Source organism: Camelus ferus, chromosome 12, assembly GCF_009834535.1.
Source record: "Camelus ferus isolate YT-003-E chromosome 12, BCGSAC_Cfer_1.0, whole genome shotgun sequence".
In the NCBI taxonomy this organism is placed as follows: Eukaryota; Metazoa; Chordata; class Mammalia; order Artiodactyla; family Camelidae; genus Camelus; species Camelus ferus.
Genome location: NC_045707.1, coordinates 19,343,792 through 19,415,880, shown reverse-complemented (window position 1 = coordinate 19,415,880; position 72,089 = coordinate 19,343,792). Strand labels below are relative to the sequence as shown.

The 72,089-nt window shown below is 34.2% G+C and overlaps 6 protein-coding genes, 2 non-coding genes and 2 pseudogenes across 8 annotated transcripts in view; 1 reads left to right on the top strand and 9 right to left on the bottom strand.

Annotated features, from left to right (window-relative positions):
• The window catches only part of LOC102505032 (olfactory receptor 6C3-like), a 1,347-nt gene extending 1,127 nt beyond the window's left edge, over positions 1 to 220 (bottom strand). The window contains exon 1 of the mRNA XM_006185985.2: positions 1 to 220. This exon is cut by the window's left edge and continues 1,127 nt beyond it. Coding sequence (XP_006186047.1) covers positions 1 to 180 — 180 coding nt within the window. The 5' untranslated portion in view covers positions 181 to 220.
• A 7,477-nt stretch (positions 221 to 7,697) lies between these two features.
• Positions 7,698 to 8,707, bottom strand: LOC102504775 (annotated as a pseudogene).
• Positions 8,708 to 19,119: 10,412 nt separating this feature from the next.
• On the bottom strand, positions 19,120 to 20,055 carry LOC102505292 (olfactory receptor 6C3). The gene has a single exon (XM_006185986.2). The coding sequence runs from the start codon at positions 20,053 to 20,055 to the stop codon at positions 19,120 to 19,122; it is 936 nt and encodes a 311-aa protein (XP_006186048.2).
• Positions 20,056 to 26,217: 6,162 nt separating this feature from the next.
• On the bottom strand, positions 26,218 to 26,288 carry TRNAD-AUC. The gene has a single exon. It is a non-coding gene; the product is annotated as a tRNA-Asp (tRNA).
• Positions 26,289 to 26,767: 479 nt separating this feature from the next.
• Positions 26,768 to 27,712, bottom strand: LOC116667830 (annotated as a pseudogene).
• An 11,252-nt stretch (positions 27,713 to 38,964) lies between these two features.
• LOC116667610 (olfactory receptor 6C3-like) lies at positions 38,965 to 40,010 on the bottom strand. The gene has a single exon (XM_032493051.1). It carries the CDS (start codon positions 39,992 to 39,994, stop codon positions 39,059 to 39,061), a length of 936 nt encoding a protein of 311 aa, XP_032348942.1. The 5' UTR covers positions 39,995 to 40,010; the 3' UTR covers positions 38,965 to 39,058.
• Positions 40,011 to 47,629: 7,619 nt separating this feature from the next.
• Positions 47,630 to 49,083, top strand: LOC116667608 (olfactory receptor 6C75). The gene has a single exon (XM_032493045.1). The coding sequence runs from the start codon at positions 47,706 to 47,708 to the stop codon at positions 48,666 to 48,668; it is 963 nt and encodes a 320-aa protein (XP_032348936.1). The 5' UTR covers positions 47,630 to 47,705; the 3' UTR covers positions 48,669 to 49,083.
• Positions 49,084 to 51,845: 2,762 nt separating this feature from the next.
• Positions 51,846 to 53,195, bottom strand: LOC116667612 (olfactory receptor 6C3-like). Its single transcript, XM_032493053.1, has one exon. The coding sequence runs from the start codon at positions 52,987 to 52,989 to the stop codon at positions 52,054 to 52,056; it is 936 nt and encodes a 311-aa protein (XP_032348944.1). The 5' UTR covers positions 52,990 to 53,195; the 3' UTR covers positions 51,846 to 52,053.
• A 5,918-nt stretch (positions 53,196 to 59,113) lies between these two features.
• Positions 59,114 to 59,185, bottom strand: TRNAD-AUC. The gene has a single exon. It is a non-coding gene; the product is annotated as a tRNA-Asp (tRNA).
• A 481-nt stretch (positions 59,186 to 59,666) lies between these two features.
• LOC116667829 (olfactory receptor 6C1-like) lies at positions 59,667 to 60,752 on the bottom strand. Its single transcript, XM_032493878.1, has one exon. It carries the CDS (start codon positions 60,606 to 60,608, stop codon positions 59,667 to 59,669), a length of 942 nt encoding a protein of 313 aa, XP_032349769.1. The 5' UTR covers positions 60,609 to 60,752.
• Positions 60,753 to 72,089: the final 11,337 nt, after the last annotated feature.

Genomic DNA, 72,089 nt, shown 5'->3' with positions numbered 1-72,089 from the left:
AAAGAAATACATAGGGGTCTGTAGATGGGAGTCCACCAAGGTGAGAGCGATGATGGTCAAATTTCCAGTGACGCTTAATATATATGTGATGATTAAAAAGAGAAAAATCACAATCTGAAGCTCTGGGTCATTGGCTAGTCCTAGAAGAATGAATTCTGTGGGTACTGTGTGATTTTTCATTGCTGATCCTTCTCCCCTACTTTAGAACAGAAAATTTACCTTCCCCCTATAGAACATAAAAAAGTTAAAATAAGTCTGAGGATAGAATATAAAATTTTTAAAGTATCAATGATAATGAATAATCTATGCAATTTAAAAATGTGGGTCCCCTTCAATAACTCTTTCCAATTTCCATTCGACCTTTCATTTGAGTAATGAAGTTAACTATTGATCTCTCACCTTTGTAAATACATTATCACAGGCTGTGGATAAAATAAAAACTTATGATAACATTTAAGCAGAAACTATTTCTTCTAACGTTTCTTTAAAATTAAGCTTGAAATTATTCTTTAAAATATTTAGCTTCTTTTGTAAAAAAATACAAAAATATTCTCATTGATTCTTTTTCTTTCCTCAGTATTATGAAAACCAATATGGATTGCAGATAACCTAAATATAGAATTCGAAAGTTTACAGGAAGTTGTGCAGTCCTCCCTCCACACTTTACATTTTGAGAAACTGAGGCCCACATAGTTTAGGATACTTTCACAAGTTTAAACAAGTCAACATAGTAATCATCTCACTTTAGAACTTATGTACTTATCCATGGGAATGTTTTGCTGGCATTCTTTCCTAAATTTCTTTCTTAAGGCTTTGATTGACATCAAAATTTTTTTCCTTTTCTGATAAAAAGGCCAAAAGACAAGAAAGGGCAGCTTCTAATACTAAAATAAATAGTTGCCTAGAAACAACTTAATTCATACAATGCATAATGCAGTTTTTTTTTTTTTAAAAAACAACATTACTTTAGCAAATGAACAAGTAAATGGTCCAAATAACATTTACTGGGAAGCACATATTTTTCCAATGGAGAATGTCTTTTTTATAATCCTATTTCTGTAAGAGCATGCCATTTAACTTAGAAAAAAATTAATGACCAACCCAAGACTTATTGCTGTGCTGCCTCTTTAGGACTCCATTAATAGTCTTCTTGGGAGGAAACAAGCATTTAATTTTTAATATGAAAAGAGTTGAAAGTTCACAAACACATATGTGAATAATACTTTAAACATTTAAATGAGATAGAATAATGTATATTATACTGAATAATAATAACAATAATAATAACAAGTTTACTTACGTCCTGGTTCTTCTTGATGATTCAGTCTCAAATTTTATTATCTGATTTGTTTCCATATTTATATAATTTCAGGGCTGGTAAATTGAGTTAGCGATGTTTTTGATTTCTGTCATACTCTCAAAGCAAGTGTGGTGGTTAACTTTGTCATAGCTCTCTAGGATTATAGTTCTCATTATTAGACTGATAATTGACCCACAATATCCTTCATTCCTGTTATTGCAAATTTTGGGGCATATTTTCTTATAATAGAATTCATACTTGCTTTTTGTCTCCTACTGAAGCTCCATGTACAAATTCATTAATACCTGAGTGAACTAGTATAGTACTCTTACATTTGACCCTTTTCATATAACACAAAACACTATTTATTAAGACATGTTTCTTTGTATTAATATAAATATTTTAAGTGAGCTTTTGCAATTCTGTGGTTATACAGGTATAAAATATAAGTAATATTTTCCTTAGGCTTCAAAAACTATTATATTTTTCCCTAAATGCTTCTTCAAAAAATAGAAAATAGGAATGTTCTCTGTGTATGTCATACATATGGAACTGGCCTTCTTTTATCTGTGTTTTTCTTGCTCGCTCAGGGGAATTCATTAAGTAAACAGAGTGCCAAGTGAGGCATCATTAAAAGACACAGATAAATCATTTTATAAATATGGTTAAGAAAATATAAAAAAAGCAAAATGATTGAGGTAAATGAGGCAAATTCATAAACAACCTGTGATGCTGAGTGTGTGAAAGTTCGATTTAGAATCTGACTTTTCTATGATTGTATAACAAGTCCCTATTTTTCTCCCATAAATGCTGGACTCATCCTCAGTTTCTATTTGTACGTATGACATCTCTTTATGGGAATATTTATGAACCAAGAATATAAATATTTGGAAGTCTGGCATTGGATATTGGATATTTTTAACTTGATTTCCACATTTGCTTCTATGAGAGATGGAAATTTTATTACTAAAAGAATACAATACACATCACATATACTATATAAACACATATATGTAATATAAATTTAACATTTTACAATTTATTTTCTTCACAGTTATAAATATGAATGTAAAGCACGTATGCCTTCATTGCTAGGAGTGCAGATTATTTATAGGATTGAAAGATGAAAGTATTTGAAAGTAGGACAGAAAAAAACAGTAGGAAAGGATGAATAAAAAACTAATTAACACACAGGGCAATACATAGATAGACATTGAGGTGGGCTGAATTTGTTTTACAAATTGATACATGTTAAAATACAGATTGAAAATATTTATTCAACACATTTCACTGAAACTGATTTCCTACTGATGAAAATTCTTATCCTTTGCCTTTATTTTTATATTCAAATAGTGATTCTTTTCATATTTTGTTTCTTAAACTCTGTAACAATAATACATGTAGCCATCAGTGTTTGAGATTTTATTGATTACCAGATACTGACTATATATCATTTATCTCATTTTTCTAAACAAACAGCAACCAAAAAACCTGTATGAGGTGAGTATTATTACTATTCAGATAAAGACTTTGAAGCAGAAAGAAGTTAAGTATTTAATCTCCAGCACATGTGTATTTGTGAGCAATGTGGTTTTTATTGATTTTAGAGAAAAAGGGAGTTGATTTCTATCTTACAAAGCTCTGCATTTCATTTGAAAAATCCTTAGTTTCTTCTCCATTATATTTTTTCTTAGCCTCCCAGGTGCTGAATTGTCTCTTTTCTTTCTTTTCCCTCCCTCCCTCCCTTCCTTCCTTCTATCCTTCCTTCCTTCTTCCTTTCTTTTTCTTTCTTTCTTCCTTTCTTCCCTCCCATCCCTTCCTTCCTTCCTATTCCTGGATCCTAATAGCTCTCTAGCTTTTCTCTAGGCCTCATATTAATTGACTTTTAATTTAGACTGATTTATCTCTATTACACTCCTATCCACAAGCTAATAGGACAGCTGCTTTTTAATAATGTGTCCAATTATTTCGAGTATTCTGAGGTTGATGAGTGATTATGTTTTAGGCTAACGAAACATACATAGTTCAGCTACCAGCTTTTACTCTCCTTAGAGAGTGGAGGAAGAATTCAATTACAAGTATATTTTGCTTTAACATGTTTAGAATCCCAAAATAACATTTAGTACATCAAAGTGTTAAAGATAAGAATATTTTAAAACTTTAAACCTGAATTGGCAGAATATTACTGAATAATCCCAATGTATGTTTCTAATTAATTCCAGTGATATTATCCTTCATAGGTAAGCCCCTCAGCATGATGTCTGATTGGCTTGCCACTTACTGAATACTATCACTTAATTGTGTTATTATTCTATCAACTGAATCTGTAATTTCAGAAGTGTATTTAACTCATAGATGATGTTGGATCACATACGACTCTGGGCATAACCCAGATAGTTAAAATAATTCTTTAGGAAACAAATAAATGTTCATTCAGATCCTTTAGAAATTCCTGCCATTAGAAAGCTTAGCTCAAAATGCAAACCATAATAAGAATTATTACTGACTTCAAAAAATGAGTATAAATAAAAAAATTGTCAAATGGCCTAATGTAAAACAAAAGAAGAAAAATGAACCCCAAATACCATAGAAAAGATGTAAATAATCACTTCTTTGTTATACAAAATTATCCAGCTATGATGAAACGTTGTATTTGAACATTATTTAAAAAGTTAAATCAATGTTATCTACATTGTCCTATAAATTTTATGTGTTTATTCTGGATAAAATATTTAGTTAATGCTTCTGATTGATGTGACATTGGAAACATTCTAAATTATTTCAAAATATTTGTTTATTCAAAAATATTTATTGAGTACCCACTACGTGGCAGATGCATGTTCTACATGAGGAGAATTAGTGGCTTCTGGTAAATGTTGAACAACTAACTGCCTCTCAGGAGGGTGGAGTAGAGGGGCTGAGTTTGTCAATTTCTATGATTAAAGTCTTCCCCACCATGGCAGGCTTCCAGCTCCCAGTGTGCCCTTACTGACCTCAGAATTGAGGAGAGACATGCACAACTGACTACTGGGAAGTGTTCTGGGTGGGCTCCAGCACACCACTGCTGGGAGTGCATCACTTTGTGCAGGAGACAAAGATTCCTGCTTCCATGGGGTAAGGGCTGTGAGAGGTTATAGACAATAGGCATGAACATCATTGACTAGTGAATTATATGGTATTTTATACATTAATAAGTATTTTGTGAAGGAGAAGAAACTGAAGAGCCTTGGAAGTGGAGAGCTGGTATGATTTTCAATAGTGGGTGGGCATTATGGAAGTGACGTTTAGACAGAGACCTGACGAAGGGGAGGGTGTTAACCATGCAGATATCTGGGAGAGGAGATTTGCTGGTAAAAGAAACATTTAATGTAAATATACTAAGGCCCTGGGAGAAAAATCATGTTACTTGCAGAGAAGGCTTTTTTTGTTGTTGTTTCCCCCTTTCCAATACTTTTGAATATATTGTTTTCTTGTGCTAGTGCCCTGGATAGAACCTACAGCAGAGCACTGAATAAAAGCAGAGACAGTGGTCATTCTCATTTGTAGCTGATTTTACCAAGGCTGTTGCTACTGATTAAAAAATTAAGCATGATCCTTGCTGTAATTTTTATTATGAATATTTTCAAATATACACTAAGATAGGAAAGTGGAGAAATGAATTTCTCATACAGATCAAGCAGATTCAAACAATATGAAGTTTAAAAAATTATTTTAGCTGTCTTTTTAAAAGTTTATTTTTCTTTTGTTGGTGTATTTCAAAGCAACACCTAAACATCATACCTTTTCACTCCTGTGTATTTTCAGAATGAATTCCTAAAATACATGTTTGTATTCTTGCTTAACCACAATGCAATTTTCAAGCTAGCAAAATTAACAAAAAATCTTTGATATTATTTATCACTTTGCTCAAACTCTTATGTCCCCAATTTTCCCAAAATACCATTTTATAGTTGACTTGTTCAAATTAGAGCCAATTAAGGAGCATATAGCATACCTGATTGTGATGATCTAGTCAGGTCTTTATGCTACTCAAACAATGTTTTGTTCTATTTTACTAAGAGATTTTTTTAAAATGATAAATGAGCATTTGATTTTAACAGAATGTGTGATTTTCTCTCTTTAACCTTTTTTTCCCCATCTTTACTCTTTTAATGTGGTAAATACCACAAATAGACTTTTTAGAGATAAATTACCTTTGGGATAAAATTGTTCTCAACATGACATAGGAGTTTTGCTAATTTCTTTTACTATTTTATCTTCGAATTTATGAATCAAATTGCTGGTGATTTTTTCATTTCTCATATTATCATTTGACATTAAGAATTATACAAACATCCAAAAATGATTTAGAAACATTTACCTCTTTTTTTCCTCTGGACATGTTTTGTAAGATTGCTTTCATTCAAGTTCAAAGTAAAAAATAAAAATTGGAGTTAAAAATGTTAACATCTTACATCTATTATTGAATTTTCGCATTTTAGTCAAATTATATTAAATGAGATAATATGTGGACCAGTGTTCACAGAAAAGTCTAAGACAAGGGTGGACAAACTATGGTCCATGGGCCAAATTTGTCCCACCACCTATTTTTGTTCAACAGTTTATCAGAAAATACTTAATCTCATTCATTTACAATTTTTTTATAGCTACAGAGATACTACAGAGGGGGAGAGCTGCATGGGAGACACTATGACCTGCAAAATCTAAATTATGAATATATTGCCCTTTACAGAAAAAGTTTGTTGACCTCTAGTATTGACAATCAAAATCCTGATACAGATTCAAAACGTGTAATAACCACTAATGAGTTTGTATAGAGTTATACAGAGGGCTGTATCATCTGAAAATACCAGCATAAACTCCTTCGTATCTTTTGTAATAGTTTTACAGTTCTTTTAATTCTCAGATCTATACTCGTCTGCATTTTATGGTATATTTTTATTGAGTACTTAAGAACCTACAATCTTCAATCAAGTCTAAACTTCATTATTTTTGAATGTTTCCAGTTAGTTTAGGAACTATAGTTTCAGTATGAAGGAAGGAAATAGTAATTCCATGACCTGCCTACAAACTGGAAGTCTCCACAGTACTTTTTCTATAAGTTGTTTTGTTTTATTTTTTTGCAAATCATAGATGTAGGTCTCTGAATTGTGTATAGTATATTAATATCAATAAGAATTTGGCTCAATGAGTTACAATTACAGCCTTTGTTTTGAAGAAAAATGGTTAAAAAAATTTAGGATGATTTTAAGTAACCATCATTATTATTTCAGCTTCTGACTTCATGGAAAACAGAAAAAAAAAAGTTCAGGTCCAGAACTGCATGATTTTGTAATGATTGTCATATAATTTCTAATCAGTAAATTGTCCAATGCGATGCTTCAAATAGACAGAACATAAGCTTTTTAACAAAAAAACTCAGTTTTAAATACAGTACAACTTTGCCATTGTCTGCGCCTTCCTTTCTATTAATTAGGTGTGTCATTTAAGCAGGCAATTAAATAAATTGTATGTGTAAGCCATTATAGCAAAAGAGCCACAAACATGAGAAAGTTATAAAACTCTTAGCTATTGATTATTAAAAAACCAGTTTAACATTAATCATTTATTTAAATATACCACAGAGCCACAGCAAACATAGTCATACTTGGTATCCATTAATATTTATTTCTTCAGGATTTTATTAAGAATTTTTATGGTATATAAATGAATTATGGAGTTCCAAAATGGAGGGGCTATTTCATAGTTTTCCTTAAGCAATTATGAAGTCATAATTGTTTTTCGAATTGATAAATTATACGGCACAGAAAATTTAAACTTAGTAGTGAGCAATGTTTTTTGATTTCTCAAAAAAATATAATTACGTTATTCTTTCAGTTGTCCTGTTTTTCACATACTTACTAAGCGGTCCACAATGTGGCGGGGATAGTATGTGTTACATTCTAGGAAGACTGTCAGACTTTGTTCATGGTCATTGGGTACTAAATTAAAAATAATGTTAAACGTGATTTAATATTTCCTCAATTTCTAGAAAGGGTGTGTCCTGGTGAACCATAAGACGCAGTTCTCTCTTGTGTGCTCTTGCCGCAACTCTTTCTGTCTTTCTTTCATTTTCTAAAAATTATTCTGAAAAATTGGAATTAAAAAAGATTTCAAAAATGCACTGAGTTTAGTCTCATAGTTACTGAGTGGAAAGACCAGCCCAAAGGAAGGGAAGTGCATGAGAGAAGGAAGAGAATTTAAAAGGAAAATGAATAAATATATATATAGATGAAGAATTTGAAAGGAAAAAAAGAAAAATATATACATGTACAAATATTCTTGATAACACACTGGCAATAAAATTATACGCAATGAAAAATAACTCATGGGAGGCTATGTGGAAATTAACAGATTTTGAAAGGCCGTGATTTTCATTTAATTGCTCTCATTATGCCTCTGATTTATGAAACAGCACATTTGTTTTTTCATTTGCTTGAGAAAAATACAATCTTCCTTGCCATGTGCATGAAGGCTCGTTTCACTTGCTGATTCCTTAGGCTGTAAATAAAGGGGTTCAGCATGGGGGCTACTGAGGTGTTGAGCACAGCCACACCCTTGCTCAAAGACACTCTATCCTTTGCTGATGGATTAATGTACATGAAGATGCAGCTGCCATAGGAGATGGAGATGACAATCATGTGGGAGGAACACGTGGAAAAGGCCTTTGTCCTCTGACTGGTAGAAGGAATCCGCACAATTGTGCTGATGATATATATGTAGGACAGGAATATCAGTGCCAAAGTGATCATTAGAGTGAACACAGCACAGGAAAAACCCATTGTCTCTAGGAATTTGGTGTCTGAACAGGAAAGGTGTAATAAAGGAAAATAATCACAAGTAAAATGGTCAATGACATTGGTCTTACAGTAATCAAGCTGTATAAATAGCATGAGTGATGGGAATATAATTAAGAATGAAGCCAGCCAAGAAGCAAAGACAAGCAGTATGCAGACTCTCTGGTTCATGATGGTCAAGTAATGCAGAGGTTTGCAGATGGCAACATAGCGGTCATAGGACATGGCGGCCAATAGGTAAAATTCAGTGACTCCCAGGAGAATGAAAAAAAATAACTGAGCCATACAGTCATCAAAGGAAATGGTTTTATCTCCTGTAACAATGGTGCTCAGGAACCTGGGTATAGTGACAGTTGTGAATGACACCTCTAGTAAGGAGAAGTTTCTGAGGAAGAAATACATGGGGGTCTGGAGGTGGGAGTCCAGCAGGGTCAGGGTGATAATGGTCAGGTTCCCAGTGATGCTGAGCATGTAGGTGATGAGCAGAAAGATGAAGATGACAGCCTGAAGCTGTGGGTCATCAGGACAGTCCCAGGAGGATGAACTCTCTTATTACTGTGTAGTTCCTCATTTGTTTTCTCTTCTCTTGTGTCAACTACAAGAGGAAACACAAAGAGAAGACTTAAAGAAAAGAGGATTACCCACAGATAGAATTGGAATTTGCCTCTGGAAGTCAACTATTATGTCATGCTAATTTAATTTAGGAGATTTTTAAACAAGTTAATGAAACTAGATGACATGTTTTAAAGTAAGATTTTTACCATATGCCAGAGTCTGTTTCACATAGAATATTTCTTTATAAAATCCCTATTTGACAGATTGTAAACAGGCTAAAACGATTTTTAAAACTCGTATCCAAATCGCAGAACCTAAATGGGAAGAGCAGGGATTTTAATCTAGTTTTTTTCTGAAACCTAAGACATACTGGAATAGAAATGCCACCCAAATTTCCCTTCCCATTGGGAAACACCTTGTCTTTTCTTCCTCAATCCCAATATAAGTATCTCATTTCCTAATTTTTATCACCCAAATTCTTGTATTATTTTTCTCTAGTGTAATTTAGAAAAGCCAGATGTGTCAGGAGAAAAGTCACTTAAATGAGTATGTCTCCCAAATCTGAAAGTCATTGGAGTTAAATCTTTAACAACGTGACAGGTTTCTGAGTTTCCACTCTCATGTTCACTTTCCCAACCTCCTGCTCCTCCTCTGAAGCCACAGATAATGGATTTATTGCCATGACTTCCTCAGATATTAGCGAGTCCAGGGTAGAAAGGAGGCTGAGTGGACATTGGGTAGGTTGGATCTACATCATAGGCTAAGGACACCAAACTGTACAAATGTCTAAAATAAAACGTTATCTTCCATGAAACAACTTTTCTTCAACATTTCTCCCAGCTAAATTATTTTATTATTCTCTCCCTCTCTCTATCCCACATTATATTTTTATATTTTGCCTCTTATTTACACAAGGATTCACTTAATGGAAGCTACATTTTGTCAGCTTATTGGAATAATCCATAAAATAGCAATGAAAGCCGTTTGCCTTCCTGAATAACAGGAATAATAACAATGCATTTATTTTAAAAGGAAGCTAAGATTTCCCTCAGTAAATTGAACCAGTTTATTCATTTTCATATCACTCATTCTGTGACTTCTCATTAAATGGTAAGGTTTACATTGCAATGTCAGGAGAGAAGCTTTTGTAATAGAATATTTAATTTCAAGGTATATGTTTGTTTATTTGTATTATGTCATGCATCATAATGTTGTGAAATTTCTCAGGTTTTTTTTTTTCTTACAAGTGTGAGCCCTCTTTTCATTCATGTCTTCTGTATAGCAAAAAGTATTGCTGCTGTCAATTTTAGGAAAATTCCAGCTGAGATGGATGGTGGCCAAGGCTACTGGGAGAACATATGAAGTTCACAAAAAAATGAACATTTTCTTTCACTATTCCTCAGGGGCTAGAGAAAAAAAAGGCTTAAGAGCACTTACAAGAAAAGCAGATATCAGAATTATATATTCTGTAAACAATTTATGGCAATGTAAGAATGATAGATATTTATAAATGTAAATAAAATTTGTTGTTCTCAGTGAACAATAATCTTCTGAGATTGACAACTGTGTATGACTCTTTGATCTGTAAACCATTTGTGTGATGTGATCTGTAAAGTATTTCTGGAATGTTTTTGGTAAAGTAATGAAGCCTATATCCAAGCCTCTAAGACATCAGTTCAGACTTTCCTTCCTAACTGCTCATCCACATTTTTCCCTAGTTCCATGTGACTTATGATCATAACAAGCTTCATATTCCTTTCTATTCCTTTCTTTTTAATATCTCATTGCTGAATCAGGCTTGTAGCTCATTGAAAGTAAAAATTAGCCTATTCAGTAAACAAATGCTTGCCATTGTGTTAAATAAAACAAATGGAAATGATTTTCAGGACACTTCCTCCATTCTATACTAAATTTTAAGGATGGCCTCTTTGAGAAAAGAAAAATAGTACCCCCTAAATTGTCCAATTTAAATAAACAACATACTTAAATGCCTATTAAAGATTAAGATATTTTTCTCCTTATACTTTTTAATAAGTGTTGAGAAGTAGGTAGGAAGCTCCCTGAATTCCACAATATAATTGGGAGCATAATTTATCATCTCCCATTCTCTATGTGTACTAGTTCTCTCTTCTTAAATTAAAACTCTTAAAAAGTCACAAGGTTGTAAACACATATATCTTCAAGGCAATTTGCACCCTCAACATTACGACACAGTTTTCTAATTATCTTTCCCACTTACTTGACAATCTTTTTCTTGATTGTCTTGTTAGGTCTATAGGCTAGGGTAATTTGTGAGATAAGAGAGCAGAATATTGGTTCAATTTCAATACCTTCAGTAAATTTTGGTTTTATAACAACCCTAATTTTTGTTTTTTCTGGAATGATTCATTCCACTCCTGACTCTGTTTGCTGACATCTAATACTGTGTAAGAACTTCATCATGACTACATGAAAAATAAATTCATTAGAAGTAACAATTTAGATTATTTTCAGATTATTATCTAAGACTGCTTTAGGATATTCTTACAATTAGTTCAGAGTTTTATTTCTTTCTGTCTCTGGGGGAAAAAAAAATGACCTTGCTTTTTCCTCCAACAGAAAGGTAGAGTCAGATCAAGTCAGTCAGATTAAAGCACAAACCAGTATGAACTGGAATAATCAAGGAAAAACATTAATCACCTAAGTCACTCTCAAAATCTGTAGGTTTTCACAGAGATGTTCTATTTCTCTCCTGATTGTTTCCATTTATTAACTACTATCTATATTTGAAGATAATTTTTTAACTCAAAAAGGAAAAGAAATTCTTATAAAAATTATGGCATCAGGACTTAATTTTTTTTTATAATGTGTTAGATTATTGGGACAACATACAGGCTTTGTAGCCTAAGAGAAGTGCATTAAAAAGGCAATTGTCTCTAAGTTTTAGGTTTAAAACATTTTTCCATTCTGAAAATGAGAATAATATTTCATTGAATTATTGAGAGGGCTAATTTATATAAAAATTAAAATCAAATTAAAGTTTTATAGCATGTAGTCCCACATAGTGAACTGTTATCTGTATTATTTCTTAAAATACAATCAGTTATCACATTTAAGGAAGATAGTCCCACTATGAAATAATAATAACCATTTTTGAGGAAACTCATTTGAGAGACAATGCTAAGGTTTTATGTACTTAACTGATTTACTCATTACAATAGCACTATGTTAATTTTGAAAAAAAATAACACAGAAGTTAAATAACATAAACAAGATCATACAGCTAGTTAACAATAAAACTGTAATTTTAAACTCTTTCTGCCTGAAACCGAATCATATGCTACCTATCAAACCTATATTCAATTAGGAGGCCCAAACTCAGAGAGTAATTCTCTGAAAGTTAATAAAGAAATAAATTATTACTATACACAGGAAGTGTAAACATGCTCATTTTTTATAATCCTTGATGTATACAGAAAAGAATAGCAACCCCAGATTATTCCACTCAACCTGATGAAAAGTAGATCTAAAAATTAATGAATCAGTGCTAAGAAAAAGTTTCATTGGCTTTAACTTTACAATCTTACCTCTATCTGTACAAACCCATCACATCAGTGGTTCAAATTTTTAAAAAAAGAAATACATTGGCAACTATTTCAATTTTAGGTTAAGAAATCCAGCATTTCTAAAAATATTCCACCTCAATACATTTGAAATTGTTTCATTTCTGTAGCTATTATTCTTTGATACATTTTCCATTGTAGCCATGTGAACAGAAATAGTGATGAGAAGCAAACTATGGAGCTACTTTAGGCCTTTCTGGATATGATTTCTACATGGATTTTAACCTACATAAGTCATGTGTTATTTTATCCACCATGTATGCCCAAGGCTCATGGGAAATACTCCAGTGAATTCAATGTGTCAACAGGGGCCAAGAGGAAAATACAATAAGGATTATAAACATGTTATCAACATTTGTACCAATATTGAAACGAGAAACTTGGCAGACAATGTCCAAAGAGATAGAAAAGCATGAGAAGTAGGCTAGAAGTATATGGAATATTTTGCGTACTATCTAAGTGAGAAAATACCTAAATGTGCAAAGGTTTTAGAATAGGTTTCCTGAAATTCCTAAATCAGGATTTCATTGAAGAATAGATTTTTTTAATCTTATTGAGTGAACTACTGGGATGACTTGATCTTACGTGGAAACATTACATTTTCTTTTCTTTTATCGTAAAATGTCTCCATAAAGTGACTCTCCAACCTATTAAGTATCAAGTAAATATTCAAAACAATGAATACAGAACAATAAAGTCAAGAATGAGATACAATGTGGTGCTCAGTAAGTTCTCATCAAAAGGCATGAGAAAATTTGGATTAAATACCCATTAAACTCTGCAATCTCTTCTAAGAATCTTTTCAGGTCATTTTTCCATAATAGTAATGGTGGCTAATTGTTGAGAGGGATCTACTATCCAGAGATCCCTTTCATTTGATTACTGTACTGGGTTTACCCCAGTAATTAATGGAATATACAATCTATTGCAAGAATTTACAATTTAGATTCCTTTTAATTTCATTTTAGAAATGACAAAAGAGAAGTCTTTTGACTCAATCACTATTCATTCAACAAATACTTCTTAAGGACCTTCTATATTTTGATACTTTATAAACACTAGGGATACAACATAATCAAAATAGAAATGAATCCCACCTCTCAGCTTACCAAAAGACAAGGGCAAATCAATGAGAGAAAATGGCCTGAGCAGTGTCACCTAATAAAGGACAGAGTTCTGAATGGATGTAAGTAAAGCAACCCGTCTCTCAATTCAGGACTTTTACCACTATGTCAAAACATGTATTATCAGCAAACTTACGCTATTGTACTAAGTAATACACTCTATTGATCCAATTATTTTTTGGTTATTTCTTTACTATGAATTTATACTAAAATAATATTTTCACCATTTTCTAACTTGTCTGGTGAATTACATGTTCACCAAAAATTGTCCAAAAAATAATGTGTTAAAATACTTGTCAAATATTCTAAATTATTCTGAGTCATATACAGTATTTAATAAAATTATGTTTGGAGATTAAACTAATTTGAAGTTGATGATCTAATTTTTTATATCACTACTAATCAGTATTACTAGCATATCTATTAAAAGAGCCATTTTTATAGATATCTTGTAAGTTTTCAGCTATAGGTAACTTTTGTTACTTTCAGGGGTCAAAAGTTTCAAAAACTTTTTAGTGTGATATGTAAGTGCTTATGTTATTACAAGAATATTAGTGGAAGAGAGCATATCATGATTGTAAAAAGTGGAGTCTTAGATCTAAGAGAAATAGGTTCAAGCTTTGCTATTATTCGTGTTGTAACACTGGAAAACTTACGAAAAGCTTTACTTTCTTCACTTCTAAAATAGAAAATCCATCTTCAAATTTTGGGAACAATTAACTGAAATATAATACGTAAGTCTTCTGTTTCTATGACGTGGAGCAGCTTGAGACAGATCAGTACTCGTGCAAAGAACGTATAGAAATGTGAGATTAAACACAAAAATAATGTGATCAAAGATATCTGATACTTCCAGTTTCCCAGTTATGGATGTAAGAACTTGGAAGCCACCACTCCGTTCTAACAACAAGAAAACAGCTGGACAGATGGAAAAAGCAGCAACTCATTTTGGAGCCATAGAGCAGGAAGGATGCAGAGTAGATGACTTCCTCCCATGCGGAGAGTCAGGTGAATACAGCGCGTCAGGGTCTGCTGGCGCAGAGGCTCATGGGTAGACACTGCCGTAGGCACCGGTGCGAAGTGGGAAAACCTGAACCATCACTGACGAGTGGCAGTAGGGCCAGTATGGAAAACTTGGAGAGTTAAAAGCTCTAAGGAGACCAAGATAAAGTGAGACCTCCATAGTATTGTGAGATTTGCCTCCAGAGCTTGACCAGGATGAGACAGTAAATAGCAGAGAAATATCACCTTATGCCTCCTGCATGGGGAGGGAGAAAGGAAACATTCTGAAAAACGTCGGAACATTCTGTTCCTTAAAAAGTCCTGCCCTCAAGGAAACTAGTTAACCAGCTGATACATCGTCAGAGCCTAACTGAACTGGGGGAAAGGAAATACCCAACTCTAGTGGCTCTTAGCCTTCCAAGTGAGAGAGGGAAATACCCAAATGAAGCGCACCCTAACTATTCTTTTCCAGCTAAGCAGGGAGAAAAAAAAAAAAAAAAATGAGAACCACTTGTGAAGTTCACAGTCCAGAGGCGTGGGCTGACTAAAAGACTGAGATCTCATCATAGGACTGTAGCTCTGTAGCTGCTCCCCGTCGCTGGTTCATAACAGACCAAGCATCAAAAATTTAGAAGAAGAAAAAAATTCTGAACAGAGAAGGATTTAGTTAAAAACCAGTAGCAGCCCTAAGTAAAAAGGAGTTCAAAGAAAATAGTCCATGTGAGTACAGGCAGCATGATAGGGCTTCTGGGTAGCCGATAATAATCTGGTTTTGTTCTTCCTGTTGGTTACATATGTTTACATTTTCTGTGGATAATTAAATTTGTTATGCATTTATGATCTATGTACTTCACTTGATGGCACATAACTTAAATAAAAATCCAAAGACAATACTGCCAAGGCAATCCTGAAGAAGTGGGAGGGCAGGAAATCTGAGTAATTATAACACCAGATAAAGCTGCCATAACTGAGATTGTGTGTTGTCCATGGGCAAATAGTCAGTGGGACTGAAACATCTCAGGACATCATGTTATGAGATATTTCATGTCAGCTTTATATTATCAATGATGATAACATTTATTACTTGTGAATATGGTTCTCTATAGAAAAGTTCTCCACTGTAAAGGCACTTTCCCCCCTGACTAATTAAAAATTACATACAGTAAAAATTATGTACAGTGCAGGGATATTTTGAGACTGTATAAATATTATGTTCCCTAACAGACTTTTATCTGTTTATAATCATTCTTATTTGTTTTCTAATCTAATTAATAGAAATATATAATAGTATAACATTAATATTAACACAATGGTTATTTTCCTAAATCTGTTTCTCCTTTTACATTTATTTGTTGGAATTTTATCATAAAGAACAGCATTATCTTCTCTATTCCTATTATCAATTTATTTCATAGTGTTTTCCTACTTAGTGTGTTATTATCTACTTTTATCATTATATTTCAGTGCCCTGATATTGTCAGTGAGAGCTCCTTCTAAGAAAACTCTATCATTTGACATGTTGCTACACTTTCTGAGGACTTATTTTTTGGAACAATGAGATACTTTAGCTCATCTTGTTCTTTTAATGTTTAGTCCTGGAATCAAACATTTCTACAGTTCTCAGAGGTTAATTTTCCCAAGAAATGGTATTAGAACCCATGATGCCTTGTGTGGCCTGTGCTATTTAGTTATTGCTATTCCTTGGAACTTTCATAAAATGGAGAAAAGAAATACATTTGAAAAAGTAATAGTCTCACACTGACATTTCTTATTCCAATCTAGTAACACAGGATTTTTCAACTTCTCTTATACCACGTTGTATCTCTTTCTCTGCAGTGAGAAATCTGGTTCCAGCAAACCCGTTAAGCTATCAGTTACGCAATTCTATAACACACACAAATAGTTTTTGAATTGTAACACTGCTTTTATAAAAACAAACCTACTAAATAAATTTCATTTTTTTTCAGTCCCTGTCCTACTGATGATCAGTTGTAAAAATGCTACTTGAAAAACTACTTGTATCAGTTCTTTGTTCTTCTCCCTATGTGGTAATCAATTGATTTTAAAATTATGTTCACCTGAGTGTATTCACTTGTAAGGGTTCCCCCGTTTTTGCTCATTAAATTTTATCTTTGAAATACGTGAAACAATAAGAATATTTGAAAAGTTAAAACTATGCAAATAATCTCTCTTTTCCTGCCTGAGTACATGTTTTAGTTACACAAGCCTTATGTTATATTTTTATATCTGTATGGTTAGTCCTCTTATATTGCTCTTGTTTCTCAATATTTCTTGATTACTATTGCATGCTTGCTTTTCCACATGAAATTTAGTATTTGTTTTAGTATTAGTACTCTTCCACTGGGGCCAAATGACCCAGCAATTCCAGTGCTATTTGAAGTTTCAGTGACAAAGGGAATGCAATAAGGCACATCTTCTTTGCCACAAGTAGAGGTTCAAAATACAAACTGTGATTGTGGAACAACCTTTTGCAGATAAACATTCTCCTTTGGAAAACAAACCCTGGCTTGCTACTGGGTCCTAGAAGAGACTAAAGGCATCAATTGACCATTAGATTTAGCTTCCCAGAGTGAACTGTTATTGGACCTTCTGATTTATAAACCTGGTCATTTATAGCAGTGATCTGTCATCAAAGGGAGATAGTACTTGGAAGATCAGACCTGAGCAGGTTCAGAAGGCAAAATTAAAACTTAAAAAGAGGTTTCTCAGAGTTTTTCAAACCAGATTTTTGGTGCTTGGATCCTCTTCATCTATCCATATGTATGGCCCTATTGAGTGTACCTGATCACTAGCTGACCAAGATATAAAAATATGTACCTGAGGATACATGTCCTGCACAATCCATTAGCATCCACTCAAAGGTAAATGACAGATAGATAAAATACAAGCCCTGTAAACAATATATACTTTTCAAATGCTGGCATAACTATATCAGTATTGGTCAATGTAGATATTACGGACAAAAGTGTACTTCATATGGAGAGGAACTGGTGGTTTTTCATGATAGAAAGTTATGACCAAAAAAAGTAACAATCGCAAATTTGTGTCTGCATAAAAACACAGTGTCAATATTTTCAAAAATAAAAACATGACATAACTACAAAGAGAAACAACTCCATCATTGTTTTATAAAATTCAAATAACTCGGGAATAATACAAACAGTAGAAGTAGATATTTAAATCATGTGATTAATGAACTCAAATAGATGAGTGGACTCAAATAGAACACTGCACTCAAATACCGTTACATACAATTTTCTAATGTACAAGAAATGTTTACAAAATTCTGGCCATGTTCTGGGCTATGAAGTGAAACTCAACTAATTTAGAAGGATTTAATTTAAAGAAAGTGTGTTTTATAATATTATAGAGGATGCTTTTGAAAATCTGTGTACCAGTGGACCGATTTCTAATAGTCTGAGGCTAACACACTGAGTGGCCTCTCCCTCAGGGGAAGGGAGCAGTGTGGAGCACATGTCCCACATCTGGGCTCTTCAGGGCCTGCTGGAGGACTGCTGTCTCTCTAGCCCATCTTGGGGCCCTTATGGTACCTCACATGCTCTAGATGCCCAGAGGCTGCTGAGAACAAAAAGAGCTGTGTGACTTCTTCAAGCAACTGAGTTACAGCAGACAGAAACAGAGCAAGAGATTATAGGTTACTGCTACATAAAATGGACAAAAATCTTCCAATTAGAAATCTCCAAACACAAATCTGAGAACATACATCCTCAGAAAAGATCTGAGCTGTCCCCAGAATTTCTAGTGGATGTAATGGGGATGGTCTTGCCTTTAAAAATCCGGTTTAAAAAAACAGAGAGGTGGCTGTTTTGTCAAATGTGTAAGCAACAACACCACGTTATAAGGAACATGAAGAAACAAACAAAAGGGGAAAATGGCCCAAAGAAACAAATGAATAAATTTCTAAAAACAGACCCTAAAGAAATGGAGATGTATGAACACCTGAGAAAGAAATCAAAATAACTCATAAAGATGATCCTTGAATTTAGGAAAGTGCCAGTGTTTAAGTTTTATTGCATTTCTTTTGAAATTTTTAATATAAATATTTTCTAAAAGTGATAGAAAACAGAAAGCATGGAAATTCTGTAAATGTTACATAATATGAACAATGTTCATCTTGAAAATAAGCACTAAATTTCACAAAGTATAAATGTCTACATTTAACGTGCAATATTCTAGTACATATTATTTCTCTGCATTGAACTTAATACATAATAATACAGAACATGTAGATTCTTTACACCTTAAGAAATTATTATAGTGAATCTTGAAAATACACAAGAAATTACACACTAATTGTTAAACTCTACATTTGAACTATGATGTGAAATCATAGGATCCTTTTAGGGACTGATACTTAAAAGAATTACAATTATTTTCTACCTAATACTGTAAAGTATGTCTAAAAGAAATACATTTCATTTCCAGAAAATTCTGTAGGAGAAATAACCTTTCCTATATTTTTAAATGTCAATAAGCAATGCACTGGAGAAACTTAGGCATGGAAGTGGAAGAAATGGATTGGGAAAATACATTAACTGTACCGTGGGCATAAAGCAACTAAAGAGACTATAAACAGCAAGCATAGTTGTATGACATTCAGGAATTCCAAGATTTAACATAATAGCTCTTTAGAGTGTCCTTTATTTTTGTCAAAAAATTCATTTCTTGGCAGAAAATATTACTTTATAGACCATGTCTTTGAAGGCTTGTTTTACTTGCTGGTTTCTCAGGGTGTAAATGAAGGGGTTGAGCATGGGGGCAACAGACGTGTTGAGAACAGCTACTCCTTTAGTGACAGATGCCTCTTCTTTGGCCGAGGGATTAGCATACATGAATATACAGCTTCCATAAGAGATGGAAATGACAATCATGTGAGAGGAACATGTGGAGAAAGCCTTTTTCCTCTGACTGGCAGATGGGATTCTCAAAACAGTCCTGATGATGTACATATAAGACAAAATCACTAATGCCAAGGTGAACAGCAAACTAACCAAAGCAAAATAAAATCCCATTACTTCTAGGAGCCACGTATCTGAGCAAGATAATTGCAAAAGGGGAAAATAGTCACATGCAAAGTGATCAATGACATTGGAGGCACAGAAATCCAGCTGGAGGAGAAGCATAAGGGGTGGGAAAATGGTCAGAAAGCCACCCAGCCATGCACACAGTGCAAGCAGGCTGCAGACTTTCCTGCTCATGATGGCTGTGTAATGAAGGGGCTTGCAGATGGCAACATAGCGGTCGTAGGACATGGCAGTTAGAAGATAAAACTCTGTCACCCCCATGAAAATAAAGAAAAATAGCTGAGCTGCACAACTGTTAAAAGAAATAGTCTTATCTCTGGTGATAATTGCCCCCAGAAACCTAGGGATACATACAGTGGTAAAGGAGACTTCTAGGAAAGAGAAGTTTCGGAGGAAGAAATACATTGGCGTCTGTAGATGGGAGTCCAGCAAAGTCAGGGTGATGATAGTGAGGTTTCCAGTGACACTTAATACATATGTGATAAACAAAAAGAGGAAAATCACAATCTGAAGGTCAGGATCATCAGAAAGGCCTAGGAGGACAAACTCTGTGATCACTGTGTGGTTCATTTCTCACTCTTTCTCCTTTTTCCTTCTTTAAAGATATTTAGGTGGAAACTGTATTAAAGGGAAGAGATGAAAAGTAATTCATCATGATCAATATGATCGCTGATACAATTCTCAAACATTTTCTAGAATCCATGCTGATGTTATTTTCATCAGACTCTCTTATTTGCATTATATCTTAGTATATATTTGTGAGTCCTGCTTTATTTTAAATCTAGCAGGTGAAGTTAGAAAATCTTCATACAATAAGTCACACTATTGAGATATGTTAAATGAAATCAGTGCTTTTTTCTTTGTCTACATTATGCAAGTCATTGCATTTTTGTTGAAATAATCACATAAGTATGCATTTTTCCTTTTTTTCTGTCATGTATTTCTTAGAAGATACTACCAACTAGAAACACAAATGAATCACCTTAATTTCATCGAAAGATAAAAAAAGAAACATTGAAACTGAAATAATAAAGCATTATATTTTATGATATGAGAAATTACTATAATTTTCTTAGGGAATGAAATAAACTTTAAAATCTTTAAATATTAATTTAATTAATTACTAATTTCATTTTAATATTAATATTTATGTATATAATTATCAAGATAATATGAGAACATTCTGTACATATTGTATAGTACTCTAATGGAGAACATATTCACTTAATGATTTTTTAAAAAATTATTCAATTGAAATCACTAATTTTTGATGTCTTCTATAACGTGTTATGAGTATATATAGCGAGAAACATTTTTATTTCTGAGCTTAAAGTGATATGCAATATTTATTCATTTTTTACTTTACACTGAAGCACAAATTGAAAAATAACTACTTGCCTCAGATGTTAGCAGCTGTGTCACGCAAATTGTAGCCCAGTGCATTTTCCATTTGGACATCCTTCTTTCACAGCTACTAAGCTTTATAGAAAAATGTTTTACTACTTTGTAGTTCTGCCTCACATTTATCTTTCAAATGAGATGACTGATCCATAAGGTTATCCAGAGATGTGTAGGAAAACCTCTCCTTCATCCTAACCTATTCAGTTCATCCCCAGCTGCACTGGATACACCATTCTGTGTATCTGGTTTGCTAAAATCAGGACAACTAATTTCTCCATATTACAGACAGCCACAGTTCTGCTGTGAATAATAGAATATAAAATCATTGCTTCTCTGTCAGACACTAGTAAAAGTCACACTAATCCAATTTGATTTAATTTTATCCTTATTTTATGATGACTAAAGGAAAATAGTTCAGGAAGTAAAACTGGACTGTCAGAAACCTTAAGAAGATCTGGAAACATACTATAGTCCTCTTCAATAATGTTGATCTAGAAGTTTAAGAAAGTCATATTTAAAGAGAGAACTGAGAGGGATATGACAATATCAGGTCTTATGAGTATAGATTCTCAGATCTGATGTCTGTCCGTTGGCATTAGTAGCTCAAATTTTCAAGTCTAGTTGTTTTGAGCTATGAAGAGAGTCATGCATTCATCTCCTGGGAACAAGGCAAAGTCAGGGCGCATTTCTACTATATTGTAGACCATGAGGGATTTCTGGAAGCCACCCTTGGCATTTTCAGTAGCCTCCTAACTCTTCTCTATCGTGAATCTCCCTCTTGAGAATGGTTATGTTCATCTTTGTATCCCATAGAGGACCTAAACGTTGACATCTACAAAATAATCTTCCATTAACCACAATTATTTAATATTTCAAGAGTTATAAAAATAAATGTGAATTCTTACAAAAGCAGAACTCAATCTAATACTATTTATTCATCTTGGCATGTATAATTTTTCTACATATACAATTTTTGTTTATCTTGAGGTTTTGTTATTGTTGGGGCTTCAAGAATTAAAGGTATTTCATAATTCTGAGATAAATAATAACTATTATAATGCACATACTGTGCTCACAATTTTTAAAAAATGCTGTTCCATAGGTTAACTAATAATTCTCTTTATCAGTAGCAATATTTAATTACAGTGTCAATTTTGTTCATCTTATTGTTCATCTTGGTCTTTGCATTTACTTACCATGTCATTAACATACTAGTGAGAAGTATCACAAAATACAAATCTTTTGTTTATTTTAGTTCTGGTTACTGAAGTTTGGTTAATTATCTTTATTGTTGTTCTTATTTTTCTCAAATATCTTTTAGTTAAAATTATATATAATCAGTTAATAACAAGTCACACATTCATTATATAATTACATAAAATAATAATACATATCACATAATAACTACTTTGTAGAATATAAGTGTTATATATTTCATCCAGTTGTATTGAGGTGTAAGTTGACATGCAGCACTATGTATAAATGGAAGGTTTACAGCATAATGATTTGATTACAAACATCATGAAATAGGTTTATTGAACATTTGCTATCTCATATAGATATGAAATTAAAGAAATAGAAATAAATTTTCCTTTAATGGCAACTCAGGATGGACTCTTTTAACAACTTTCATATGTAACATACAGCAGTGTTAATTATCTTTATCATGTTGTACATTACATCTCAAATATATCATGCTAGTCCCTTCTGACTTGCAGAGTATCTGCTGAAAAATGAGCTGATTATGGAGATTGCTTTTTATGTGCCTTTTTCTCTCTCACTGCTTTTTAAAATTATCTCTTTATCTTGGACTTTTAACATTTTAATTAAGATATGTTTTGGTTTGAGTCTCTTTGGATTCATCTTGTTTGGGACTCTCTTTGCTTCCTGAACTTGGATATCCATTTCCTTCTTTAGGTTAGAGACGTTTTCAGCCATAATTTAATCAAATACATTTTCTGCTCCTTTCTCTCTCTCTTCACCTTCTGGGACCCTTATAATATAAATGTTAGTGCACTTGATGTTGTCCAAGAGGTCCCTTAAACTATCTTCATTTCAAAAAAAATTTTTTTTTTTCTTTTTCTTTTTCCGATTGGGTGATTTCCAGTATTCTGTCTTTTGAGTTGCTAATGAGTTTGTCCGTATCTCATAATCTGTTAATTCACTTCAGTGTACATTTTATTTCAGTTATTGTATTCTCTAGCTCTGATTGATTCACTTTTATTTTTTCTAGTTCTTTGTTGAAGTTCTCACTATGTTCTTCTGTTATTTTCCCAAGTCATGGAGTGTTTTCTGTTACTATTGCTTTGAACTCTTTATTGTGTAAATTACTTATATTTATGTCATTAGTTTTTTTTTTTTCTGGGTTTTTTTCTTTCCTTGGAACATGTGCCACTGTCCTTGCATTTGATTTGATTTTCCTTGTTTGTCCTATGACATGAGGTAGAAACAGTTACCTATCTCAGTCTTGAAGCCATATCCTTATGTGGGCATCTCTGTGCAGTCTGCCTGTGCACAGTGGCTTTGATAGGAGAGCTGGATCTGAAGTGAGCACTGGCCGAGTGTTCTCTTGGTGTGTGCTCACAGCCGTCTCCCTGGGAGGTATGGCTGGAGGCAGAGTGACTAGAGCCATAGATCAGTGCAAGCCAAGCCTTCTCCCAGGATTGAGGATCATAGCCACCTTGGCCGGGAGTCGGGGTGGAGGGGTCAGGGGCCCCGAGGGGCTGGAACAGCAGTCCAGAGTGAGCTAGGCTTCTCTCTAGCACAATGACAGTCTGTGTTTGGGTTGGGGTTGGGGTTGGGGCTGGGCCCAAGGGGCTGGAGCATGAGCAGGCGTGGGCTGGGGGACACGCTCGGGGGATCTGGCAGGCTGATCAGGGCACCAGGCATTTTCCAGTGTCCGAGATAGGGAGCAAGCAGGTCTGTTTGTCCACTCCTCAAGAGCAGAGCCTCAGTTTCTGCAGCCCTCCAGTAAGCCCCACTGGTCCTCAGACCAGCCAAGGGGGCTTGTGCTCCTGGTGCCAGACCCCAGGGATAGGGTGCCGAAGCTGGGGGCCGAGGGTTTAGTTGCACTGAGACTCTTCAAAATTGGTAAATATAATTAATTTTTAATAAAAGTGATTGGTTTTTCCTTAGGCATGTAACACTCATCTTTTCCAACTCCTGCTACTACCTCACCTGAGGTGAGATACACTGAAGCCACTGCCATGAGGAACCTGAGATGTTAGGGAAAAGGGAGAAAATAATGTAACTGGAAGGGCTTAAAAACTGAGGTTCCTTGCATGTGAATTCCTGGCAATGTTTCATGACGATTTAGCCTACCCATGTGTCATCATTACGGGCTTTATTCTAATACAATCTGTTTCCCTTTCTCTTTAAAATAATAAGTATCGTTATTATTTCAGAAGAATTTCCTTCAGTGAAAGAGATGGCTAGGTGCTTTTCAAGAAAGCAGACATTAATATGTTTATGTATTTATATGTGTTAAATAATAGTAGGTTTTAATTTTTCTATCATAGATATTTCCATAAGGAAGAGTGAATCCTGGTCATTTACTATTTTAAAAATCCCTGAATTCCTCTTGCCTGAATTACATCATCCGTAAATTCCTTTGAATACCTGTCTATCTCACAGAGTTGAGCTTTCAATGACTTCACTGTGTGAAATCTTTAGAAAAGTGCCAAGCATGTAATAAAAGTCGTAGAAGGCTTTGCTCTATGAAAAATATGCTTCCTGACCATTAAATTAAAAACCTTCAGCTTAAAGATGTTATCTAATGGTAAAGGCTATGTTAGGTCTAAGTTAAAATCTGCAGTAAGAGAATCACGTAGAAATAATAAAAATTGTACATAGAAATAAAATTGTACATAAAAATAAAATTGTACTTAAAGTTGTACATAAAAATGTGCATAAAGTTTCAGTTATACATGATGAGTAAGTTCTAGAGATCTGCTACACAACACTGTGCCTGTAGTTAACAACACTGTACTGCGCCCTCAGAATTTGAAGTGGGTAGATCTCATGTTAAGTGTTCTTGTCTTAAAAATATAAGCCCTACATTTTCATAAGTATAGCAGTTAGATATATAGAACAATATTAATATTTATTACAATTTATTGATAGCTAATTACGCTATATGCTTTATAGATTTATTTCCCTCCCTGTAATAAGTTGTTTATACCTGATTTATCTGGACTTATAACTTGACTTACCAATGGGGAAATATATGCTTAGAGGGTATAGAAACCTCAAGTTTGTCAACTATTTGTCTTATTTAATATAGAAATTATACTTCAGATAGGATGAAATGAATTTAATTTTCCTCTAATATTTTGAATCCCCTTCAATTTTTTTTTCTTTCTCAACAAATCCTTGTGTTTTATCTCTGCAGTAAATGTATCTCATAATGAGTATTAGGAATGTTGCACCACTAATTAGGCTTATTTTTCTATTACCAAAAATTGGTTTTTGTTATTTAGAATACTTTTTACTATCCATAATCGTTATTTCAGTTTATACACACACACACACACACACACACACACACGCACGCACACCCCTTTTCAAAATACTGTAGGCACTTATTAATGCCTCAAGCAGAATAAATGTTAGAGTGTTTTAAAAGATGAAATCCTAATTTTATATAAAATGGAAGATTTTGCTTTGATACGAAGATTTTATTTTCTTCAAAACTTGAATGATTTTATTTAGGTATAAAATAATCTGGATAAATGCCCTGTTTCAAAATAGTCCAAATTTTGAGAAGGTTTTATATATATGAATAATATATAAATAAATAATATAGAAATATATATTTTATATATATATATATAAATATATATATATTTCAGCAAATCAAAAAGGGGAGGTTACCTTCCATGGAATTACAGAAAGTGAATTTATCCTACAAATCTAAAGTGGCTACTTCTTCACTATTTTCTAGTATGGGATTTGGAAATATGGAGCTCTATGTAGCACTATCCCTACAGAAGTACATATTGTTAAAAATCTATAGTTTTTATTTATTTATTTATTTATTTTAGTTTTTAAATTTTTTTTCAGTGGGTAGGTAATTATGTTCATTTGTTCAGTTAGTTTTTTGCTGGAGATACTGGGGATGGAGCACAGGACCTTATGCATGTTAAGATTCACTCTACTGTTTGACCTATACCCTTCCCCTATATCTATACTTTTAAAATCAAAGAATAAGTTATTTAGACATCCTCTATTAAATTAAGGAACAAGTAATGTTTCTTTGTTTTTTTTAAGATATTTTTTGTTTTGTTTTTATATTGGTTGGGGGGAGGTAATTAGGTTTATTTATTTTTTTAATGGAGGTATGGGGATTGAACCCAGGATCTCATGCATGATAGGCAGGCACTCTACCACTGAGCTATACCTTCCCCCCAATGTTTCTTAGCTTTAAAAAAAAACTTTCAGATTTTTTCAGTAAATTACGTGGCATTTAAAAAATGTTTCCTGAGAAACTGCAAGATGGTAAAGGGAACTTCTGTCAAACATAAATGAAACTCACAAGATTATGTTTTCTGTAACTAAGTAAGTGAAATATCATAACCATCTTTATACAATGTCCTCCATTCCTGGTGATTATTTCTTTCCTAAACAAAACTCAGAATGCAATTTTACTTTAAAAGTTTTTAGTTTAAGAAGTTGCAACTAACAAGTGTTCAGAAGAATGAGAGTCAGAAAGACTTAAGAAAAGTTATGCAAATTGAATGAGAAAGATACTAAACAAATATTTTTGTAAACTACTAGAAAAAAGACAGAATAAACAAGGATGGCAAGGAGGCCATTGTGATTTGAATATGCTATTGAAATTTTAAAATTTCCCAGCAATGTGTCTCTAATTCATTACACCACATCATTTCATTTGCATTTGAAAGACAGTCTTTTTTGCCATGTCCGTGAAGGCTCGCTTGACTTGCTGATTCCTTAGGCTGTAAATAAAGGGGTTCAGCATGGGGGCTACTGAGGTGTTGAGCACAGCCACACCCTTGCTCAAAGACACTCTCTCATTTGCTGAGGGTTTAATATACATAAAGATGCAGCTGCCATAAGAGATGGAGATGACAATCATATGGGATGAACATGTGGAAAAGGCCTTTGTCCTCTGACTGGTAGAAGGAATCCGCACAATTGTGCTGATGATATATATGTAGGACAGGAATATCAGTGCCAAAGTGATCATTAGAGTGAACACAGCACAGGAAAACCCCATTATTTCTAGGAATTTGGTGTCTGAACAAGAAAGTTGTAGGAGGGGAAATAATCACAGGCGAAATGGTCAATAATATTAGACTTGCAGTAATCAAGGTTTAAGAGCAACATGAGTGCAGGGAATATGATTAAGAATGAAATGAGCCAAGAAGAGAAGACAAAGAGTATGCAGACTCTCTGGTTCATGATGGTTGTGTAATGCAGAGGTTTGCAGATGGCAACGTAGCGGTCATAGGACATGGCGGCCAGCAGGTAAAATTCAGTGGCTCCCAGGAGAATGAAAAAAAAATAACTGAGCCATACAATCATTAAAGGAAATGGTTTTATCTCCTGTAACAATGGTGCTCAGGAACCTGGGTATAGTGACAGTTGTGAATGACACCTCTAGTAAGGAGAAGTTTCTGAGGAAGAAATACATGGGGGTCTGGAGGTGGGAGTCCAGCAGGGTCAGGGTGATGATAATGGTCAGGTTCCCAGTGATGCTGAGCATGTAGGTGATGAGCAGAAAGATGAAGATGACAGCCTGAAGCTGTGGGTCATCAGACAGTCCCAGGAGGATGAACTCTCTTATTACTGTGTAGTTCCTCATTTTTTTTTTTCCTCTTCTCTTGTGTCAACTACAAGAGGAAACACAAAGAGAAGACTTAAAGAAAAGAGGATTACCCACAGATAGCACTGGAATTTGCCTCTGGAAGTCAACTATTATGTCATGCTAATTTAATTTAGGAGATTTTTAAAAGAAGTTAATGAAAATAGATGACATATTTTAAAGTAAGATTTTTACCATATATGCCAGAGTCTGTTTCACATAGAATATTTCTTTATAAAATCCCTATTTGACAGATTGCAAACAGATTAAAACAATTTTTAAAACTCGTATCCAAATCACAGAACGTAAATGGGAAGTGCAGGGATTTTAACCTGGGTTTTTCTAAAACCTAGGAATACTGGAATAGAAATGCTACCTGTTTACTTCTTAAAAGCCTCCCCTAAATGATTCCCTTCCCATTGGGAAACACCTTGTCTTTTCTTCCACTCCAATAAAAGCATCTAATTTCCTAATTTTTGTCACCCAAATTCTTGTAATATTATTTACTAGTGTAATATAGAAAAGCCAGATGTGTCAGGAAAAAGGTCACTCAAATGGGTATGTCTCCCAAATCTGAAAGTCATTGGAGTTAAATCTTTAACAATGTGACAGGTTTCTGAGTTTCCACTCTCACAGTCACTTTCCTAACCTCCTGCTCCTCCTCTGAAGCCACAGATAATGGATATTAGCGAGTCCAGGGGAGAAAGGAGGCAGACTAGACACTGAGTTTTGGATCTGCGTTATGGGCTAAGAACACCAAACTGTACAAATGTCTAAAATAAAACGTTATCCTCCATCAAAATTTTTTCTCCAAAATTTCTCACATCTAAGTGATATTAGTATTCTCTCTCTATATATATTCTAATTTCTATCTCATAAATTTTTATATTTTGCCTTTTATTTACTTAAAGGAAGTTCTATTTTGTCAGCATATTGTAGTAATCATGAAATAACAATGAAAACCTTTGATTTTGTCTTCCTAAATAACAGTAGTAATAATAATAATGCATTTATTTTAAAAAGAAGCTAAGTTTCCTCAATAAATTTCCTCAGTACATTTTTATATCAGTAATTCTGTGAATTCACATTAAATGGTCAGGTTTACATTCCAATGTCAGGAGAGAATTTTCTACAATAGAATGTTTAATTTCAAGATACATGTTTGTTGATTTCTAGTATGTAATACATCGTAATACTATGAAATTTCTCAACTTTGTTTTCTTCCCTTACATACGTGAGCTTTCTTTTCACTTACTTCACTTTCTAGCAAAAAAGTATTGCTGCTTTCAAATTAAGGAAAATTCCAGTTGAAATGGGTGGTGGCCAAGGCTACTGCGAGAGCATGTGAAGTTCACAAGAAAATGAACTTATTCTTTCACTATTCCTCAGAGACTAGAGAAAAAGGCTTATGAGCACTTAGAAGAAAAACAGACATTATAATTACATATTCTGTGAATAAATTTATGGCCATTGAAGAATGATAGATACTTACAAATGTAAAATTTGTTGTTCTCAATGAACAATCTTCTGAGATTCATAGCTGTGTGTGACTCTTTGATCTGTAAACCATTTCTGGGATGTTTCTGGGAAAGTAATCAAGGCTATATCCAAGTCAGTAAGACATCCTTTCAGACTTTCCTTCCTAACTACTCATTCACATTTTTCCCTAGTCCAACTATGATTTATGATAACAAACTTCATATTCCTTTCTATTCCTTCCTTTTTAATGAATTCTCAGTATCTTGGAAATCTCATTGTTGAATCAAGCATGTAGCTCACTGCAAGTGAAAATTAACCTGTTCAGCAAACAAATGCTTGCCCTTGTGTTAAATAAAACAACTAGAAATGATTTTCAGGACACTTCTGCCACTCCATAGTAAATCATAAGGATGGCTTCATAACAAATCATAATGATGGCTTCAGAATAAATTATAAATCATAAGAAACAGCATTCTCCAAATTGTCCAATTTAAAAAGCAACTATACTTCAATGTCTATCAAAGATCAAGAGATTGTCTTTTCTTATTTTGTATAAATTGTGAGAAGCTCCCTAAATTCCACAATATAACTGGAAACTTAGATTATCTTCCCACATTCTCTTTGTGTACTGAATTTTCTCTTCTTATGTTAAAACTCCTAAGAAGTCATAAGTGAGATTGTGAACACATATATCCTTAATACAATCTTCACCCTCAACATTACTACACAGTTTTCCAAGTTCTCTGTCTTTCCCCTGACGATCTTTTTCTTGGTGTTAGGTCTGTATGCTAGGTTAACTTGTCAGAGACAAGAACAGAGCATTGGATTATTTTGATATCTTGGGTAACAGTTTGGCTTTGTAACAACACTAATTCTTTTTCTAGAATGATTTATTCTACTTCTGACTCTGTTTGCTGAGTAAGAACTCATCATGAACTTCATCATGACAGCATGAAAAAAATACTTGAGATGAAGAATCGATTTAGAGTATTTTCAAATTATTACTTTAAGATTATCTTCGAATAGTCCTATAATTCATAATTCTGTTTCTCTGAGTGTTTTGAAAGAAAAAAATGACCTTGCTTTTTGCCTAATGGGAAGGGGGAGGCAGATCAAGTCAGTGAGATCAAAGTACCAACCGGTATGAATAAGAATAATGAAAGAAAAACTGTTGTAACCTAAATCACTCTCAAAATCTGTAGGTTTTCATAGAGATGTTTTCTTTCTCTCCTGATTGTCTCAGTTTGTAAATAGTATCTATAATTGAAGATAATGTATAACTTGAAAAGGAAAAGCAATTCTTATATGAATTACTGGCATCAGGACTTAATTTTAATTTATAATGTGTGTGATTATTGGGACAGCCTACAGACTTTGCATTCCAAGAGAAATGGATTAAAAATACAACTCTCCCTGAGTTTTAGGTTTGTTTTTTTTTTTTTCTCACTATGGAAATGAGAATAATAATTCACAGAACTATTGTGAGGGCTAATGTAAATATAAACTAAAATTAAATTATATAACAATTTTATAGCATATACTCCCACACAGTAATCCCCATTATCTTCTTTATTCCTAAAAATAAAGTCAATTATCACATTAGAGGCAGATAGTTCCACTATAAAATGATAATAAGGATTTTTGAGGAAACTCATCTGAGAGACAATGCTGAGGTTTTACATACTTATCTCATCTACTCATTATGATAACACTGTTATATTTGAAGAAACTTTGACACTGAGAGGTTAAATAACATGAACAAGATCATGCAGCTAGTTATGGTGAAACTGGAATTCTAAACTCTTCCTGCCTGAAACTAAATCATATGCTGTTTATCAAACTGACATTCAATTAGGAGGCCCAAACTACGAGAGTAATTCTCTGAAAATTAATAAAGAAATCAATTACTATGACAAACAGTAAATAAACATGCTCAATTTTCATAATGCAGAAAGGAATAACAACCTCACATTATTCAAGTCAATTTGATGAAAAATTAAGCTAAGAATTAATAAATCAGAGCTAAGGAAAGGAAAGTTTTCACTGGCTTTAACTTTATAATCTTACCTCTATTTGTACAGAGACATCATAGCAGCTGGTTGAAATTACTTTTAAAAAATGCTATCAACTATTTCAGTTTTAAGTTAAAAAATCTAGCATTTCTAAAAATCACTCTCTATCAATACATTGGAATTAATTTCTGTCTCTAATTTTCTTTGATATGTTTTCCATTATAGCCATGGGAGCAAAAATAGGGAAGAAGAAGAAATGCAGTTACTTTGAGCCTTTCTGGATACAATTTCTGCATTGATTATAACCTGCATGAGCCACGTGTTATTTTATCCACCATGTATGCCCAGGCTCATGGGAAATACTCCAGTGAACTCAGTCTGTCAACAGGGGCCAAGAGGAAAACACACTAAGGATTATAAACATGATATCAACATTTGTACCAACATTGAAACAAGAAACTTGGGGGACAATGTCCATTGAGACAAGAGGGTGTAAGAAATAGGCCAGAAGCATATGGAATATTTTGCATACTATCTATGAAGAAATAGCTAAACATGGAAATGTTTTAGAAGAGGTTTCCTAAAATTCCTAAACCAAGATTTCTCTGAGAATAGATCATTTTTTTTCCTTGCTGACTAAAATCCTTGGATGAGTGAATCTCATGTGTAAATGTTATATTTTGTTTTCTCATAAAATAAAATGTCTATATAAAAGCGGCTCTTTGATAAAGGGTCAATTTTTGAAGAAGACCTAAAAATTCCTAATGACTATGCACCTAACAGCAGGTAATCAAACTATGTGAGGTATAAAATAATAGAATTACAAAAAGAAACAGATGAATACACTACTACAGTTGCAGAAGTCAACATTCATCCATCAGAAATGAACATACCCAGCAGCAAGTAGAAAATTAGTTAAGGACATTGATAAACTCAGCAATGTCATCAATCAACGGGTTAAAATTGATATCTATAGGGTACTTCAGCCAAAAACAGCAAAATTCACATTTTTCTCAAGCACACATGGAATATTTACCAAGAGAGACTGCATTTTGGGCCATCAAATACACCAAACAAAATTTTAAAATAGAAATAATACAATGTCTGCTCCCAAACTGCAATGGAATTAAGCGATAAATCAAGAACAAAAACATAACTAGAAAAATCCCCAAATACATGGAAATTAAACAACATGCTTCTAAATAATACGTGGAACAAATAAGTAGTGTCAGAATACATTTTAAAATATTTTGAAGTAAGTAAAAGTGGAAACACAGCTTGTCAAAATTTGTGGGATACAGTAAAAACAGTGCTTAAAGATAAATTTATAACATGGAATAAACATATTAGAACATACAAAGAATCTAAAATTAATCATCTAAATTGCCACCTCAGGAAACTAGAAAAGAACAGGAAAGCAGATAACATAGGATAAAACCTTTATGATCTTGGGGATAGCAATGACCTCTTAGAAACAACACCAATAGGTGTGATCCACAAAATAAACAGTGAATAAAATGAACTTCATTGAAATTTAAAACTCCTGCTGTGAAAGGGAATGACAAGAGAATTGTAAGAAGAGCCACAGAAGTATTGTAAAAAGAAACATCTGATAAAGGACTATTATCCAAAATACACAAAGAATTCTTAAAACTCATCAATAAAATAACAAAACACCCTAAATAACAAAGGAGCAAAAGATCTTAGCAGACACTTAATCAAGGAAGATATACAGATGGCAAATAAGCATATGAAAAGATGTCCATGAATCCTGTTTACAATAAGGCAAGACATGGAAACAACCCACATGTCCATCAACAGATGACTGGAGAAGGAAGTGGTACATATACACAATGGAACACTACGCAGTCATAAAAAAGAATATAATAATGCCACTTGCAGCAACATGGATGGAACTGGAGACTGTCATTTTAACAGAAGTGGGTTGGAAACAGAAAGAAAAATGCCATATGATATCATTTGTATGTAGGAATAGGAGGAGAAGAAGAAGATGATGACAAATGAACTAATGATTTATAATTTAGATGATTGATTTCTTGAATATGTATAAACACATTTGAGTGTCCTTTATGATTAAATTACTGCATTCTGTTGATTCTTTCTTTGTGGTTGGCTTTGTTCCTTTGATAACTAGTTAAGTTTAAAAAGCTAAAGCTCTAATCTGTTCTTAGAAGCAATGATCAGTACATATATGTAAACTAAAAAAATATGTGCAGTATACTGTATATATGTATTTACATGCAATGTAATGTGTATGTGCAGTTAAACTGTAATAATTCTACCTAATAAAACTGGAAGAAAAAAAAAAAGATGTCCATGAGTCATCAGGGAAATGCAAATTAAAACAAGGAGACTACACTGCCCACCTATCAGAACAGCCAAATCTATTCTAAAACTGACATCTAATGCTAATGGGGACGTGGTACAACAGGCAGTCTCATTCACTACTGACAGGAATGCAACATGGGAAAGCCACTTTGGAAGGCAATTTGACAGTTTCTTCCAAAAGTAACCACACTCGCCCTTCAATCCATCAGCCTTGCTCCTTGGTATTTACTCAAGGGAGTTAAAGACAAGTCCTCACAAAAACAGTGAAACTATTCTTCTCACAGCTTTGTCAATGCTTCTTTGTGCTCCACCAATGTGCTTTATCTTGTCTCTTGGATTCTGCAGCACTCCTAAAGGTATTTTCTCCTATGGACCGTTATTAAATTGGTGTTTCTGTTGGAATATGAAGGCTGGGGGTTGGAGCCCCCTATTCTGCCACCTTGCTGATGTCACTCTTCCCTACATTATTTTATTTTCAAGAACACTTAATAGCTACCAAAACTAACCATATGCCGGATCATAAACTGGTTCATAATCCAAGCATCAAAAATGTCAAAGAATTGAAAACATTTCTCACTAGAAAATTATTTAGTTAAAAATCAGTATCAGTCCTAAGTAAGAAGGAGTTCAAAGAAAATATTCCGAGTATAGGAGCATGATTAGGGCTTCTGGGTATCAGACAATAATCGATTTTTGTTCTTTCTGTTGGTTCCATGTGTTTATATTTTTTTGATGTAAAATTAAAATTGTTACACATTTATTATCTTCGGATTTTACTTGATGGCACATAACTTAAGTAAAAAGTAAAGACAATACTGCCAAGGCAATCTTGAAGAAAAGGGGAGGGCAAATTACATTACCAGACAGAGCTGAGACAGTGCCTTAGCTGTCCATGGACAGTCAAATAGTCAGTGGGACTGAGGCATCTCAGTACACCATATTGAGAGGTACTTCACATCAGCTTTAGATTGTCAGCAATGGTAATATTTATTATTTATTAATGTGGTTCTCTACTGTAAAGTTTTCCAATGTAAAGCTACTTTCCCTCCTGAGAAATTAAAAATTACTCTGTAGTGCAGGGATATTTTGACTGTATGAATATTATATTGCCTAAGAAACTTTTATTGTAATCATTCCTTATTATTTGTTCTCTAACCTATTTATTGATGGCAATATATAATAATATAACATTAAAACAAATGTGATTTTTCTAAATCCATTACTCTTTCTACATTTATTAGAATTTTACCATAAAGAAAAGCATTTTATTCTCTAATCCTAGTATCAATTTATGCACTTTTTATAGTGTTTTTCTACATAATGTGTTATTGTCTATTTTTATCATCATTCAGTTCATTGCTCCAAATGTCTTGATATTGTCAGTGAAGAACAACTTCTAAGTGAATCTTTATCTTTTGACATGTGGCTACATTTTCGGAGCACTTATATTTTGGAATGATAAGATACTCCAGATCTTATTTTTTTTTTTAACATTTTTTATTGATTTATAATCATGTTACAATACTTGTGTCAAATTCAAGTGTAGAGCACAATTTTTCAGTTATACGTGAACATATATATATTCATTGTCACATTTCTTCTCTGTGAGCTACCATAAGATCTTATGTATATTTCCCTGTGCTATACAGTATAATCTTGTTTATCTGTTCTACAACTTTGAAATCCCAGTCTGTCCCTTCCAACCCTCTGCCCGCCTTGGCAACCACAAGATTGTCTTCTATGTCTATGAGTGTATTTCTGTTTTGTGTTTATGCTTTATTTTTTCGTTTTTATTTTTGTGTTTTTTTTTTTTTAGATTCCACAGATGAGTGATCTCATATGGTATTTTTCTTTCTCTTTCTGGCTTACTTCACTTAGAATGACATTCTCCAGGAACATCCATGTTGCTGCAAATGGCGTTATGTTGTCGGTTTTTATGGCTGAATAGTATTCCATTGTATAAATATACTACCTCTTCTTTATCCAGTCATCCGGTGATGGACATTTAGGCTGTCTCCATGTCTTGGCTATTGTAAATAGTGCTGCTATGAACATTGGGGTTCTGGTGTCATCCTGAAGTAGGGTTCCTTCTGGATATATGCCCAGGAGCGTGATTCCTGGGTCATACAGTAAGTCTATTCCTAGTCTTTTGAAGAATCTCCATACTGTTTTCCACAGTGGCTGCACCAAACTGCATTTCCACCAGCAGAGCAGGAGGGTTCCCCTTTATCCACAGCCTCTCCAGCATTTGTCATTTGTGGACTTTTGAATGATGGCCATTCTGACTGGTGTGACTCCAGCTCTTCCTGTTGCTACAATGTTGAGTCCTGGAATTCACCTGGAGTCAACCATTTCTCCAGTTCTCAGAAGTTATTTTCAGCGAGAAATAGTACTCTGAGTTCAAGATCTGGACGGTTTGTGTGGTTCTTGCTATAGAGTTATCATTATTCCCTGGAGCTTGCAGGAAATAGAGAAAGGAAATATATTTGAAAAGGAATTGACTCACACCATTCTTATTCCAGTCCAATAACACAGGATTTTTCACTTCCTCTCTTATACCACATTGTGTCCTCTTTCTCTGCAGTGAGAAACCTGGCTCCAACAAACCTATTATCCTATCAGTCACTCAATTCCACAATACACACAGTTTCTGAATTGTGACACTGCAAGTATAAAAACAAACGTACTAAAAAAGTTCATTCTTCTTTGCAAACCTTGTCCTACTGATGGTCTGTTCAAAATGCTATCTTGAAAACCTACTTGTATCAATTTTTTGTTCTTCACCCAACAAGCTCATGTTTATTTTAAAATTATATTCACTTGTGTGTTTTCAATGTTAAGGTTTTTCCCCATTTTTGACCATTTAATTTCATCTTTGAAATATGTGAAACAATGAGAATATCTCAAAAGTTAATACTATGCAAATAGGTATACTGAGAATTGTGTCACTTACTTTATTTTACTCTAATAATCTCTCTCTCTTTTCCTACCTCAGTACCTGTTTTCACTATACAAGCCTTATACTGTATTTTATCTGTATGCTTAAACCTCTCATACTGGCCTTGTTTCTCAAGATCTCTTGATCATTACTGCATGCCTGTTCCCCACATGAAATTTAGTGCTGGTTTTAGTATTAGTGCTCTTCTACCTTGGCAAATGACCCAGCAATTCCAGTGCTATTTGAAGTCTCGGTGACAGAGGGGATGCTATAAGGCACTTCCGCTTTCCCACAGGTGGAGATTCAAACTACAAACTTTGATTATGGAAAAATCTTTTACATATAAACATTCTCCTTTGAAACAACAAACCTGAGCTTGCCACTGGGTCTTAGTAGAGACTAAAGGCCAAACCACAGAGCATCAACTGACCATTACATTAGAGTTCCCATAGTCAACAGAGTGTTACTGGACTTTCTAATTTATAAACTTGGTAATTTATAGCAGCGATCTATCATCAAAGGGAGATAGTACTTGGGAGCTCAGACTTGAGCAGGTCCAGAAGGCAGAAGTAAAGCTTAGAAACAGATGACTCAGACGTCTTCAAAACCAATTTCTCCTGCATTACATCCTCTTCCTCTGTCCATACGTACGGCCCTATTGAGAGTACCTAATAACTAGCTGACCAACGTACAAAGATATGCACCTGGTGACAGACGTTCTGCACAATAGGCTAGCATCCACTCATAAGTAAATGACTGATAGAGAAAATATATGCCATGTAAACTACATAGATTTTTAAGTGCTAGTAGAACTATAGCAGTATTAGTCAAGGTAAATGTTACAGAAAAAAGTATACTTCACATGGAGAGGAATCAATGGTTTTTCTTAATGATAAAAAGTTATGTCCAATAAAAAGTAACAATCCCAATTTGCATCTGCATAAAAACAGAGTTAATATTTTTAAAAATAAAAACATTGCTACAAAGAGAACAAAAGAACTACAGAGACGCTTTGGAAGATTTAAAGAACTCATTAATAACACAAACAGTAGAAGTAGAGATTTAAATCATGTGATTAATGAACTCAAATAGACGAGCGGACTCAAATAGAACACTGCACTCACCATTACATATAATTTTCCAATTCACAAGAAGTGTTTACAAAACTCTGGCCATATTCTAGGCTATGAAGTGAAGCTCAAGTAATTTACAATGATTTAATTTAAAGAAAGTATGTTTTATAATAGTATAAGAGGATCCTTTTGAAAATCGTACATACCAGCAGACCAATTTCTAGTAGTCTGAGGCAAACAACACTCAGTGGCCTCTCCCTCAGCGTAAGGAAGAAATGTGGAGCACGTGCCCCACATCTGGGCTCTTCAGGGCCTGCTGGAGGACTGCTGTCTCTCTAGCCCATCTTGGGGCCCTTATGGTACCTCACATGCTCTAGATGCCCAGAGGCTGCTGAGAACAAAAAGAGCTGTGTGACTTCTTCAAGCAACTGAGTTACAGCAGACAGAAACAGAGCAAGAGATTATAGGTTACTTCTGCATAAAATGGGCAAAAATCTTCCGATTAGAAATCTCCAAACACAAATCTGAGAAGACACATCCTCACAAAAGATTTGAGCAGTCCCCAGAATTTCTAGTGGACAGAATGGGGAAGGTCTTGCCTTTACAAATCCAGTCTAAAACAGCTGAGAGATGTGGCTGTTTTGTCAAATTGTAAGCAACAACACCACGTTATAAGGAACATGAAGAAACAGGTGAAAGGGGAAAATGTCCCAATGAAACAAATGAATAAATCTCTAAAAACAGACCCTAAAGGAATGGAGACGGATGAACACCTGACAAAGAAATCAAAATAACTCATAAAGATGATCCTTGACTTCAGTAAAGTGGCAGTGTTTTAAGTTTATTTGCATTTCTTTTGAATTTTTTAATATAAATATTTTATAAAAATGATAGAAAACAGAAAATACAGAAATTATATAAATATTACACAATATAATGAACAGTGTTTATCTTGAAAATAAGCACTAAATTTAACAAAGTATAAAACTCTACATTTAATGTGCAATATTATAGTACATATTATTTCTTTGGACTGAAATTAATATATAATAATACGAACATATTGAGTCTTTACTCCTCAACATATTATCAATGTTCATCTTCAAAATACACAACAAATTAGACATTAATTCTGGAACTCTACATTTGAACTACAATGTGAAATCATAGGATCCTTTTAGGGACTGATACTTAAAAGAATTAAAATTATTTTCTACCTCAGACTGTAAAGTATGTTTTAAAGAAATACATTTCATTTCCAGAAAATTCTGTAGGAGAAATAACCTTTCTTATATTTTTAAATGTCAATGAACAATGCACTGGAGAAACTTAGGCACGGAAGTGGAAGAAATAGATTAGGAAAATACATTAACTGTAATGTGGGTTTAAAGCAACTAAAGAGACTATAAACAGCAAGCATAGTTGTATGACATTCAGGAATTCCAAGATTTAACCTAATAGCTCTTTAGAGTGTCCTTTATTTTTGTCAAAAAATTCATTTCTTGGCAGAAAATATTACTTTATAGACCATGTCTTTGAAGGCTTGTTTTACTTGCTGGTTTCTCAGGGTGTAAATGAAGGGGTTGAGCATGGGGGCAACAGACGTGTTGAGAACAGCTACCCCTTTAGTGACAGATGCCTTTTCTTTGGCCGAGGGATTAGCATACATGAATATACAGCTTCCATAAGAGATGGAAATGACAATCATGTGAGAGGAACATGTGGAGAAAGCCTTTTTCCTCTGACTGGCAGATGGGATTCTCAAAATAGTCCTGATGATGTACATATAAGACAAAATCACTAATGCCAAGGTGAACAGCAAACTAACCAAAGCAAAATAAAATCCCATTACTTCTAGGAACCACGTATCTGAGCAAGATAATTGCAAAAGGGGAAAATAGTCACATGCAAAGTGATCAATGACATTGGAGGCACAGAAATCCAGCTGGAGGAGAAGCACAACGGGTGGGAAAATGGTCAGAAAGCCACCCAGCCATGCACACAGTGCAAGCAGGCTGCAGACTTTCCTGCTCATGATGGCTGTGTAATGAAGGGGCTTGCAGATGGCAACGTAGCGGTCGTAGGACATGGCAGTTAGAATGTAAAACTCTGTCACCCCCATGAAAATAAAGAAAAATAGCTGAGCTGCACAACTGTTAAAAGAAATAGTCTTATCTCTGGTGATAATTGCCCCCAGAAACCTAGGGATACATACAGTGGTAAAGGAGACTTCTAGGAAAGAGAAGTTTCGGAGGAAGAAATACATTGGTGTCTGTAGATGGAGGTCCAGCAAAGTCAGGGTGATGATAGTGAGGTTTCCAGTGACACTTAATACATATGTGATAAACAAAAAGAGGAAAATCACAATCTGAAGGTCAGGATCATCAGAAAGGCCTAGGAGGACAAACTCTGTGATCCCTGTGTGGTTCATTTCCCTCTCTCTTTCTCATTTTTCCTTCTTTAAGACATTTAGGTGGAAAGTGTATTAAAGGGAAGAGATGAGGATATAATTCATCATGATGAATATCATCATCATTGATACAATTCTAAAACATTTTCTAGAATTCATGCTGATGTTATTTTCTCTTGACTATTTTATTTGCATTATATCTTAATACATATTTGTGAGTCCTGCTTTATTTACTCGTTCTCTTATTTAAATCTAGTAGAAGTTAGGAAATCTTCATAAAGTAAGTCACATTATTGAGAGGTGGCAAATTCAATCAATACTTTTTGCTTTGTCCAATTTATGCAAATCATTGCATTTTTCTCAAAACAATCATATAAAATACACATTTTTCCTTTTTTATGTGATGTATTTATTAGAAGATACTACCAGCTAAAGACAGGAATAGATGATCTCAATTCCATTAAAAGATGCAAATAAACTTAGAAGACTAAGGCATCAACCCATTACTTTTTATGATGTAAGAACTCAATGAATGATTTTCTTAGGATATAAAATAAAGTTTAAAATATTTATTTACTACATAATTTAATTACTTATATTTTTCATTACCAATATTTTTTGATGGAGCTATTCAGATAAAATGAAAATACTGTATACATATTATTTAGTAATATATGTATGTATTTAGTATAAAATAGAATAAATAACCTAACATTTTATTTAACAGAGAATATATTCACTTTCTCACTTAATAATTTGTTTTATAATTCTACTGAAATCATTAATGTTTGACATCTTCTATAACTTGCTAGAAATGTATATATGGAAACATTTTTATTTTTGAGCTTAAAGGGATATGCAGTATTTATTCATTTTTCATTTGGCACCGAAGCACAAATTGAAAAATAACTACTTGCCTCAGATCTCAGCAGCTCTGTCACCCAGGTTGTAGCCCAGTGCATTTTCTGTCTGGACATCCTTCATTCACAGCTATTAAGCTTTATGAAAAAATGATTTACTGACTTGGAGTTCTGCCTCACATTTATTTTCACATGTGACACCCTATCCATAAGGATATTCCAGAAATGTGTAGGAAAACCTCTCCTTCATCCTAACCTATTCAGTTCATCCCCAGCTGAGCTGGATACACCATTCTCTGTATTTGGATTGCTAAAATCACGTCAGCTATCTTCTACATATTTCAGACAGCCACAGTTCTGCTGTGCATAATAGACTGGAACATCACTGCTTCTCTGCCAGACACTAGCAAAGTCATATTAATTAAGTTTGATTAAACTTTCTCTATTTTATGAACACTCAAGGGAAATAGTTTAGGAAATAAAAATGGAATGTCAGAAACCTTAAGAAGATCTGGAAATATACTATAGTCCTCTTCAATAATGTTGCTCTAGAAGTTTAATAAAGTTATATTTAAAGAGAGAACTGACAGGGATATGACACTATTGGGTATTATGAGTACAGATTCTTAAATCTGGTGTCCCTCTGGTTGTACTAATAAATTTTCAAGTCTGGTTGTTTTGAGCTATGAAGAGAGTCATGCATTCATCTCCTGGGAACAAGGCAAAGTCAGAGCACATCTCTGCCATAATGTAGACCATGAGGGATTTGTGGAAGTCACCCTTGGCATTTTCAGTAGCCTCCTAACTCTTCTCTGTCGTGCATCTCCCTTGAGAATGGTTACGTTCATCTCTGTATCCCATAGAGGACCTAAACGTTGACTTATACAAAATAATCACTTCCATTACCACAAGTATTGACTATTTCAAGAATAATCAAAATAGATGTGACATCTTACAAAAACAGAACTCAGTCTAATTTGCACTTGATATACGGAGAGCATATCCAAGTAATAGACTCCCAAAGCAATTAGAATCTAACCAATAATCAACCTGTGCGGTCTGAAGTCAGCAATGATTTCATTAGACAATGAAACCCTGGTAGTCTGCATTTACACACTAGCAAGGCAGAGCTCACCTAGGATCAAATCACTACTAAAACAGATTAAAGAAGGCTGCATCATGAATATCTGGCCTATGCAGAGGGCTGGCTGCTTCCAAATGCATTTGACAGTTTAAAGAAAGAAAACGCAACTTCAATGTATCAATTACCTCGTAACCAAAGAGATGGCACAGCCAATATGAAATCCTGTTCCTACAGTTTCCGTAACAGTAAAACTGATGTAATTCACAACCTCTCCATGTGTCTTAGGTGAATGTTAAGGTGTTGATTGGGAAAGAGTAGGGACTGAGAATCGGATTGAAGGCATCTGTGGACTCAGATGACTCGGAACATCTGAACATGGAGGCTCCACCTAGACTCCCTTGCCAACAGAAGGATCCTGCTTCTCTGCTTCGTGAAATTGGTCATGCATTTCTAGAGACTCTGCAATTACCTCACTTAAAGGAGGTAATTTTTCTCACATATGCATTCACTGCTCACAGAGTATTTTCAAACCTCTAGCATGTATCCAAGTCTGGCATTTTCCAGGAGATGGTAAGCCATGGAAAAGCTAAGAAGGAAGAGCCTTACATATGAAAAGTTTTACAAGTTTTTGCTAATTAAAAAAAAAAAATCATTGGTGGTGATGATGAAACCAAACCAAACCAAAGCAGCAACAACAAAGAAACATCAAAATTACCTTTGGCCTCTGAAATGCTGGGAGTCAAAATCCCTCCCACCAGAAACAAGCTTAGCACCAGAGCCCCTTACTGATTCACAGACAACATGAGTGAAACGTAAGTCCATTTTACTAAGTGAAAGAATCATTCAAAGGCTGAGCATTATAGGATTCTATGTGTGTGACAATCTGGATCAGCAAATCGATCAGGATAGAAAACAAATCAGTTGTTGCCAGGGTTGAGAGAGGGATGAAGGGTTGACTGCAATGGGGCAACATAAGGGACTTTGTGAGATGTTACAGCTCTCCTGTGTGGTTCTGTGGGGGTGGAAACATGACTCCATGCATTTTCAAACACACACAGAGCAGTGAACAGCCCACAGGAAGTGACTTTCGCTAAGTGAAAATTTTTTTAAAATATCTCCCAGGATGTTGCTGAAACTGAAGAGGAACCCATACTGTGACAAGTAAATCTTGAAAGCAGCTTTTTTGCCCCTTTCCTATTTCTGTCCCCCTTATGACCTTAAAAGAGCCTAATTACAGCAATGTGACCGCTAAGCAATTGAAACTAACTCCTGACTTACACTCTTCTCAATGCACACCACACCTTGTCTAACCTGTTGATTCTTTTCCTAGATAAAAAGAAGTAAGGATAAAGAATTAAGCAGTTAAAGAATGATTAGCCCTCTATCCCCAGCAGCCCCCTTAGCAATCCTGCAGGCAGATCACGGGGCAAGATAGCATCTGAAGAGCCAGCCCTCTGCATGTGATGGACACTGAGGCAGAACCAACCTCCTGCCTCAGTGAGTCACTCAGATTCCTCCCCTCACTCAGATTCCTCCCCTCCATATTTCCTTTTAGAAACTGTCATGGCTGAGCAGAATCTTCCAAGCTGATCTCCGGACATGAGTCTACCATTTCCCCTGATTGCCAGCTTTTCTGGTTAAAACCTTTCCTGTCTACTGACACTTGCCTCTCAAATTTATTGGCTTTTGAGCAGTGAGCTGCCAAACCTGAGTTTGTTAACAATCTCACTGTTTCACAAATGAATGGCATGATCAATACTATAAATACAATAAATGGGGCAGGTAAGATATGTATTGGCCTAAGTAATTTTGGAAAACTGCTTTGACTTGATAATCTGAGGCTGATTAAAAAAAAAATCACAAACTCTGCAGTGTAGTGACAGATTCACTTCTCACAGGCATATGGGTTAAAGTAATTCTAAAATTACGCTATATGTTCATTAGATTTGAACAAATAAGTATATATATTTTCTAAACATGAGCAAGGCTTCTCCCTATCTGGTAAGAAGTTATAAATATGCAAATGAAGAGTATCACAGGAAACTCTGGACTATAGGATGGAAGTTGGAAGTATCATATGAACTTCTGTCTATTTTACATAAAGTTGATCCATTAATGGACCTGATATTTGCAAATGTGTCTTCTCTCTAAAATGTATTAAAAAATCCAAAATCATACAGGGGGAACTTTCCCAGGGGGCACATACACACAAAAGAAAAAAAAATTGTTATCCTTTACACACTGTCTCAGCTGTGGTTAGATGAGGTGATGCTCTGTTTTCTTTTTTCAATTCTCACCTTAAACAAATACCCTTTACATGGCCTATTTAATGTCACACTTTTTTTTACATTTTTGTGTTTTTCATTGGTATTTTTACTGCTTAAGATGGTCCTCAGAGAAGTTTCTTAAAAACGTGTATGTTCTTATAATCCATTATTGAATATATTGATATAAAAGCAGATTCTACTAAAAACATTGAAAGCACATGAATTGCTATGCTCAAGAGAGATATCTTATTGTTTACGATTTTTATTAGAAGTATTTGTTTTCAGCACTGTCCTGGTTTGCACAGTGCTCTTCAAAAAATCCATGTCCACCTGGAATCTCTAGATATGATCTTATTTGGAAATAGAGTCTTTGCAAATGTAATCAAGTTAAGACGATTTGCTCAGTTTAGTTAATTTTTGATGATTATTTTAATTAAAGTAATTTTCCATGCAGCTTTATTTAATAAAATGTTGTCCAAGATGCATAATTTTAAATAACATTTTGGCCTACAGATAAACATCAGATAAGTACAATAGTGATGTTTGCTATTAAACGTGAGCATGTTTATGTCACATTAGTCAAGTTCTTTTTAATAGTCTCTTTCTTCAATATGTCCTGCATTTTGCTTAATCATATACCATGAATAACTTCATCTGTCTCCCAAAGAAACAGTAAGAATAACTTAAAAATCTTTGTTCAGAAAGTTGCTTTTATTTTAAGATCATTAAACAGTCCCAATTTCCATTTAATTTAAACTATATGTATGTTTTATGGAACTCCTGGATTAAATAGCGACAAAATATGTCTTGAATAATTAATGTAAGTGGAATATTATATATTTCTTTTCAGATCAAAGTAGTGAGTAGTAAAATAATGCTGGGAGAGAATATTGCTTGTATTGAACAAGAGAAAGGGAATCTGAGATTTCAAAAATAATGTCGAATTCTCACAATTTTTCTAAGAAGTCAAAATTATGCAAAGAGCTGTCTTTGTCACCTTTGTATTCTCAGAAAGTAAGCTGGAGCCCAACACATACTAAATTAATTATGGAATGAGTAACTGATAGTGATTCTAGTCACGATCAGGTTTTCTGTGTCATCATTCAGGGGCAAGATATAAAACCTTTAGGGCAAGTCTGGTATCTTTTACGGTGTAGAATAATGGAGACCTCAGCCTCAGTCTAAAACATCACAATGAAGTCTTCATATTTTCCTTATGATTGGAGAAAAACCCACTTTTTCACAACTTAGTCTGCCACCACTTAGAAACTGTTAATCTCGAATACCACTTGGTTACTGTTTCTACTCCTTGGGAAGTTATGAATTATTATAAAAAATGTAAATCTTTCTATATATTTTTCTGCTCTGATATCAGGCCACTATCACCTAAATATTTTGTTCTAAATTGTGTACTGATTCCGACCATTGTTTAATGCTTAGTGTCTTGAGAACACCAATCTCCACCGTGCCTTTTTTGTTTATTCATCAGCTAATCCCCCCGAGTCCATTGTAATGGAGATAAAATTATGGCTAGACTGAGTAACTTTACTTCTGCCCAAAAGATCATATCATCTTGCCCACGAAGCTTGGAAAGACATTACATCAGCTGTCCTTTCAATTATAACTTATTTCAAGTACCAAGGTGATACTTCTCCAAGTGACAATAGGTAGGATACCACCTACCCACCTACAGGCAGGATAAGTGGGAACGCAAACCCTCAGAGAAACTTGGGTTGATGTTCAGAAATGGGTTGATAAATGGCCTTTTTGTAAAAGCCATAGAGGAGCTGTGAGAATTAGTCTTTATTATCAATATTTTGGATATTTGGTTATAAATATAAGATGACAGGGGAGAAACAGATTGCGAAGGCTTTTAAAAATCCCAAAGCACTTAGTTTTCAGAAATTAAAGAAGACATTAGAAATGATATTGACTAAACCAGTCATATTTGCTATAAGAGTAAGTATTTTTTGACAGTTTCTTTTAGGAACTTATTTTTTGCTGTAATAGTGTGTATTTATGCTTTACATAAGTAATCTCAATTATGCACACTGAATTAATAAACTACACAATTTGTATGAAATATATAAATGAAGAAACTTTTAAAGCTACTACAATTTAATTTTTTGCAACATTTTTGTTTATTATAATATAAATATTTTGTGATTAATAGGACGTCTATGATTTTTGTGTTCTTGCCTATATATCTTTTCATAATCACTTTTAATATAATTAGTATTAGGACACCTTGTAATCATTTTTGTAGAATATTCAAAATAATCTTCTTGATGTATTTTATCTGGAGGAGATATTTATGTTTTACTTCTTCAGAATATGAATTTCATACATAGTGAAGGTTAGTATTCATCATATAAAGGTAAAAGACAAGAAGAAGATGCATAGCTTATGACCACAAAGAGAATAGATGATTGAAAGTGGGAAAATATCCCTCTCAGTAATTACGCAGGCAAACGTTGTAAGTTCATTATCCTATTAATTGGCTGATGCTGACAAAATAGTATCACTAAACCTCTGAAGAGTATACAAAACAAATGAGGCCTTACACACTTAGGCAGGCTTTCTGGACATGTAAGTGTTGAAAAATAGTATCTTAGATGACAGCACATCTAAAGCTTTAATGGAAAAGAATAACTTAAGACGGGAGCAAATAATTAAACAAATCCTCTACACTACCAAGAATTATATTAGAAACCAAAAGTGGGAAAAAAGAAAAGAAGATTCTTTGCCTCTCCAAAACTTACCTTAAATGTCAACTATTCCCTTTTATTATCCCTGAAGGAAAAAATAAGCAATACTGTGGAGAAGTGCAAAACGATTTTGGAAATAAGTAAAAACACTGGCAGTTTATAAAAATAAAATTAGGACTTAAGAGTATATTTACATTCTTACAAGACACCATTATAATAGATTAGTAATTAAAACTAGAGTGTCTTGCAGTGTAGACATTGAGGTTAGACTGGGAAAACCCACTCATCCATTAAATACCTCTATATACTATTCTCTGGGATGCATTACTCTATCAGATGGACAACAGAGTTGTCTCCGAGGATTATGAAAGTTCAAATGGGTAAGGAGAGAGAAGTGCTTATACAAAAATGGAAATATTTAAAATGTATATGAAGAAGAAAGCAACAAAAGAGTATCTTCAAGAATATTGTGGTAGTTGGAAGGAAGCTCTAAATAAGAGTTTTACTTGAGGCTTTAATCTCTATTTTTTGTTGTTGTTTTCAGGAATATACTCAAACATTCAGAAGACAGACATTTATACTGAAATGTGTGAGAATACAGTGAAGGAACTTAAGAATAGTGAATTAATATATATCATAATAAATTACAGAGTTTTTTAAAGTATTTTGTTTCTATGTGCTACAAAATAATTTTTCTCTAAAAGCACAAGGCAGCAATATTTTCAAGTGTGCGTGCATGCATGTGTGTGTGTTTCTTGGCTGGTGCCATAGCTTTCTTTTTTATCTTCATCTATTTTACAGCTAGAACAAAGAATGTCATTAGAAAGAAGGAAAATACCGAGAAATTACACAGAAGTAACAGAATTTATTCTTCTTGGATTGACAAATGACCCACAGTGGCAGGTTGCACTTTTCATATTTCTTCTTGTTACCTACATGCTGAGTGTGACTGAGAACCTGATCATTATCACCCTCACCCTTTCAGATCCCCATCTGCAGGCTCCAATGTATTTCTTCCTTCGAAACTTCTCATTCCTAGAAATATCATTCACGTCGGTCTGCATTCCCAGATTCCTTGTCACTGTCGTGACGGGGGACAGAACCATTTCTTTTAATGGTTGTGTGCCGCAGTTGTTTTTCTTCATCTTCTTGGGGGTGACGGAATTTTACCTTCTGGCCGCCATGTCCTATGACCGCTACGTGGCCATCTGCAAACCCCTGCACTACACGACCATCATGAACAGCAGAGTCTGCATACTTCTAGTCTTTAGCTCATGGCTCGCAGGATTCCTGATCATCTTTCCACCAATAATCTTGCTGCTGCAGTTGGATTTCTGTGCCTCCAATATAATTGATCACTTTATCTGTGATTCTTCTCCAATTCTGCAGCTTTCTTGCACAAGCACTCGCTTTCTAGAACTCATGGCATTTTTTTTAGCTGTGGTAACACTCATGGTCACCCTCACACTAGTTATTCCCTCCTACACTTGTATCATCCGGACAATTCTGACGTTTCCCTCCACAGGTCAAAGGAAAAAAGCCTTTTCCATGTGTTCCTCCCACATGGTAGTTGTCTCCCTCTCTTACGGCAGCTGCATCTTCATGTACATTAAGCCTTCTGCCCAGGAAAGAGTGACTTTAAGCAAAGGAGTAGCTGTGCTCAACACCTCAGTGGCTCCCCTCTTGAATCCATTTATATACACACTACGAAATCAGCAAGTGAAGCAAACCTTCAAGAACATGGTCCAGAGAATGGCCTTCTCTTTAAATAAATGACTGTGATTGTGTAAAAGAAGCACCTCTGAAAACTTAGCTAAATGAAAAACTCTGAGTTTCGCTACATAAATTCTTGAAGCGCCTCAATTCATTCTTTCAGTTAGACGTATGTATATATCTTCAATGCCCCTTTCTCTTATTAGCCTAAAAACAAGGTCTTATTTTAAGTTATATGGGAAAAATCAACTTGCATCCATGTAACAAATATTTAGATATCAGTAATCTATATTGTTTCTCATATCAAAGCAAGGTTGACTATGGATTCAAACAAGAATAGAGATTGCTATAAGAAGCTTACTAAAATCCACATACAAAAATAAATTTTATGTGAAATAAAAATATGTATCTTAATATCTCTAAAATTTCTTCTATGTCAGCACGAAAATATGGTATACAGTCTAAAAGCATGATTAAAATATCTCCTTCAACTTATCAATAAAATATAATTAAAATGTGTTGCAAAATTAAATAGACATTTCAGGTAAAATACGTTTTAAGAATTATTAAACTTGCTATATGAAATGAGGCTGCATTAACTTTTGTATTAGTTTTCCCGGAAAATAATTGCACTTTCTGTGCAACAGAAGAGATTGAATTTTCCTTATTTTTCCTTTGAAAATATTTCCTAAAAATAGATGATTTAACTGAAGGTTATGCTGTTTTTACCAATTATACTGGAAAAGGAAAGCCATGGTCTATGAAGGTAAATTAAGCTACCCTGATAAAATTCATATTTATATTCAGGTTCTTTCAATTCATACAAATATGGTCTTTCTTACACTCATGAAGAAAATGACAAACTCAGAATCTAAAATGGTGTGAGACAGTGACATTCTAGAGAGTATCTTGGAAAAGATGACATAAGCATAATTTACGTCTTAGCTTTCCTTTATCTGCACATCTACAATACTGTCTTGATCTTTCCATTGTCTCTTTCACAGAAGGTCCTACATCATTCACTCATATCCAAGAAAATGACCCCGGGAGGAAAAATTTGACAACTGTAAAAAATGTGTCCAAGCCCAGTTCCTATAGCTAATGAGCCCCTCGCCTGCAGTGTATCATTAAGAAAATTTGTTGTCTTGGGACAGTATTATGTCTAACTACGTACAGGCTAAGTGGATTTGACTTTGGCTTCTTGATTTCCAGGTTGGTCTGATATGTAAGTTAATGTAAAGAGCCCTATGTATTTTGAGTCCACAATAGAAACCCTTTTTCTTATTGCTTATAGACGGGTGTGAGTGTCTGTAGGCACTCACCTATTCTTACCATTGTACTTTCATAGAATGGGTTACATTTTTTTTTCAAATAGATTTAACATGATACTATCACAAAATAAAAATTAAATGATAACTTTATTTGTTTATGAATTCGTTACTGGGGAAGTTTGTAAAGAAATAAAACAATTGCCTTTATAACTTGTAACAAGCAGGCAGAAATACAAAAGGGAAAATTAGGAGTATGGAAAACAACATCCAAATGTTAACTAAATGAGTAAACACTACATATATGACATATATGACAGCGATGTAGGTAGACAGGAGAGGCAGAGAGACAGGGTAAGGGAAACTTGATCCTCTCCATTGACAAAAACTTATCTGAAGAATTAAATTTTTCCATTTGCAACAACATGGATGAACCTGGAGGGTATTATGCTCAGTGAAATAAGACAGAGAAAGACAAATGCTGTATGTTAACACTTATTTGTGAATTCTAAAAAATAAAACAAGCAAGTGAATATAACAAAACAAAGAAAACAGACTTACAGATATAGAGAATAAACCAGTGGTGATCAGTGAAGAGAGGAAAGGGGGAAGGGGCAAGATAGGGGTGAGAGATTAAGAGATGCAAACCAGTATGTTAAAATAAATCAGCCACAAAGATACGCAATACAACACAGGAAATATAGCTAATATTTTATAACCATAAATGGAATATAACTTTTTAAAATTGTGAATCACTATGTTGTTAACCTGAAATATATATTTTCCATCAACTATACTGCACTAAAAAATAAATACATTTTAAATGTGAAAAGAGATAATTACTTCTAAATGAATATAAAATTTCAAAAACAAAAATAAGTTAAAAAGGACAATTCTATCTTAAATCCCTCCTTAAACTGAAATCATTAATACAATTCCGTTTGAGGAGAGAGGTACAAGTGGATGAAAAGGCAGAGGAGGAAATGCCAACCAGCACAGAAAGAATATTGGTTTTCATTGTGAATAAGGGTTTTGGTTGGCTACTCAAATGAAATTAATCACCATTCGAAATGACATTCAGAGAATATTAGACAAAGCATGGTCTGTTTTCACCATTTATGGAGTCAAATATACTATTAAACAGAGCAATAGATTTTAAGTTCCTGCTACATAAAATGGACAAAAATCTGTTGATTAGAAATCTCCAAACACAAATTTGAGAAGACACATCCTCAGAAAAGATTTGAGCAGTCCCCAGAATCTCTAGTGGACAGAATGGGGATGGTCTTCCCTTTACAAATCAAATTTAAATAGACTGAGAGAGGTGGCTGTTTTGTCAAATGTGTAAGCAACAAAACCAAGTTACAAGGAATGTGAGGAAGCAGAAAAATATCCCAATGAAACAAACAGAATAAATCTCTAGAAACAGACCCTACAGAAATGGAGATATATGAACACCTGACATAGAAATCCAAATAACTCATAAAGATGATCCTTGAGTTCAGGAAAGTGGCAGTGTTTCAGTTTTATAGCATTTCTTTTGAATTTTTTAATATAAATATTTTCTAAAAGTGATAGAAAACAGAAAACATAGAAATTATGTAAATATGACATAATATCATGAACAATATTTATCTTGAAAATATACACTAAATTTCACAAAGTATAAACCTCTACATTTAATGTGCAATATTCTAGTACATATTATTTCTTTGGACTGAAATTAATATTTAATAATATGAACATGTAGATTCTTTACACCTCAAGAAATCATCAATGTTCATCTTGAAAATACGCGAGACACTACACACTAATTGTTAAACTCTACATTTGAACTACGATGTGAAATCATAGGATCCTTTTAGGGACTGATACTTAAAAGAATTAAAATTATTTTCTACCTCATGCTATAAAGTATGTCTTAAAGAAATACGTTTCATTCCCAGAAAATTCTGCAGGAGAAATAACCTTTCCTATATTTTTAAATGTCAATAAGCAATGCACTGGAGAAACTTAAGGCACGGAAGTGGAAGAAATGGATTGGGAAAATACATTAACTGTACCGTGGGCATAAAGCAACTAAAGAGACTATAAATAGCAAGCATAGTTGTATGACATTCAGGAATTCCAAGATTTAACCTAATAGCTCTTTAGAGTGTCCTTTATTTTTGTCAAAAAATTCATTTCTTGGCAGAAAATATTACTTTATAGACCATGTCTTTGAAGGCTTGTTTTACTTGCTGGTTTCTCAGGGTGTAAATGAAGGGGTTGAGCATGGGGGCAACAGACGTGTTGAGAACAGCTACCCCTTTAGTGACAGATACCTTTTCTTTGGCCGAGGGATTAGCATACATGAATATACAGCTTCCATAAGAGATGGAAATGACAATCATGTGAGAGGAACACGTGGAGAAAGCCTTTTTCCTCTGACTGGCAGATGGGATTCTCAAAACAGTCCTGATGATGTACATATAAGACAAAATCACTAATGCCAAGGTGAACAGCAAACTAACCAAAGCAAAATAAAATCCCATTACTTCTAGGAGCCACGTATCTGAGCAAGATAATTGCAAAAGGGGAAAATAGTCACATGCAAAGTGATCAATGACATTGGAGGCACAGAAATCCAGCTGGAGGAGAAGCACAACGGGTGGGAAAACAGTCAGAAAGGAACCCAGCCATGCACACAGTGCAAGCAGGCTGCAGACTTTCCTGCTCATGATGGCTGTGTAATGAAGGGGCTTGCAGATGGCAACGTAGCGGTCGTAGGACATGGCAGTTAGAATGTAAAACTCTGTCACCCCCATGAATATAAAGAAAAATAGCTGAGCTGCACAACTGTTAAAAGAAATAGTCTTATCTCTGGTGATAATTGTCCCCAGAAACCTAGGGATACATACAGTGGTAAAGGAGACTTCTAGGAAAGAGAAGTTTCGGAGGAAGAAATACATTGGCGTCTGTAGATGGGAGTCCAGCAAAGTCAGGGTGATGATAGTGAGGTTTCCAGTGACACTTAATACATATGTGATAAACAAAAAGAGGAAAATCACAATCTGAAGGTCAGGATCATCAGAAAGGCCTAGGAGGACAAACTCTGTGATCACTGTGTGGTTCATTTCTCTCTGTCTCTCTCCTTTTCCTTCTTTCAGGATATTTAGGTGGGAAGTATATTAGAGGGAAGAGATGGAAGATAATTCATCATGATCAATATCATCACTGATACAATTCTCAAACATTTTCTAGAATCCATGCTGATGTTATATTCATCAGACTCTCTTATTTGCATTATATCTTAGTATATATTTGTGAGTCCTGCTTTATTTTAAATCTAGCAGGTGAAGTTAGAAAATCTTCATACAATAAGTCACACTATTGAGATATGTTAAATGAAATCAGTGCTTTTTTCTTTGTCTACTTTATACAAGTCATTGCATTTTTGTTGAAATAATCACATGAATATGTGTTTTTCTTTTTTTCTGTCATGTATTTCTTAGAAGGTACTACCAACTAGAAACAGAAATGGATGACCTTAATTTCATCAAAAGATAAAAAATGAAACATAGAAACTAAAATAACAATGCATTATATTTTATGATATGAGAATTTAATATAATTTTCTTAGAAAATAAAATAAACTTTAAATATTAATTAATTACTAATTTCATTTTAATGTTAATATTTATGTGTATAATTATCAAGATATATGAGAACATTCTGTACATGTTATATAGTAAAATATTAATATTACTCTGATAGAGAACATATTCACTTACTCATTTAATGATTTTTTAAAAATAACTCCAATGAAATCATTAATTTTGATGTCTTTTATAACTTGTTAGGAGTATATATAGTGAGAAACATTTTTATTTCTGAGCTTAAGGTGATATGCAGTATTTATTCATTTTTTACTTTACACTGAAGCACAAATTGAAAAATAACTACTTGCCTCAGATCTTAGCAGCTGTGTCACCCAGATTGTAGCCCAGTGCATTTTCCATTTGGACATCCTTCTTTCACAGCTATTAAGCTTTATGGAAAAATGTTTTACTACCTTGTAGTTCTGCCTCACATTTATCTTTCAAATAAGATGACTGATCCAGATGGTTATCCAGAAATGTGTAGGAAAACCTCTCCTTCATCCTAACCTATTCAGTTCATCCCTCGCTGTGCTGGATACACACAGTGTATCTGGTCTGCTAAAATCAGGACAACTAATTTCTCCATATTTCAGACAGCCACAGTTCTGCTGTGAATAATTGAATATAAAATCATTGCTTCTCTGTCAGACAAGTAAAAGTCAACTAATCCAGTTTGATTTAATTTTTTCCCTATTTTATTTTTATTTATTTATTTATTTATTTATTTTTGTTAATTTTTTTTCTTAGAGGAGTTACTAGGGATTGAACCCAAGACCTTGTGCATGCTAGGTATGTGCTCTAGCACTTGAGCTATATCCTCCCATTTTCTCTATTTTATGACTAAAGGGAAATAGTTCAGGAAGTAAAACTGCACTGTCAGAAATCTTAAGATCTGGAAACATACTGCAGTCCTCTTCAATAATGTTGATCTAGAATTTTAAGAAAGTCATATTTAAAGAGAGAACTGAGAGCGATATGACAATATCAGGTCTTATGAGTATAGATTCTTAGTTCTGATGTCCGTCTGTTGGCATTAGTAGCTCTAATTTTCAAGTCTAGCTCTTTTGACCTATGAAGAGAGTCATGCATTCATCTCCTGGGAACAAGGCAAAGTCAGGGCACATCTCTCCTTACTGTAGACCATGAGGGATTTCTCGAAGCCTCCCTTGGCATTCTCAGTAGCCTCCTAACTCTTCTCTATCATGAGTCTCCCTTGAGAATGGTTATGTTCATCTTTGTATCCCAGAGAGGACCTAAACGTTGACATCTACAAAATAATCTTCCATTAACCACAATTATTTAATATTTCAAGAGTTATAAAAATAAATGTGAATTCTTACAAAAAGAGAACTCAGTCTAATATTATTTATTCATCTTGGCATGTATGATTTTTCTACATGTACACTTTTTGTTTATCTCTAGGTTTTGTTATTCTTTGGGCTTCAAGAAATAAGGCTGTTTCATAATTCTGAGATAAATAATAACTATTATAATGTACATACTGTGCTCACAATGTTTTAAAAATGCTGTTCCATAGGTTAGCTAATAATCCTCCTTATCAGTAGCAATACTTAATTATAGGGTCAATTTTGTTTTCTTACTTTTCATCTTGGTCTTGCATTTACTTATCATGTCATTAACATACTAGTGAGAAGTATCACAAAATACAAATCTTTTGTTTATTTTAGTTCTGCTAACTGAATATTCTTAATTATCTTTATTGTTGCTCTTATTTTTCTCAAATATTTTGATAGTTAAAGTAACATAATCAGTTAATAATAAGTCACACATTCATTATATAATTACATAAAATAATAATACAGATCACATAATAACTGCTTTATAGAATATAAATGTTATATATTTCATCCAGTTGTACTGAGGTGTAAATGACATGCAGCGCTATGTATAAATGGAAGGTTTACAGCATAATGATTTGATTACAAACATCATGAAATAGGTTTATTGAACATTTACTATCTCATATAGATATGAAATTAAAGAAACAGAAAAACATTTTCCTCATAATGGGAACTCAGGATTTACTCTTTTTACAACTTTCATATGTAACATACAGCAGTGTTAATTATCTTTATCATGTTGTACATTACATCTCAAATATATCATGCTAGTCCCTTCTGACTTGCAGAGTATCTGCTGAAAAATGAGCTGATTATGGAGATTGCTTTTTATGTGCCTTTTTCTCTCTCACTGCTTTTTAAAATTATCTCTTTATCTTGGACTTTTAACATTTTAATTAAGATATGTTTTGGTTTGAGTCTCTTTGGATTCATCTTGTTTGGGACTCTCTTTGCTTCCTGAACTTGGATATCCATTTCCTTCTTTAGGTTAGAGACGTTTTCAGCCATAATTTAATCAAATACATTTTCTGCTACTTTCTCTCTCTCTTCACCTTCTGGGACCCTTATAATATAAATGTTAGTGCACTTGATGTTGTCCAAGAGGTCCCTTAAACTATCTTCATTTCAAAAAAAAATTTTTTTTTTCTTTTTCTTTTTCTGATTGGGTGATTTCCAGTATTCTGTCTTTTGGGTTGCTAATGAGTTTTTCTGTATCTCATAATCTTCGGTTAATTCACTTCAGTGTACATTTTATTTCAGTTATTGTATTCTCTAGCTCTGATTGGTTCACCTTTATTTTTTCTAGTACTTTGTTGAAGTTCTCACTATGTTCTTCTGTTATTTTCCCAAGTCATGGAGTGTTTTCTGTTACTATTGCTTTGAACTCTTTATTGTGTAAATTACTTATATTTATTTCATTAGTTTTTTTTTTTCTGGGTTTTTTTCTTTCTTTGGAACATGTGCCACTGTCCTTGCATTTGATTTGATTTTCCTTGTTTGTCCTATGACATGAGGTAGAAACAGTTACCTATCTCAGTCTTGAAGCCATATCCTTATGTGGGCATCTCTGTGCAGTCTGCCTGTGCACAGTGGCTTTGATAGGAGAGCTGGATCTGAAGTGAGCACTGGCCGAGTGTTCTCTTGGTGTGTGCTGGCAGCCGTCTCCCTGGGAGGTATGGCTGGAGGCAGAGTGACTAGAGCCATAGATCAGTGTGCAAGCCAAGCCTTCTCCCAGGATTGAGGATCATAGCCACCTTGGCCGGGAGTCGGGGTGGAGGGGTCAGGGGCCCCGAGGGGCTGGAACAGCAGTCCAGAGTGAGCTAGGCTTCTCTCTAGCACAATGACAGTCTGTGTTTGGGTTGGGGTTGGGGTTGGGGCTGGGCCCAAGGGGCTGGAGCATGAGCAGGCGTGGGCTGGGGGGACACGCTCGGGGATCTGGCAGGCTGATCGGGGCACCAGGCATTTTCCAGTGTCCGAGATAGGGAGCAAGCAGGTCTGTTTGTCCACTCCTCAAGAGCAGAGCCTCAGTTTCTGCAGCCCTCCAGTAAGCCCCGCTGGTCCTCAGACCAGCCAAGGGGGCTTGTGCTCCTGGTGCCAGACCCCAGGGATAGGGTGCCCAAGCTGGGGGCCGAGGGTTTAGTTGCACTGAGACTCTTCAAAATTGGTAAATATAATTAATTTTTAATAAAAGTGATTGGTTTTTCCTTAGGCATGTAACACTCATCTTTTCCAACTCCTGCTACTATCTCACCTGAGGTGAGATACACTGAAGCCACTGCCATGAGGAACCTGAGATGTTAGGGAAAAGGGAGAAAATAATGTAACTGGAAGGGCTTAAAAACTGAGGTTCCTTGCATGTGAATTCCTGGCAATGTTTCATGACGATTTAGCCTACCCATGTGTCATCATTACGGGCTTTATTCTAATACAATCTGTTTCCCTTTCTCTTTAAAATAATAAGTATCGTTATTATTTCAGAAGAATTTCCTTCAGTGAAAGAGATGGCTAGGTGCTTTTCAAGAAAGCAGACATTAATATGTTTATGTATTTATATGTGTTAAATAATAGTAGGTTTTAATTTTTCTATTTTTAATAAAATGAAAAAGATAGCATCATAGTTATTTCCATAAGGAAGAGTGAATCCTGGCCATTTGCTGTTTTAAAAATCCTGAACTTCTCTGTGCCTGAGTTAGTTCATCCATAAATTCCTTTGAACACCTGTCTGTCTCACAGAGTTGTGCTTTCAATGACGTCTCTGTGTGAAATCTTTAGAAAAGTGCCAAGCATGTAATAAAAGTCATAGAAGGCTTTGCTCTATGAAAAATATGCTTCCTGACCATTGAATTAAGAACCTTCAGCTTAAAGATGGTATCTAATGGTAAAGGCTATGTTAGGTCTAATTTAAAATCTGCAGTAAGAGAATCACGTAGAAATAATAAAAATTGTACATAAAAATAAAATTGTACTTAAAGTTGTACATAAAAATGTGCATAAAGTTTCAGTTATACATGATGAGTAAGTTCTAGAATTCTGCTACACAACACTGTGCCTGTAGTTAACAACACTGTACTGCGCCCTCAGAATTTGAAGTGGGTAGATCTCATGTTAAGTGTTCTTGTCTTAGAAATATAAGCCCTACATTTTCATAACTGTACCAGTTAGATACATAGAACAATATTAGTATTTATTACAATTTATTGATAGCTATTTATGAAATAAGCTTTTAGATTATTTCCCTCCCTGTGGTAAGTTGCTTTATACTTGATTTACCTGAACTTATAACCCGATTTACCCATGGGAAATATGTGCTTAGAGGGTATAGAAACCTCAAGTTTGTCAACTATTTGTCTTATTTAACATACAAATTATACTTCAGATAGGATGGAATGAACGGCAGAAACCATTCTTAATTTTCCTCTAATATTTTGTATCTCTTTCAATATTCTGTCAATTTTTTTTCCTTTCTCAACAAATCCTGTGTTGTATCTCTGAAGTGAATGTATCTCATAATGATTATTAGGAAAGTTGCACCACTATTTAGGTTTATTTTTCTGTTACCAAAAATTGGTTTATATAATTTAGAATACTTCTTAATATCCATAATCATTATTTCACTTTACACACAAACACACACACGCATACGCACACGCGAGCACACACACACCCCATTCCAAAAATACTTTAGGCACTTATTAATGCATCAAGCAGATAAAATGTGAGAGTATTTTAACATATGAAATCCTAATTTTATATAAAATGGAAGATTTTGCATTCATATGAAGCTTTTATCTTCTACAAAACTTAAATGAAATTTTTTTAGGTATAAAATAATCTGGATAAATGCCCTGTTTCAAACTAGTCCAAATTTTGAGAAGGTTTTATATATACATGTAATTCAGCAAAATCGCAAAGGGGAGGTTACCTTCCATGAAATTACAGAAAGTGAATTTATCCTAAATATCTAAAATGGCTATTTCTTCACTATTTTATTCTATGTATGTATCTGCCTGCATCTACTGTGTTTTTATGGGATTTAGAAAAATGGAGCTTTATTTAGCAGTATCCCTACAGAAGTACATATTGCTAAAAATCTATACTTTTTAAATCAATGAATAAATTATTTGGACATCCTCTATTGAAGTAAGCAACAAGTAATGTTTCTTAGTTTTTTTTTTTTTTAAGACTTTTTTGTTTTGTTTTCATTTTTTATGGGGAGGCAATTAGGTTTATTTATTTAATGGAGGTAGTGGGGATTGAACCTAGGACCTCATGCATGATAGGCAGGCACTCTACCACTGAGCTATACCTTCCCCCCAATGTTTCTTAGCTTAAAAAAAAAGTTTCACATTTTTAAGTAAATTATATGGCATCAAAAAAAAAAAATGTTTCCTGAGAAACTGCAATATGGTAAAGGCAACTTCTGTCAAATGTAAATGAAACTCACAAGATTATGTTTTCTGTACTAAGTAAGTGAAATATCACAGACATCTTTATACAGTGTCCTCCATTCCTGGTGACTATTTCTTTCCTAAACAAAACTCAAAATGCAATTTTAAACTTAAAAGTTTTTAGTTTAAGAAGTTGCAACTAACAAGTGTTCAGAAGAATGAAAGTCAGAAAGACTTAAGCAAAGTTATCCAAATTGAATGAGAAAGATACTAAACAAACGGGCTTGTAAACTGCTAGAAGGAAAGAGAATACACAACGATGGCATGGAGATCATTGTGTTTTGAATACCCTATTGAAAATTTTAGCTTTCCCAGCAATGTGTCTCTAATTCATTACACCACATCATTTCATTTGCTTCTGAAAAATACTCTTCCTCGCCATGTCCGTGAAGGCTCGCTTGACTTGCTGATTCCTTAGGCTGTAAATAAAGGGGTTTAGCATCTGGGCTACTGAGATGTTGAGCACAGCCACACCCTTGCTCAAAGACACTCTCTCATTTGCTGAGGGTTTAATATACATAAAGATGCAGCTGCCATAAGAGATGGAGATGACAATCATATGGGATGAACATGTGGAAAAGGCCTTTGTCCTCTGACTGGTAGAAGGAATCCGCACAATTGTGCTGATGATATATATGTAGGACAGGAATATCAGTGCCAAGGTTATCATTAGAGTGAACACAGCACAGGAAAACCCCATTATTTCTAGGAATTTGGTGTCTGAACAAGAAAGTTGTAGGAGGGGGAAATAATCACAGGTAAAATGGTCAATAAAATTAGACTTGCAGTAATCAAGGTTTAAGAGCAACATGAGTGCAGGGAATATCATTAAGAATGAAATGAGCCAAGAAGAGAAGACAAGCATTATGCAGACTCTCTGGTTCATGATGGTTGTGTAATGCAGAGGTTTGCAGATGGCAACGTAGCGGTCATAGGACATGACGGCCAATAGGTAAAATTCAGTGGCTCCCAGGAGAATGAAAAAAAATAACTGAGCAATGCAATCATTAAAGGAAATGGTTTTATCTCCTGTAACAATGGTGCTCAGGAATCTGGGTATAGTGACAGTTGTGAATGACACCTCTAGTAAGGAGAAGTTTCTGAGGAAGAAATACATGGGGGTCTGGAGGTGGGAGTCCAGCAGGGTCAGGGTGATAATGGTCAGGTTCCCAGTGATGCTGAGCATGTAGGTGATGAGCAGAAAGATGAAGATGACAGCCTGAAGCTGTGGGTCATCAGACAGTCCCAGGAGGATGAACTCTCTTATTACTGTGTAGTTCCTCATTTGTTTTCTCTTCTCTTGTGTCAACTACAAGAGGAAACACAAAGAGAAGACTTAAAGAAAAGAGGATTACCCACAGATAGAATTGGAATTTGCCTCTGGAAGTCAACTATTATGTCATGCTAATTTAATTTAGGAGATTTTTAAACAAGTTAATGAAACTAGATGACATGTTTTAAAGTAAGATTTTTACCATATGCCAGAGTCTGTTTCACATAGAATGTTTTTTATAAAATCCCTATTTGACAGATTGGAAACAGATAAGAACAATTTTTAAAATTCATATCCAAATCACAGAACCTAAATGGGAAGAGCAGGTATTTAACCTGGGTTTTTCTAAAACCTGGGAATACTGGAATAGAAATGGTACCTGTTTACTTAACAGCCTCCCCTAAATGATTCCCTTCCCAATGGGAAACACCTGGTCTTTTCTTCCACTCCAAGAAAAGCATCTAACTTCCCAATTTTTGTCACCCAAATTTTTGTAATATTATTTCCTAGTGTAATATAGAAAAGCCAGATGTGTCAGGAAAAAGGTCACTCAAATGGGTACGTCTCCCAAATCTGAAAGTCATTGGTGTTAAATCTTTAACCACATGACAGGTTTTCTGAGTTTCCACTGTCATGGTCACTGTCCCAACCTCCTGCTCCTCCTCTGAAGCCACAGATAATGGATTTATTGCCATGACTTCCTCAGATATTAGCGAGTCCAGGGGAGAAAGGAGGCCGACTAGACACTGAGTTTTGGATCTCTGTTATGGGCCAAGGACACCAAACTGTACAGATGTCTAAAATAAACCGTTACCCTCCATTAAACATTTTTTCTCCAAAATTTCTCACATCTAAGTGATATTAGTATTCTCTCTCTCTCTCTCTATATATATATATTCTAATTTCTATCTCATGTATTTTTATATTTTGCCTTTTATCTACATCAGGATTCACTTAATAGAAGTTCTATTTTGTCAGCACATTAGAGTAATCATGAAATAGCAATGAAAACCTTTGATTTTGTCTTCCTAAATAACAGTAGTAATAATAATAATGCATTTATTTTAAAAAGAAGCTAAGTTTCCTCAATAAATTTCCTCAGTACATTTTCATATCAGTAATTCCGTGAATTCACATTAAATGGTCAGGTTTACATTCCAATGTCAGGAGAGAATTTTCTGCAATAGAATGTTTAATTTCAAGATACATGTTTGTTGATTTGTAGTATGTAATGCATCGTAATACTATGAAATTTCTCAACTTTGTTTTCTTCCCTTACATACGTGAGCTTTCTTTTCACTTACTTCACTTTCTAGCAAAAAAGTATTGCTGCTTTCAAATTAAGGAAAATTCCAGTTGAAATGGATGGTGGCCAAGGCTACTGCGAGAGCATGTGAAGTTCACAAGAAAATGAACTTATTCTTTTACTATTCCTCAGAGACTAGAGAAGAAGTCTTAACAGCACTTAGAAGAAAAACAGACATTATAAATACATATTCTGTGAATAAATTTATGGCCATTGAAGAATGATAGATACTTACAAATGTAAAATTTGTTGTTCTCAATGAACAATCTTCTGAAGATTCATAGCTGTGTGTGACTCTTTGATCTGTAAACCATTTCTGGGATGTTTCTGGGAAAGTAATCAAGGCTATATCCAAGTCAGTAAGACATCATTTCAGACTTTCCTCCCTAACTACTCATTCACATTTTTCCCTAGTCCCATATGATTTATGATAACAAGCTTCATATTCCTTTCTATTCCTTCCTTTTTAATGAATTCTCATATCTTGGAAATCTCATTGTTGAATCAAGCTTGTAGCTCACTGCAAGTGAAAATTAACCTATTCAGCAAACAAATGCTTGCTCTTGTGTTAAATAAAACAACTAGAAATGATTTTCAGGACTCTTCTCCCTTTCCACAGTCAATCATAAGGATGGCTTCATAATAAATCATAATGATGGCTTCACAATAAATCATAAGGAGAAAAGAAACAGCATTCTCCAAATTGTCCAATTTAAAAAGCAGCTATACTTCAATGTCTATCAAAGATCAAGAGATTGTTTTTTCTTATTTTATATAAATTGTGAGAAGCTCCCTAAATTCCACAATATAACTGGAAACTTAGATTATCTTCCCACATTCTCTATGTGTACTAAATTTTCTCTTTTTATATTTAAAGTCCTAAGAAGCCATAAGTGAGCTTGTGAACACATATATCCTCAAGACAATCTTCACCCTCAACATTACTACACAGTTTTCCAATTCTCTATCTTTCCCCTGACAATCTTTTTCTTGGTGTTAGGTCTGTATGCTAGGTTAATTTGTCAGAGACAAGAACAGATCATTGAATTAATTTGATAACTTGGGTAACAGTTTGGTTTTATAACAGCCCTAATTTTTTTCTAGAATGATTTATTCTACTTCTGACTCTGTTTGCTGAGTAAGAACTCATCATGTAAGAACTTCATTATGACAGCATGAAAAAAAATTTCAGAAGAATCAATTTAGAGTATTTTCAAATTATTACTTTAAGATTATCTTCGAATAATCTTGTAATTTAGAATTCTGTTTCTCTGAGTCTTCTGGAAAAAAAAAATGACCTTGCTTTTTGCCTAATGGGAAGGGGGAGGCAGATCAAGTCAGTGAGATCAAAGTACCAACCAGTATGAATAAGAATAATGAAAGAAAAACTGTTGTAACCTAAATCACTCTCAAAATCCGTAGGTTTTCAAAGAGATGTTCTCTTTCTCTCCTGATTGTCTCAGTTTGTAAATAGTATCTACAATTGAAGATAATGTATAACTTGAAAAGGAAAAGCAATTCTTATATGAATTATGGCATCAGGACTTAATTTTAATTTATAATGTGTGTGATTATTGGGACAGCCTGCAGGCTTTGCATTCCAAGAGAAATGGATTAAAAATACAATTCTCCCTGATTTCAGGTTTGTTTTTCGGTTTTTTTGGTTTTTTTTTTTTCTCACTGTGGAAATAAGAATAATATTTCACAGAAGTATTGTGAGAGCTAATTTAAATATAAAGTAAAATTAAATTATATAAACATTTTATAGCACATACTCCCACACAGTAATCCCTGTAATCTTCTTTATTCCTAAAAATAAAGTCAATTATCACATTAGAGGCAGATAGTTCCACTATAAAATGATAATAAGGATTTTTGAGGAAACTCATCTGAGAGACAATGCTGAGGTTTTACATACTTATCTGATCTACCCATTATGGTAACACTGTTACATTTGAAGAAACTTTGACACTGAGAGGTTAAATAACATAAACAAGATCATGCAGCTAGTTATGGTGAAACTGGAATTCTAAACTCTTCCTGCCTGAAACTGAATCATATGCTGCTTATCAAACCTACATGCAATTAGGTGGCTGAAGCTCACAGATTAATTCTCTGAAAATTAATAAAGAAATCAATTACTATGACAAACAGTAAATAAACATGCTCAATTTTCATAATGCAGAAAGGAATAACAACCTCACATTATTCGAGTCAATTTGATGAAAAATTAAGCTAAGAATTAATAAATCAGAGCTAAGGAAAGGAAAGTTTTCACTGGCTTTAACTTTATAATCTTACCTCTGTTTGTACAGAGATGTTACAGCAGCTGGTTGAAATTATTTCTAAAAAATACTGTCAACTATTTCAGTTTTAGGTTAAAAAATCAAGCATTTCTAAAAATCACTCTCTATCAATACATTTGGAATTATTTTATTTCTGTGGCTAATTTTCTTTGATACGTTTTCCATTATAGCCATGGGAGCAAAAATAGGGAAGAGAAGCAAGTTACGCAGTTACTTTGAGCCTTTCTGGACATGATTTCTGCAAGGATTATAACCTGCATAAGCCACGTGTTATTTTATCCACCATGTATGCCCAGGCTCATGGGAAATACTCCAGTGAATTCAATGTGTCAACAGAGGCCGAGAGGAAAACACACTTAGGATTATGAACATATTATCAACATTTGTACCAACATTGAAACAATAAACATAAGGGACAATGTCCATTGAGACAAGAGGGTGTAAGAAATAGGCCAGAAGCATATGGAATATTTTGCATACTATGTATAAGGAAATAGCTAAACATGCAAACGTTTTAGAAGAGGTTTCCTGAAATTCCTAAACCAAGATTTCTCTGAAGAATAGATCATTTTTTTCCCTTGCTGAGTAAAATAGTAGGATGAATGAATCTCATGTGTAAATATTATATTTTGTTTTCTCATGTAATAAAATGTCTCCATAAAAGTGGCTCTTTGATAAAGGGTTAATTTTCATAGAAGACCTAAAAATTCCTAATGACTATGCACCTAACAGCAGATAATCAAACTATGTGAGGTATAAAATAATAGAATTACAAAAAGAAATAGATGAATACACTATTACAGTAGCAGAAGTCAACATTCATCCATCAGAAATGAACATACCCAGCAGCAGGTAAAAAATTAGTTAAGGACATTGATAAACTCAGCAATGTCATCAATCAACTGGTTAAAATTGACATCTATAGGGTACTTCACCCAATAACAGCAAAATTCACATTTTTCTCAAGCACACATGGAATATTTACCACATTTTGGGACATCAAATACACGAAACAAATATTTAAATAGAAACAATGCAATGTCTGCTCCCAAACTGCAATGGAATTAAGTGAGAAATCAGGAACAAAAACATAACTAGAAAATCCTCAAATACATGGAAATTAAACAACGTGGTTCTAAATAATATATGGAATAAATAAGTAGTGTCAGAATACATTTTAAAATATTTTGAGGTAAGTAAAAGTGGAAACACAGCTTGTCAAAATTTGTGAGATACAGTAAAAACAGTGCTTAAAGGTAACTTTATAACATGGAATAAACATATTAGAACATATGAAGAATCTGACATTAATCATCTACGAAAAAGCAGCTGTAGCATTACTGATTTCAGACAAAATAGACTTTAAATAAAATCCATAAAGAAAGATAAAGAAGGACATTTTATAATGATTAAAGGAGTAATACACGCTGGGGATATTAGAATCATTAATATATATGCACCTAACATAGGTGCACCTAAGTACATGAAACAACTAATAACAGAGATAAAGGGGGATGTTGATGGGAATACAATCATTGTCAGTTTTTTTAACAGTGCATTAACATGACTAGACAGATCTCCAGACAGAAAATAAATAAGGTAACAGAGAAATTAAATGATAAAATAGAAAAATTAGATTTGCTGGATATTTTCAGAGTATTATACCCACCCAAAATAGGATATTCAGTCTTTTCAAGTGCACATGGAACATTTTCTAGGTTTGTTTATGTACTTGGGCACAAAAGGAATCTCAACAATTTTAAGAAGATAGAAATTATCTGAAGCATCTTTACTGACCACAATGCCATGAAACTAGATATCAACTACAGAGAAACAAAGGAGAAAAAAAGGAAAGCATGGAGATTAAACAACATGCTATTAAAAAACGAATGGGTCAATAATGAAATCAAAGTTGAAATTAAAAAATACCTTGAGACAAATGAAAAAGAAAACAGAACCACACAAAATTTACAGGTCGCAGCAAAGGCAGTGCTAAGAGGGAAGTGTATAGTAATACAGGTCTTCCTCAAAAAAGAACAATCTCAAATAAACAATCTAATCCACCAACTAAAAGAACTAGAAAAAGAAGAACAAAAACACCCAAAAGTCAGCAGAAGGAAGGAAATTATAAAGATCAGGGAGGAAATAAATACAATAGAGATTAAAAAAAAAACATAGAAAAAAATCAATCAAACCGAAAGCTGGTTTTATGAAAGAGTAAATAAAATCGACAAAACTCTGGCCAAACTCACAAAGAAGAAAAAAAGAGAGAGCACAAATAAGCAAAATAAGAAAGGAAAATGGAGAAATTAGAACAAATAAAATAGAAATACAGAATATCATATGAGAATATTATGAAAAACTATATGGAACCAAACTGGATAACCTAGAGGAGATGAACAAGTTTCTGGAAACATACAGTCCACCAAGACTGAACCAAGAAGAAACTGACCACTTGAACAAACCAGCCACTAGAAATGAAATCAAATTAGCAATAAAAAAAACCTCCCTACAAATAAAAGTCTAGGACTGGACGGCTTCACCAGGAAATTTTACCAAACATACAAAGAAGAATGCATACCAGTCCTTCTCAGACTCTTCCAGAAGATTCAAAAGGAGGGAATACTCCCAAACTCATTCTATGAAGCCACCATCACCCTGATACCCAAACTAGGCAAAGACACCACCAAAAAAGAGAATTACAGACCAATATCACTGATGAACATAGATGCAAAAATCCTTACCAAAATATTAGCAAATAGAGTCCAACAACACATACAAAAGATTATACATCAAGACCAAGGGGGTTCATCCCAGGGACACAAGGGTGGTTCAACATATGCAAATCAATCAATGTAATACATCATGTCAACAAGAGAAAGGACAAAAAAATAACACATGATCCTCTCAATAGATGCAGAAAAAGCATTTGATAAAATTCAACACCATTTATGATAAAAAAAAAAACTCTCAGCAAAGTGGGTATAGAGGGAACATATCTCAACATAATAAAAGCGATATATGACAAACCTACAGCCAGCATAGTACTCAATGGTGAAAAACTCAAAAGCTTCCCACTAAAGTCTGGGACAACACAAGACTGCCCACTATCACCACTGCTATTCAATAAAGTCTTGGAAGTCCTAGCCAAAGCAATCAGGCAAGAGAGATAAATAAAAGGGATCCATATTGGAAAAGAAGAAGTAAAAGTGTCACTATATGCAGATTACATGATACTATATACACAAAACCCTAAAAGTTCCACACAAAAACTACTAGAGCTGATCAAAGAATTCAGCAAGATAGCAGGTTACAAGATTAACGTTCAAAGATCAGTTGCATTTCTTTACACTAATGATGAATCAACAGAAAAAGAAAGTAAAGAAACAATCCCCTTTAAAATAGCAACCAAAGTAATAAAATATTTAGGAGTAAATCTAACCAAGGAGATGAAAGACTTATACATGGAAAACTATGAAACACTGATGAAGGAAATTAAAGAAGACTTTAAAAAATGGAAAGATATCCCATGTTCTTGGATTGGAAGAATCAACATTGTTAAAATGGTCATACTGCCCAAGGCAATCTACAGATTTAATGCAATCCCTATCAAATTACCCAGGACATATTTCACAGAACTAGAACAAATCATAATAAAATTTATATGGAACCACAAAAGACCTAAAATTGCCAAAAGCATTACTGAAGAAAAAGAAAGAGGCTGGAGGAATAACTCTCCCAGACTTCAGACAATACTACAGAGCTACAGTAATCAAAACAGCATGGTATTGGTATAAAAACAGACATATAGACCAGTGGAACAGAATAGAGAGCCCAGAAATGAACCCACAAACTTTTGGTCAACTCATCTTCGACAAAGGAGGCAAGATTATACCATGGAATAAAGACAGTCTCTTCAGCAAATGGTGTTGGGAAAACTGGACAGCAGCATGTAAATCAGTGAAGCTAGAACACTCCCTTACACCATACACAAAAATAACTCAAAATGGGTCAAAGACTTAAACATAAGACAAGATACAATTAACCTCCTAGAAGAAAATATAGGCAAAACATTATCTGACATACATCTCAGAAATGTTCTCCTAGGGCAGTCTACCCAAGCAATAGAAATAAAAGCAAGAATAAACAGATGGGACCTAATTAAACATACAAGCTTCTGCGCAGCAAAGGAAACTATAAGTAAAACAAAAAGACAACCTATGAAATGGGAGAAAATTTTTGCAAATGAAACCGACAAAAGCTTGGTCTCCAGAATATATAAGCAGCTCATATGATTCAGTAAGAAGAAAATAAACAACCCAATCCAAAAATGGGCAGAAGACCTAAACAAGCAATTCTCCAAGGAAGACATACAAATGATCAATAGGCAAATGAAAAAATGCTCAGTATCACTAATTATCAGAGAAATGCAAATCAAATCTACAATGAGGTATCACCTCACACCAGTCAGAATGGTCATCATTCAAAAGTCCACAAATGACAAATGCTGAAGAGGCTGTGTAGAAAAGGGAACCCTCCTACACTGCTGGTGGGAATGCAGTTTGGTGCAGCCACTGTGGAAAACAGTATGGATATTCCTGAAAAGACTAGGAATAGACTTACCCTATGACCCAGGAATCCTGCTCCTGGGCATATATCCAGAAGGAACCCTACTTCAAAATGACACCTGCACCCCAATGTTCATAGCAGCACTATTTTCAATAGCCAATACATGGAAACAGCCTAAATGTCCATCAACAGATGACTGGATAAAGAAGAGGTGGTACATTTATATAATGGAATATTATTCAGCCATAAAAACCAACAACATAATGCCATTTGCAGCAACATGGATGTACCTGTAGAATATCATTCTAAGTTAAGTAAGCCAGAAAGAGAAAGAAAAATACTATATGAGATTGCTCATATGTCGAATCTAAAAAAAAAAAAAAAAAAAAAAAGGCAAAACATAAATACAAAACAGAAACACACTTATAGACAAAGAATACAAACTTGTGGTTGCCACGGGGTTAGGGGTGGGAAGGGACAGACTGGGATTTCAAAATGCAGAATAGTAACAAGATTATACTTTATAACACAGGGAAATATATACAAGATCTTCTGATAGCTCATAGCAAAAAAAAATGTAACAATGAATATATGTATGTTCATGTCTAACTGAAAAATTGTGTTCTACACTGGAATTTGACCCAACTTTGTAAAATGAATATAACTCAATAAAAAATCTAAAAAAAAAAAAAGGATATGTGGAAAGAAAAAAAAAGAAAACCTCACAGTGTACAGATTACTATCCTGAAAACCTCATAATGATATGGTCATACTTGTAGAAAAATAAAATTACTGCTTCGCTTTAAAAAAAAAAAGAGAGAGAGAACTGAGAGGGATATGACAATATCAGGTCTTATGAGTATAGATTCTCAGATCTGATGTCCATCTGTTTGCATTAGTAGCTCAGATTTTCAAGTCTAGCTCTTTTGACCTATGAAGAGAGATATGCATTCATCTCCCGGGAACAAGGCAAAGTCAGGGCACATCTCTCCTTACTGTAGACCATGGGGATTTCTCGAAGCCTCCCTTGGCATTCTCAGTAGCCTCCTAACTCTTCTCTATCATGAGTCTCCCTTGAGAATGGTTATGTTCATCTCTGTATCCCATAGAGGACCTAAACGTTGACATCTACAAAATAATCTTCCGTTAACCACAATTATTTAATATTTCAAGACTAAAAAAAATAGATGTGAAATCTTACAAAAACAGAACTCAGTCTAATATTATTTATTCATCTTGGCATGTATGATTTTTCTACATGTACACTTTTTGTTTATCTCTAGGTTTTGTTATTGTTGGGGCTTCAAGAAATAAGGTTGTTTCATAATTCTGAGATAAATAATAACTATTATAATGTACATACTGTGCTCACAATGTTTTAAAAATGCTGTTCCATAGGTTAACTAATAATTCTCCTTATCAGTAGCAATATTTAATTACAGTGTCAATTTTGTTCATCTTTCTGTTCATCTTGGACTTGCATTTACTTATCATGTCATTAACATACTAGTGAGAAGTATCACAAAATACAAGTCTTTTGTTTATTTTAGTTCTGGTTACTGAAGTTTGGTAAATTATCTTTATTGTTGTTCTTATTTTTCTCAAATATCTTTTAGTTAAAATAACATATAATCAGTTAATAATAAGTCACACATTCATTATATAATTACATAAAATAATAATACATATCACATAATAACTACTTTATAGAATATAAATGTTATATATTTCATCCAGTTGTACTGAGGTGTAATCGACATGCAGCACTATGTATAAATGGAAGGTTTACAGCATAATGATTTGACTTACAAACATCATGAAATAGGTTTATTGAACATTTGCTATCTCATATAGATATGAAATTAAAGAAATAGAAATAAATTTTCCTTTAATGGCAACTCAGGATGGACTCTTTTATCAACTTTCATATATAACATACAGCAGTGTTAATTATCTTTATCATGTTGTATATTACACCTCAAGTATATCACCCTACTCCCTTCTGACATGCAGAGTTTCTGCTGAAAAACCAGCTGATTATGGAGATTGCTTTTTATGTGACTATTTTTTCTCTCACTGCTTTTTAAAATTATCTCTTTATCTTGGACTTTTAACATTTTAATTAAGATATGTTTTGGTTTGAGTCTCTTTGGATTCATCTTGTTTGGGACTCTCTTTGCTTCCTGAACTTGGATATCCATTTCCTTCTTTAGGTTAGAGACGTTTTCAGCCATAATTTAATCAAATACATTTTCTGCCCCTTTCTCTCTCACTTATCCTTCTGGGACCCTTATAATATAAATGTTAGTACACTTGATGTTGTCTAAGAGGTCCTTTAAACTATCTTCATTAGAAAAAAATTTTTTTTTTCTTTTTGCTGTTCTGATTGGGTGATTTCCAGTATTCTGTCTTTTGAGTTGCTAATGAGTTTTCCTGTATCTCATAATCTTCGGTTAATTCACTTCAGTGTACATTTTATTTCAGTTATTGTATTCTCTAGCTCTGATTGGTTCACTTTTATTTTTTCAAGTTCTTTGTTGAAGTTCTCACCATGTTCTTCTATTATTTTCCCAAGTCATGGAGTGTTTTCTGTTACTATTGCTTTGAACTCTTTATTGTGTAAATTACTTATATTTATTTCATTAGTTTTTTTTTCTGTTTTTTTTTTCTTTCTTTGGAACATGTGCCACTGTCCTTGCATTTGATTTGATTTTCCTTGTTTGTCCTATGACATGAGGTAGAAACAGTTACCTATCTCAGTCTTGAAGCCATATCCTTATGTGGGCATCTCTGTGCAGTCTGCCTGTGCACAGTGGCTTTGATAGGAGAGCTGGATCTGAAGTGAGCACTGGCCGAGTGTTCTCTTGGTGTGTGCTGGCAGCCGTCTCCCTGGGAGGTATGGCTGGAGGCAGAGTGACTAGAGCCATAGATCAGTGTGCAAGCCAAGCCTTCTCCCAGGATTGAGGATCATAGCCACCTTGGCCGGGAGTCGGGGTGGAGGGGTCAGGGGCCCCGAGGGGCTGGAACAGCAGTCCAGAGTGAGCTAGGCTTCTCTCTAGCACAATGACAGTCTGTGTTTGGGTTGGGGTTGGGGCTGGGGCTGGGCCCAAGGGGCTGGAGCATGAGCCAGCGTGGGCTGGGGGACATGCTCGGGGGATCTGGCAGGCTGATCAGGGCACCAGGCATTTTCCAGTGTCCGAGATAGGGAGCAAGCAGGTCTGTTTGTCCACTCCTCAAGAGCAGAGCCTCAGTTTCTGCAGCCCTCCAGTAAGCCCCACTGGTCCTCAGACCAGCCAAGGGGGCTTGTGCTCC

Bases quoted from the DNA above. Each gene is read 5' to 3' on its own strand.
- LOC116667829 (XM_032493878.1), bottom strand. From the start codon at position 60,608: ATGAGGAACTACACAGTAATAAGAGAGTTCATCCTCCTGGGACTGTCT.
- LOC116667608 (XM_032493045.1), top strand. From the start codon at position 47,706: ATGTCATTAGAAAGAAGGAAAATACCGAGAAATTACACAGAAGTAACA.
- LOC116667610 (XM_032493051.1), bottom strand. From the start codon at position 39,994: ATGAACCACACAGGGATCACAGAGTTTGTCCTCCTAGGCCTTTCTGAT.
- LOC102505292 (XM_006185986.2), bottom strand. From the start codon at position 20,055: ATGAACCACACAGTGATCACAGAGTTTGTCCTCCTAGGCCTTTCTGAT.
- LOC116667612 (XM_032493053.1), bottom strand. From the start codon at position 52,989: ATGAACCACACAGTGATCACAGAGTTTGTCCTCCTAGGCCTTTCTGAT.